The sequence below is a fragment of the Melozone crissalis genome, unplaced genomic scaffold (assembly GCF_028551555.1).
Source record: "Melozone crissalis strain CALT ecotype California unplaced genomic scaffold, PUWL_Pcris_2 ptg000016l_1, whole genome shotgun sequence".
Taxonomy (NCBI): domain Eukaryota; kingdom Metazoa; phylum Chordata; class Aves; order Passeriformes; family Passerellidae; genus Melozone; species Melozone crissalis.
In genome coordinates, this window is record NW_026535794.1 from 43,127,481 (window position 1) to 43,196,946 (window position 69,466).

A 69,466-nucleotide genomic window follows, 5' to 3' on the forward strand; every position below is an offset into this window, starting at 1 on the left:
CAGCACACACACCTCTCCTCTCCATCCTTTTCCTTGCTGCAGCACCTGTTCCTTCTCCCCCTTCAAATATCCTTGTTCAAATGCACTTAGTGTAACTAACTGCATTGATTTGTTTTGCTTGGACAGAATCTACCCCAGGTGTCCATTTAAAAATGACAAATGAGCTGGATTGCCAACAGTCTCAAGGAAAAATGTATTGCATTTGCTGCCATTGGGCATGAATATGTGGAATAAATACAATGACTGATATTGGCAGATGCTTATATGAATACCAGTGTCTATGATCGATAACAAATCTCTAGAAACTAAAACATTATGGATATGAATAAAGTATTTGTTAGAGACACATTTCTGCAATGCATTTTTGGTATCATGCTTACACAGAACCCACAGCAGATACTGCCCCATTTCCCTATGGAGTGACAGCAGCAACATCAGGAGAGGGGATGGATGATTACACATCCCTAGACACCAAGGAACTGCATCTGTTCCTTGTGCAATGCTCATACAGCATTGGATGCTGGAATATCAAGAGGCCTCCAAATATCCTCTGATGAGACAGCAAAGGGTGAAATGGGGAGAAATTTTTATGTAAAAAATGGGGGTAGGAAGACACAGGTGGCTGCAAGAAGAGAAGTTTGCTTTTTTGCATGGTACTTTTTCAGTTCATAGGAATAAGACCCATCCCTCATTTCTGTGCATTCTTTGCAAGGTCCAGTAAACAAGGACGTTTCTCCTCTTCATCCTGTGCTTTTTGTACCATTTGCTTTGCTTTTTACACAGCCTTTTCCACCATTTGCTTTGTCAGCAGGTTGGTGTGATGCCCCTCCACTCAGCTCATCACTTCCATCGACCTTCCTGGATACTTTCCTCCTGGGGCTTTTCCTCAGTGTTGACAAAGAGCCTTCATTCACAATTTCTGTTCCCAAAGACTTCCTACCCTCATGTTCACCTCTTCACCTCAGGATCAACTGTGACAAATGGCAATGCAGGCAGAGCTGTCTAAAGAATTTGGAGCCCTCTGGGCCAGCATGAGTCAGAACATTAAAATTAGGCCTTTTTTGTGACTAACATGTTATTCCAAGGCAAAAAGCACCTCTACTTGGTTCAGACAAACATTCTACATACTGTGCATCCAATCCAAAGCATTGCAACAAAGTTGGTGAAGGGTCTGGAGCACAAGTCCTGTGAGGAGCAGCTGAGGGAGCTGGGGTTGTTTAACCTGGAGAAAAAGAGGGTGAGGCCTTATCACTCTCTAGAACTACCTGAAAGGAGGGTGTAGCCCTCCTTCTCCTAAGGAACAAGTGACAGGACAAGAGGAAATGATCTCAAGTTGTGCCAGGGCAGGTTTAGATAGGATAACAGGAAAACTTCCTTCATTGAAATGGCTGTCAAGCATTGGAACAGGCTGCACAGGGTTGAGTCACTATCCCTGGAGGTATTTAGAAACCTGTAGATGTGGTGCTTAGGGACATGGTTTAGTGGTGGATGTGGCAGGGCTGGGTTAACAGTAGGACTCAAAGATATTAAAGGTGTTTCCAACCTGAGTGATTCTATGATTATAGCAGCATACTGTGTGAATTGTCAAATTTTGGAAGATTGCTCTCCAGGCTTTCAAGCAAGGAATTCACAAACCCTATGTGGACTCTGCATTTAGAAGAATGTTAGGTGTGATTCTTTTCAGAGACCGTGAATGCAGTTTTTTTTTTGTTTTACACTATTTCAAAACTGATTTTTAATGGTCTTAAAGCATCTGCTGCCCTACAGTTTTCTGTCATTACTGACAAACACCACCACCACACCCCCATAAAGACCCCATAAAGTAAATTCATAGCTATGGCATGAGAAATTCAGTTTGTGCAGTGCTCATACCTTCTCATACATTGCTCATAAGATATTCTCATTGTTTTGAATAATGGCTGGATATAGACATTGCCTTGTCTCTTTCAGTGTTTCACTGATGGCTACTTTGAAATACCTTAGACAGCTATTTGTTGGTTTATGCTTTTATTCCTTTACGGGAGCACTAAAGCTAATCATGCATCTCAGATTTAGTTTCTGAATCTTCTGCCTCATACATATGACTCTGTACTGTAGGAACACTTTTCTGGTCCACATCATCTTGGGAGGCCTTGAAACAAATAAATACTTTGTTCTGAGGCTGAAGCAAAATATTTTCTAATTTATTTATTTCCCTTCCTGGGGGCTTATAGCTTTATACCCTTGCCTCTTTTGTCCTAAGAAATCAAGAGCTGCTTCAATCAATCAAAACCCCTCAGGAACAGCCTTCATCGCATGGTTATGAGGCAGCACAAGTTGTAGGCACGTAATTGGGGCAGCAGATTGCTGGGGCAGCAGAAAAAGACAACCCCTTTGTCTATTTTGCTATGCCCGAGTTTTAGCAAGCCAAACGAGCTGCTGCAGCAGGAGAGGGTGTGTGCCAGCCCGCTGTGCTGCTGAAAGGATTGGTGCTTTCCAGGAGCAGCAGTGCCTGCTCCCATCCCTTTCCTCCCTGCCCCTCAGCTGCAAACCAAGCTCATGGAGCTTTTCAGCAAACTCCTCCCGTTTCTTTTTAGCCACTCCTCCCATTTCTTTTTATGCCTGCGAATGTATATGTTATGTCCCAAGTGATATATCCCATTGTCATAACACCAGACACAGGAAGCTGACCAAAAACCACCATTCTCTTGCAAGAAATTCACTATTGGAGTCGATGACATGCACCACCTCCAGTGAATGGGGATACAGATACTACTCCTTAGGGTTTAATCCTTTAAAAATTGCTGTGTGAAAAACTGCTCAACACAGAAGATTTCTGTGCAGTTGACAACTCTAAATGAATATTTCACTTTCCATGGCCCAGAAGCAATTGCTGACAAATTGCTTGTTCAGGAAAAGAGATTCACTCCCTATGTTTTCAAAAAGTATGAAGTAGTCCTTGTAGCAATATTTCTGTTATGTTTTTGTGCTCTTCCAGGAATGGATCAAATCAGCTGAATTCTAAAATTCCTACATTAAATCCTTTCCATTGCAGCTCCATACAGGTCAGGTTATCTCTTTGAGTGGACCTATGGATGAAAAAAGTTCTATTACAGCTCTTTCCAAGTTCAACTGCCAGTGCTGTAATTCACTCGTTGCTTTGTTTCCCTAACTCTGAGCTAATATAACAAGTTATTTTCTCACTTTCCATTCACCAACATTAAACTGCAGTTGTGCAGATTTTCTTCACAGACTCAGAAATGCAACTATGGCCATTAAAGTCAGATGTATAGAATAAGAAGCCTGTGGGAGAAAACAAGCAGCACACAGAAGAGTAGAATGATCCCTATAATAGTGATTCTAACAACCATTCCAATTTGCAGACTCACCCTTGTGTAGTTCCTGCTCAAAAATAGCCTGCACTAAGCATCTTGTTTTCTCACTAACTGAACAAATACAGAGACACTTAATTAAATGCCTGGTGTGATTCCAACAGATTGAAAAGCTTTTTCTTATCCAGTCTGGGAGAAGAGAACTTCTAGCTAAATGCAGTGCAAGGCTGGGTTTGGTGGAAGGCATGAAGTGCACATTGACTGGGATATTCCTACAGCCTTGAGTGTGTTTCATTATCTTCATTCACTTTTGCAGCCACAAGTACAGTATCATCTCTCAAGTTCATGGAGTAATAGTAAATAATGCACCTGATGTGAAAAATGCATCCAGTTTTTGGTACATCTGTGAATTTTCCTTTTTTTTTTTCCATTCATTTTCTCTCCATTCTGGTGCCCAGAGTGTTTATGACCTGCAGAAGGGCACATCCCACACACCATTTTAGCATTGACTGACAGCTTTGTGAACCTTCCAGGGAGTGCCTCAGGCAGGTTTGTGCCTTGACTTAGCCCTGGGTGAAAGCGAGTGCCAGAAACAACCTAACATCTACACAACAGAGGTCCTGCCTGCAACTCCAGTCTGTTATGGTGGTCCTGAGCATTCAGCCCTGCCTGCCAGGATTTGTTGTGCATGCCCAGTAAAGCCAGACATGTTAAAGGCAGCAGCTGTGTTGGCCAGCCCCTCATGAGAGTCCTGTCTCTGTCAAACACTGAAGTTACTTGGCCATATCACTCCTATAAGCACAAAATAAGAAGGGTGATAATTTCATATGGATGCTTTGAAAGTTGGTGTCAGTTTGCCCAGGTGTTTGTTTCTTTGCCTCCCACAATGAGGTTTCCTAATGGTATCCTGTCCCACCATTCTTTCTCCAAAGCCAAATGTGCTGTTTGGCCCCTCAGCATGGCAGTCATCCTGCACATCTTACCTTTGCTCCTCACTCAGGCTTCTTCCCACTGGTTTTGCTGTTCTGCTTTTCCTCCTTGAATGACTCACACAAGTAAGACCTCTCTCCAAAGTGTTCCTACCTAGCAGTGGTAGCAGATTCCTTTAAATAAATACAGCACAAAAAAAAAAATCCTCTCCTTAAAAAAGCATATGCATACACTGAATAATCTGTGCCAACTTCTCTGATCTTTCCCCAGTCATGGTGTGTCCAGAGAGGTCTCTGAGGGAGGGATTATCTCTGAAGTGGCAGAGGCACAGTGCCAAGAACAGTGGAGCCTTCATTTGGCCAGCATACAGGATAGAACTGTGACAAAATGCATTAATCACCCTAAACCTGAAACGGGGCTCCATGAAACCACACATGCTCTCAGTTCAGCTGACTTCAATTAAGATCCACAAGCACAAAAGCTGATCTCCCTGGGGTCACTTCACATCAGTGCAAACAATTATCACCCACAGGAAAACAAATCACTTCTCTGTGGTTTCCAATCTATTTCATTTGCCAAGAACAGATTAGCTTCATTTTGCACTATATATATACATCTTTTTACATAAACCTGTATATGCAAGGTTTTACATGGGAGAAGCTGCTGGACAGGCATTTTCATTTTGACTTCTATCTGCTGAGCAAGGTTAGCTGTGTTTTGGGAGTGTGCCTCTGCATACTTTAATACTGTATTTTTCAGTTTGCTTCTCTTTTTTCACACAGTAATTTAACCCCACTTTCCAAGACTAAAAGAAAAGAACCAACAGATGTTCAAGATCAGACAGAAGGTGGATATGCCTTCTTTTTAAGCATCAGTAGGAGCAGATGTTGATGAGAAGGCTGTTGAGACAGGACTACCACAAGTGGATAATTCCTCTGAAATACCCTCTCAATTGCTGCCATCTCAGGCCTCAGAGACTCCTTGAGCCAGATGTTATATCTGGTCTAATAGCACCTCACAGACCTCTCTGCCTCTGAATGTATTTGATGGCTTTTTGAGCAAATGCTTGTGCAGCAGGCGAATCCACAAGGTGCCTGGCTGTTTCTTAAAGGTTCAAATGGAGCTTGAATGCCAGAAAGGAACTGGTTTAAACAGCCTGGCTCTCTCAGCAAGCTCTAGACTTGCACCGAGAAACTTGTCCAAAATTTTTTTTCTAAAATTACCTGAGACTTGCTTAATTCTTTCATAAATGTAGATGTTTATCCAGTTTTATAACTGTCGGCGCTTTTTTGGGGTATACTTATGTTTGCCTACTGCTTATGATAGGGTTATTAGTTTTAGTGTAGAGATGAAAAATGAAAACATGAATTATTGTAATGTCACTGCTTTAAATTCTCAAGTCTGTTTGTGAAAGCCCAAGTAAGACTAGAAAAGCCTGTACACAAATAATTTGATACTGAGCTTTAAACCCCCTTCATGGATTATCTGAAGGAGCCTGGTCAGAGAACACTGGACTCCAACAGCAACACAGAAAAAAATCTCAGTGTGTGTATGTGGCCTTTGCTGTCTCTGAAATGTCTTTTCATGGGGTGTATACAGCAGCAAAAAGAGCTTACTTGGAGCGTGATGGGCTACAGAGGATTTTTGCTGGCTCCCTGCACAAGCTGGATTTCATCAGCACTAAACTGTTTCATAATCAGCTTGATTACATGGATAACTTTTACAGCCATACCTGGGCAGACCTTTCTGACCCAAATATGAATTTCAAACTTCACATCTTTTTAGGAGTCTGACTGTCAGCACTCACCCTGGGCCTGGTCTGTGACCCACATGCCACCTCCTGCAGGTCCCTCTGACCACTCCTTCATGTTTCTAGCAGACTTTAATTTACACAAGGTATAACTTTACTAGAGTTTTGGACAATAAAACACATGAGAAAACCGTGTGAATTAGGGGCTCTCAGGGTCAGAATTCAACAACCAACAAGAGTTAAAGTGTCAGCCTATACACTCTGAGAAACAAAAGCCTCACATTTGCATTAAATTATATACATTTGCATGACTCTTCACAGACTTCTAGAACAACCTGATCTTATGAGGAAATTGCATCTGTTCCTGAGCACAGTTATAAGAAAAATCTAGCAGGAGAACTAGACTTTTAGTGCCACCTCATCCTAGTAACAAACCAAAAAATAAAGTGAAAGAAAGTTCAAACATTCAAGCAAACCCACAATGTTTCCATTCTGGTCTCCTTCAGAAAAGAGGCTTGCTGCTGTCACCTGGGAAGGGTGAAATATTAAGAAACATGACATCTAGTGCTGTCATGTGTGCCCGCAGTGATCATCCACATTTATGCCACCATTCACTGAAGGTGACAGACTGGAAACTAAGGAACTGCTCAAATGAGAAGTGCTCTCCTGAATTGCCAGACTCCCAGTGAAATACATTGAGTCTGACTCAGAGGCAGCTTGCAGAAATGAGGCCAGTGGGAGCTCTCCATTTCTGACACAATACATACGGTTATTGAAGATGCAAGTGGGAATAGAAGTAGTACAGCATGCCCAGGGCAAAGAAAAGCATGTTTGTGCTCAGCACATCAGACAGATCACCAAATAATTGTTCTGTGAAGATCTGACCTCTGTACTGCAGCCAAGGGCATGGAAACATAGTATTACGAGAGGCAGCTCTCATTAAGCACCTCATATTTCTATAAGACAAAAATCACAGAAACTGCACAGCAAATTTGTTGCTCTCAGTTCTTTCAGCTGTGTCCACTCCACTTCCCAACACCTGTCTCATCCCTTTTACCTGGAGACATCCCAACACACTGTCCAAGTCACTAGCAATTTTGCCTCATTTTGATATGGGTAAATGAAACAGAAAACCCAGACATGAAAGAATGTCATATTTTCTAAAACTTCTGTTAGAGTTGTTTACAATTATCCCTGTTTTCCAGAGCAAATGCAGGTGATTTCTAGGAACTGACAGCCCACTGACAAACTGGTCTGTTGAGACTATGGGATATTCATTCTTTTGAAGTTGAGTTCTCTATTGATTCAACTCTACTGATTCTATTGAATTCTGTAGTCATAAATTTTACAAAGCTAAACTTCACAGACAAAATTCGCCCATTCTTTGCAGATTGTTTTTCATACACAGAAGGTAACAGTGTGAACTAACTAGCTTATGCAACAAATTCACATAACTCTTTTTCTTTACTGAAAGTTAAAGTTGCTTCTGGATACATTCTCTCCCTAAGGCTGGAAATGAGACACAAAAGAAGAGTCTCATGTATTTGTCTTTTCACTTGTAATAAAAATGACATTGAGGTCTCTTCATAAAATGAAAATTTCATTACTGACTACTGCTTTCTGCAGAGATTTTTAAAATCCTCTTCACCTAAAAGCATTTTTAAAAGTCAGTCTGCTGCTAGGAGGTGAAAATTTGTCAATAGGATTGGCATTTTTTTCATCAAAATTTTCATTCCAAATCAAAAATATCCTTTACAGCAAAAATGACATTAAATCAGCCCACAAACACAAGGTGAAAATGCAAGAGTGGGCTGAGTTCAACAGGAAAGACTGAAAGTGCTTCCCCAGCCTGCCCCTCACAATAATTAATTGCCTGTTGGTCCCAGCATTGTTGTGGGAAATGGAAAGTGTCTATGTCAATCTTCACTGAAAGAGACAATGACTGGGTCTGGGTGGAAGAGAGCTTTTAGCAGACGTTATTTTTGGCAAAAAAAAAAAGGATAAAACACCTGCCAGCTGCTTAGCTTTAAAGGGTAATTTTCCTTTGCCGGTTCCCAAAAAATACCTTGGTAACCATTTGGAGGAAAGGAGGACCAGCTGCCATTACATGAATGGAACAAGGTGGCTCCTGTTCCATTCAGGAACAAAGAGATGCTCTTCCTTCCTGGAGACAAACAGGAACTAAGACTTACTCTTCTCTGTTTTCTGTGGCTGTAATTTCTGAGGAGGATGTAGTGGTGTTGCCTGTTTGGAGGCAAAATCTTGTTCACTTTCTTTAAAATAGGACGTGGTGTGAGCAAAGAGGAAAAAACACCTATTTTAAAGAAAGTGAACAAGATTTTGTCTCCTAAAAAATACAAGTATTTTTTTCCAGAGTCTCTTTATGAATGCATTAGCTTTACATCTAGACCTTCAGTACAAGAGTACATGCAGCCAGGACAGAGCTGTGAACACCTGGGGGATCAGTTATTTCATAGTCTTCATGAATCCGAAGAGTTTTAAAATGGTAGCTCCAGCTTGCTTAGAATACAGTCAAGCTATCCACAACACTGCCTGCATGATGATCTGCCAGTCTGGGGATGGAAATGGGGGGGAAAAAACGTTAATGCATTCAAGGGGGGAAGAACAAACACAGGTAGGATGGTGAGCCAAGCTAAGGAACACAAAGATTTTGCTTTTTTCCAGATAGTTTCCTTGCTGGTTTTAGAATGTTATGAGATGTTCGGGTCAGTTTGAAAAAAACCAAATTTCTTTGCTTATTCCCAACAGATGAAAGATCTGCCACATTTTGCATTGAAACACCAGTGGGCTCTAATTCACCTGGTGAAACCTGCTCTCAGATGCACAAATACTGAGAAACTCATGGGACCATATTCACATACAAAAAGGATCCCAGAACATTTTCCCACAGCTCTTGGAAGCTACTGTTCATTTCATGCCAGTGGCACTTTAAAATATAAAACCTACCCCTTCTAGGAAGAAAGAGAAGATTTAGATCAGAGCAGAGCCTGTTATGCAATGCAACATTGCATTAGCACACACACAACCACTTAAGGTTTGGCAGTCCACCTCCCAAGAAAGATATTTTCCACTGCACATGCTGTGGATTGCTCTTCTCATCCTAGGCTCTCAGAAGTAGTAAACAAATAGGAATGAACCCAGAAGGGGAAGAAAGGTCACAATTTTCCCCTATTTTTGCACAGACCAATTCTATGGGATTAGGTAACTTCCTGATATCCTTTAATATGGTATCTTTTTTACAGTTTTGAGAGTAGCACTGTGACACATTTGAAACATCCATTCTCTCATGCCCAACTGGCTTAGTCACCATAATAACTTTGTTCCACTGAGGTGCAGTAAAAATACATAAAAGCTGCAATTTCTCTGATTACACACCCCTGCTGTGAAAATAGCGAAAAGACCAAAGTCTTCTGTAGGGGAAAAAAAAAAAAAAGAAAAGCAGCTAAATTTTAAATTTTCTGCATTGCTGCTGCTCACAGAAATTTCCTTCTGGCAGCAGTTCAATGGTAACAGAATTGAGCAATGTGCTCCAAAGGGAAAGATAACAAAGAATCGATGTCTAAACAATTTCAGGATCATCTCTGAATTTGATGTCCAGCAGATTAGTTTATATCATAATGGTTCCTCAGTCCTATTTTGAGCATCTTAGAGAAGGACACTTTGTAACACAGTTAAAATGTTTCCTTATCAACCGAAATCAATTTCCAACAAGGCAGCAATCGCCTCTCCCAAATTTTGTTAATGCTCGCTACGAGAGCACTCAAAATATTAATCCCAGTGAACCCACTGCAAAATTGAGCAAGTTTTAAGCAATCCAGCATGGTAAAAGAAGCTTCTAACAATTCATTGAGAGAAAATAAGATTACCTCTTCCTGGGAAAAGGAGATTGCTGGTTCTTCCTTCCTTCACACAGGCTAACTAGTTCTGGGTGGCTGTGCCTGTTTGACTTGGTCTTGAGACAAGGCAACTCTCAACATCTCTTGGAAATATAAGAGAATAATTCATATATATCTCATATATATATCACACACACACATTTAAATATTATATATATGTGTTTCTATTCTTCACAGACATATATATGTATATATTCCTGTGTGCATTGGGTATCCTCACCTGTGTTTTTGGAGTAGGGCTCCCAGGACAGTGGTGTGCTTGCTTCCATGCATGGCACATAAATCTTCATTGTAGTGGCTGGGCATACTGACACATTAACAGTACAGCTACAGACACCTTAAATGATAGCCAATACTGAGAAGCAGACACTGACAAGCTGAGTATTGCACACAGCTCTCTTGGGTTGAATCATCTTTGACTTGATTTCATGCTTCATTATACTCATTCTTCTTAACATTTTGCTAAAGTTCACTTTGCTTCTACTTGAAACTTTCTGGTCCTTCCATTAATGACCCTCATCAACTGGATTTTTTTAATTCAGAGCAGCTCCAGCTACCTCTGTTACACTCTGCAGATCTGCATTCCAACTTACCTCTATTCTCATGTCCCAGGGGTTCATTCAATGCACTCCTCTTGCCCAGCTATCCATAAGGGTAGCTACAACACCCTACTGTAGTTGTGTTTCTACCTTCCTTGCATCCCATACAGCAAAACACAATGTCTTTAGCTATTTGGAAAAACCCTCCCTCTCTTTTCCTAATGCACCTGAGAGGGGCACCAGCTGACTGTCAGACAGTTTCCCAGACTCAGCAAAAGCCAATACAGGAAAGAAAAATGAAGGCAAAGTGGAAGAGAGGAATTTGGTCTGAGCCAAGCATAAAGAAGCTCAAAACAGCTTGAAGAAGAATGGAAGAAATTATCTGCTTTGTTGATGTAACAGACCAAAAACTATTCATCTTACATGGCCTTTGAACAGCAAAGTGTTCACAAGGGGGATGCTTCTCATCTCTCTCCCTCTCTAAACCAGAATGGATGGCGCATTCTCCTGCAAACATTGCAGGAATAAAAATGGGATTCTCCTGTCCTGATCAGCCAAGTACATTTTTATCTGTGGTGGCAGAAAAAAGTAAGTGCTGGAAAAATATTGCACAAACTGCAACGTGGGGGGCTTCACAATCACTCTTGTTTATTACAGATTGTTTTAAAGGATCCTGTGGATCACTGGAATCACTGATGGAATGGGGAATAAAAGACATGATTGTGTCACATGCTTGAGAGATAGAAGGTACATAGATTTACCTACCTGATGTTCCAGGACAGGCACTGAGAAATTTTGTACTGCCTAATTTAGAAACAGAAAGACTCTGATCTTTTTTCTCAATTGTAAGGGTGATTAAATTCTGAGCTAATTAAACTGCATCATAATTACCTTGCTTATTTTAATGCGTTCTCTAAAAATGGCACCATTGCTTTGTCATACCGGTGAGTGCTTATAAAATGCTTCTTTTTTTTGCAGCTGCTGTTCAGAGGGAATTCCTGGGGGCTCCAACACTTGCATCCTTTGCTGCTCAGACCCATTTCGGCTGGAAGCCAGATGACCCTGAGCAACAGAGAAGCCACAAACACTATTCAGGAATGGAGAAACTCCCAGAAAACCTGAAGAGAAGGAAGTTAGTGACCAAATAAAATTCTCTTGTTGAGTTGGTGAATCTGGAAACAGCAAAAGAAGAGTATTGTCTCCATGAGGAGGCAGCTGTGCGTGTCCTGGTGGAAGGTCAGCCTGTGCCTTTGGCTGCCTGGCCCGTGCAGCTGCAGGGCTCATCTGGGGCTGTTTGGATGGCTCCACTGGCTGTGCCTGGAGCAAGGTGGCTGAGCAAGGAGGACCATGGCTTGTCCCTGTCCTCCTCCTTGCCATCTTTGGCCCAGCTGATGATCACAGGCCTGGGAGGGCAGAGGGGAAGAACACCAGCCACTTCCAGTGGTGAGCCCCTGTCTCCTCTCACAGGGAAGTGAGTAAGAGTGTTTTCACATTCTCCCCCGCTTGTATCTTTGCTTGCATTTCCTCTGCAAGTCATCCCACACAAAACCAACTCTTCCTCGGGCAACACCACCCAGACTTCAGTGGGAGTTTGAGTGGAAATGGAGTAACAATCCACATTTGGGTTATAGTTTTGGGAAAACAACTTCGTCCTCACAAGAGTTTGGTTATAACCACATTTTCATATTGGCAAGCTATTTAAAGCATGTCTCTCTTCTGCTCAGCTGTAGTATCTTAGGCTGTGTTCCAACCTGATAAAGACTCTGTATTTTTCCATTAATTAAGATGCTTTAATTAACTGGGACAGCTAATTTGAATTAGCTCTAGGAATAGGTATAGCCCTCAAGAGAGAAAAGAACAATGGCTGCAGTTAATTCAGAATAGATGAGGGAAAGCTCGGCTTTAAGAGAGGCATTCAACCCTATAGACCAAGGCAACACTGGATGCACAGCTGGTCATTTAAATGCACTGGGTTTTTTGTTTTGGGGTTTTTTTGTTTGGTTGGGTTTGGGTTAGTTTTTGTTTGGTTTTTTGCTTGAGTTTCGTTTTTATTTGGTTGTTTGTTTATTTGCTTTGTTTTGTTTTACAGGCAGTGCTGGTTTGTCCTTCAGGAGTTACAGTCACTGGGGTTTTTCCCCATTTTGTGATCACAGCTAGGTTTTTGCCTTAATAGTTTTGACAACCCTGTATTGCCTTCATATGACACAAGAACGAGAAAGAATGCCTAGGCTGTGTCTTTCCAGTGCTGGCACACTGCATTTCCCCAACCCTGAGGCATGAGCAGTTCTTTCCATTACTGCCTTTCTTTCACCACGCTGAGGGACCTCGTGTGAAAAACCAACACTCTGATGGCACATACTGGGCTCACCCAGCTTGTTAAAGGAGGGAGCAGGAGTGGAAGATGAGATCAGAAGCCTCTGATGGAGCAGGAGTTCCAGGGCTAATTCCATAGATGATTCCTGATTCAGAATGGGCAAAGGGCCTTTCCAAAGAGGCAAGCTGGACTAGGCATGCAGAAAACAGTCAGAGGTATTTGCTTTCTTGCTTGCACAAGCACACTTCTCTTGGGAACAGAGGTGAGAGAGGAAAACAAAGTGCAAATTTTGATCAGCCATTGTGATTATTCGAGCAATAGCTTTGCATTTTAAACTCCCTGGCGTGTTTATCGCTGCAGGAAGAACTTGTTCTGCAGAACAGGTAGGTCTGTCTGCAGATGCAGACAAATCAATAGATGTGTGTTCTCCACACTGAAACACACCAGTAGGCTGGCCTGTAGAAGGGTTTTGATGCTAGATACTAAAAAGAAAGTGTTCACTCTAGAGTGGAATGTTCCAGCTAACCAAAAACTGCCACAGCCAGGATAGAGTCCTTATCACTGGCACAGGTGTGCAGATAACAGTGGCCTCCAAGCCCAACAAAAAACCACTATTTTAGAAATAGCAGCAACTTCTCCTCCTTGCACAAACAGCTGCAGTTGGACTTTGTTGAAAAGGACACAGCATACTTGCCTTTTTCCCACCCTGACATAAACCCTTCACATCAGATATGATGCAGGATCTCAAGCTAATGACTTGGATTTCTTGAGACTGTGATTCTTTTTTTCCCTACAAAATACCACTTTGAGCTCAACAAACACATCGCCCTGTCCTAACAGAAGCATAGGTTCTGCAGGACACACATGTAAAATGTAAGACAGCAGATTAAAATATTTTTTAAGGCTTCTGCAGATCAGTTTGATCCAGTTTTCTCCAGGGAGCACATCAGAACAAGAACATGAAAATATGCTCACAAAAGTCTCCATGGGGATAACCACCCTAGATTCAAATAAGGGCATGGCATTCCCCACTTCTCACCCTGTAACATATTGCAAACTCCTATTAACCCTAAACGAGGTACCTCACCCACTACCTGAAGGACCACAAAGAGCTGGCCAGCATCAACATGAGACTGACAGTTTTCAACAGATTTTCCAGTTCATCATTTTCCCAGAAAACCTGGATTTGTTTAGATGTTTCTTTGCTGATGGGGGGTGGCATTTTTAGCTCTTTTGTTTAAAAATAGTAATCTATTTTAAAAACCTGATTGCTACTAAATACACCAGGAAGGCTCCTTCAAGTAAACAATTAAACAATTACAATGGAATATATTAAAATAATGTTTCTGTGATATGATGGGATTGATTTAAGAGATTTACAGGAAGCTGGAGCCTGCTGTTCTGTGACAAATGATTTCCCTGAGAAAACTCAGTAAGGGAAACATAATCACATAATGGAATTGATCTTGAAATATCACTAGCTCCTGGGTTTGGAAATCAGCAGCCCCCAATGACCTTGTATTTAACATCTTTATTCATGAACTAGGAAGAGAAAAGGTAAACACATAAAGGATAAACCAGTAGACAAGAAGGGCAATGTCAGGCTTGTTTAGCCCATGGGGAACTCAAATGGAAAGAGATCTGATTAGGGAAGGGAATTGGGATGTTACAGGCTACCTCAGAAAACAAGTCTAATGAGTCATTTAAGGGCAGGACAGAATGGAGACCTGCAGAAAGATAGAAGCAAGACGAGCAGAAGGCAAAACAGAACTTATTGAAGTGAACTGAGGTTACTTACATACAGAAGTACACTTGGCACCCATCTGACCCTAAGAGCTCTAGAAGCCCTTTGCTTCTCAAACACTGCTGCACTCAAACATCCGCCCTGATCACCAAAACAGAAAAATCAAGAGTAAAAGTGCAAACTGTGCTTTCCTACCCCCTTTGTCTTCAAAAATTTTGTTGCTTATGGCACACCATCACAGGCTGTCCCCTGAAGCACAGGTAACACCAATTAGCTTTTGGGACAACTCTCATGGTGGCAGGCAGGTAGGAAAATCTGCTTCTCTCCATGAAAACCAGTGCACTTGGGGCCCAAGAGACTGGCAGTGACTGTGGCTCCAGGAGGGGTAGATTTCATTCAGGAGTGAACATGAGGACCAGGAAATGCCAGGACCCTGTTCCCTAGGACACGGAAAATTGTGCCCACAAGATGAGCAAAACCAGGAAGTCTACATGGTGGAAACCTCAGGCTTGAAATCCACAGCCAAAACTGAAGGGGCAGCTCTTGCATTCCAAGCAACTACAAAAATCTTTGTTCAAGGCTAAATAAGAGGGTGTTCATCAGGATGTGGGCTGAGGATGCACCAACTTCTCCCATGTAAAGGAAAAATGAGGAGATGGTCAAAGAGGCTGCAGCCTTCTCAAGCAGCAGCTTTCCAGCTTTCCATCTACATCCCTGCCTCCCTGTGCTGGCAAACAAATGTAGACCAGGTTTAGTGGTACTCACGGTTTTCCACCATCCTCCTCACTGGAGGATGGGGAGAAGCTGCTGTCCCAGCTATGTACAGCGGGTAGGAAAATGCAGAGACGGACACAAGGAGAGATGGATGCCCGATTTGGCTTTTCCTGCCGACGGTGCCCAGCCTTCGGGCTCCTCGTATTCCCCGTGGAGCGAGAGTGGCACCTGGTGGTCACATCGGCCTCGCACTAGCCAGGCGATAATAATTTTTTTATAACTTTTTTTTTTTTTTGAGGGCTTGGTAGAGTGAAAATGACAGAGGAGCACTTGGTATAAAGCAGTCGTGATTAACTAGATCAGTGACAACTGCTGGCTGCAATTAGTCCTGTAACTCATTATTTTCCAACGCCCCTTGTCATTCAAGTAGGGCCAATTCACAACTGCTTTTGCAACACACCCACTGCACCAGCCTCCCTGCCCACTTATAATGCTCCTGTGAGTGGAAAGGAAGGAATGGGGACCTGTCCTAGCTTGCTGAAAACATGTTTTTCTCTTTTTTTTTCCCTCTTAAAAAAAAAAAATCAGGGCTTTCTATGCAGGCAGCAATAAGTCTGTTTCTAATCAGCTACCAAATGCACATCCCTAGAGATGCTCAGGGTCACATGTGCCTTGGAAGAAAATATTGTTATTCTCCTTCTGTCTGTCATTGAGACATTCTGTGCCTCGGCAGGACATGACTTCTGTATATCCCTGCACTCTGCAAACCCTGTGAATAATAGATGTGCTCTGAGGCAGAGCTTCTGCCAAGGCTGCTCCTGACATCGTTAACTTGTCTGGCAAGCTGAATTTTTGGTGCAGAAGAGCTCTTTCTGAGATATGAACAGAAAAACAAGCCCATACAAAGCACTGAACCTGAGACAACCTGTTTACATTGAATTCAGATCTCATGGCTGAGTGATTTCTGTATGACTGAAGGGTGAGGGCTTCATTAGTAATCAGATTCTGATGGATTGTCTGTCTCTTTACTTCTGACAAACAAACTCCTTTTAGAAGTTTTTATGTAGCTGGGCCCCTCTCTCTCCTGGGCAGTGTCTTTGCTGTCTAAGAGCAGCTTACTCAAACTGCTGCCTCTCCCTTCTTGAGACTTATTTTTTCCCCAGCTGCACCTTTCCTAGAATTCACAGGAACAGATGGTCTCAGAGATTGGTACTGGTGTGCAGGTTTGGTAGGAGCTGCCCAATGTGTTCAGCAGTCACCAGGATGGGCAGTGAAGGATGCATACACTGGTGTGGGCACACAGTGTGACAGCATGAGCTGCACTTCCTTAGGAAAACAGACTCCAAGGCCTGGGACTGCATGAACCAAAATCCATCTCTCCATAGCTGTTGTTCTGCAAAGAAATTATAACAGCAAAGATGAGGCAATTCTACAGCAACTGCCACAGCACGGAAGCTGCCAGGGCTGGCTTTCCTTTGTGCCAGGGTCACCTTCCCAAGCACCATAACTGTGCTCAAAGAGGGATATCCACCTGTCTGGCACTGCTCCAGCACAGGCAGCAACCAGGGAAAAGGTGACTTTATGTGAACACTGCTATCCATTTTAATGAAAAGTGGGCAGGTACAGCCTGAGGGTAGCTTTTTTAATATGAAAGACCCTCAAAGTAACAGAAATGGTACATGATGTATCTCAGATGTATCCCAGAAGGTTCTTCTGGTGAAGAAAACAGCAAAATGCCAGCACCCTTCCCATCAGCAAGTTTTTTCTCCTATTCTATTCCAGGGGTTGCATCCCTGATGCAAGGGCAGAGGTTGTGGAAGAAGGAGAAAATTAGATGTGAGAGGCAGTAGGCAAAGTCCTCCATCTGTGGGAACAAGTGCTAAGAACACAGTCATTAAAAGGCAACAATGTAGAAGTGCAGGATGAAAAGAAAAACATCTTTGAGAGATAAAGGATTTGCTCTTTCTTGTTTCTCCTTGAGATGTGCCCACAGACGGCAGAGGAGCATTGATATTCTTGCATCTCCAGAGATACAGAGCTTGCTGCTCTCTTCCCCACTTGGTTTTGCATTGTATCATCATCATCATCATCATCATCATCATCATCATATCATAGAATGGTTTGGGTTGGACAAGACCTAAAAGATCCTCTAGTTCCAATCCCCTGCCATAAGCAGGGACACCTTCCTCTACACCAGGTTGCTCCACGCCCCATCCAACCTGGCATTGAACAATCCCAGGGATGGGGCATCCACAACTTCTCTAAACAACGTGTTCCAATGCCTCACCACCCTGGTAAAGAATTTCTTACAAATTTCTGATCTAAACCTAACTCTAACCAACCTAACTGTAACCCCCTCATGTTGTCACTACATGCCCTTGGTATAAAGTTTCTCTCCATCCTTCTTGTCAACTCTCTTCAGGTACTGGAAGATGACAATAAGGTCACCCCTGACTATTCTCATCTCCAGGCTGAACAATCCCAATTCTTTTAGCATTTTCTCATACAAGAGGTGCTTCATTCCTCTAATCATCTTACTGGTCCTTCTCTGGACTTTCTCCAACAAGTGAGGAAGGGAGGAAAATACTCCCAACCCCCTAAGCCCAGTCAAGTTCTGTGCAACTGAGCTGGACCAGGTCTTGTCACTGGTTCAAAGATCTGCTTACACAGAGGAGCAGAGCAATGGCAAGCCACAGTGTGAGCTCGAACTGCTGTTGTCCCACCAATGCAATGCTCAGAGTCAACTTCTTTTTCTGACACACAGGGATTTTTCTGGTTTAGCTTATGTCATGCTAAAATGACTCTAAAACAAATGAAAAAACAGTGCTGCCTTTATTCCACAACAAAAGCATCCACACAGGCCACCAGCCCAGTGGAAGGACTGAACTGGATTTACCAGTAACTGTTACATTTCTGCCCAGAATCACTCGGTGGGGATCTGTACTGTGTTTCATGAGGTCTGTGCAGAACTAGAAGGAACAGTACAACCAGGGCCTCTTTGGACATCCATGTCACATGCTCCTGCAACTGTTTCAGCACTGCTCTTACAATCAGGGAAATACTACTGCCTTTCTCCATCCCAACGTCTCATAGTTGCCCTCAGAGTTCAAGAAGCCCAGTGATGTTGCTTCTGGGAAAGGGTGTGGCCATGAGACACATTCCTGCATCGTGGCTGGAGCCATGTGATGTCTTCTGCAGGCTGAAGGCTTGCAGCACAGAAATGGTTACAGACATGGCAGTACAAAAGCAGAAGTACCAACTTTGTGTGAAATACACTGCAGGGTTCAACTGTAAAGAAATAGGGTTAATACAGGACTGGAAAACACTATCTGGAACTGGCTTTATTTGATAATTTTTCTGTGCTGGAAGAGACTAAAAGGAGAAATAAACAAGAGTGGCCTCAACCTACAGAAGGTAAAAGGATGGGAATAAAGCGAATGACCATTAACCTCTAAATAATACTAAGTATTAAAGATAATTTTAAAAAACCAAAACCACAAGCACATTGTAAAAATAGCAAAGCTGCCAAAAGACAGCAGGATACAGCCTTTTCATCTGCTGGTCTGAATTTGATAGTCATAACTTTCATGGGAAAAAAGGCTCAAGTACTTGACAGACTTGAGAGAAAACCTGTTTGGTATTTGGTGAGAAACAAGTCTCTCCCAGAAGCAGATGGCAATGTGAACTGCTCCTCTGGAAGGAGCAATCACTGTGGTGGGAGAAGATAATGCACCCTGAGACAAGAGGACACAGATACATCACACTGACAAATCCTCTTGACACAGCAAACCAAGAGATTTCATTATCAAGAGATTGAGAAAATCTCCTGTAACCATTTGTGTCATATCAGTAGAGAACTGCAGTCATTCCGTAGAGCGTTACAATGAGGGAAATGAAACACTGGGTCCTAGGAAAAAAAAGACAGATTTGGAATGTACTTCCACAAAGATGATCAGGATCAACCTCTTTTTCTGACACACATCTTGTTGTTCCCACTTTTAAGTTGTTCCCACTGTACATTCATACACAAGCTAAAAACACTGTGTGCCAGGTACAGTCTCTGCAGCACAGCACAGCATTTTTCCTTTGAAACAAGATGCATTTGGAAAGATTAATTAACCAGTTGCTGAAGTCACACATGCAAGTACCTGTATACCTCAGATGGCACTGACCACATGCTGACATCTCAGGATCACACTGAGTGTGCAGCAGCCAGGGAGAGCTCAGGGCTGCCCCAGGATGGGCCCAAAACTCACATTGGCATCAAGCAGAACCAAAAAAAAAGGCAGGTGGATACATGCAGAGACCCAGCCATTTTACTGGTTCCTCTCCTGAATGACTGCACTATTTGTGGAAACTTGTGAGAACAGAATTGCAAAATGAATGATGGATATTCCTCCTGGTTGTCAGTGGGGCCAAGCCACAAGTGCCTTGGGTTAGTGGCTATTTTGTCAAGCAGGGAAGGGAAAGAGGCTGAGTTTCTGCAGGACAGCATGGTCCCCATATTGTAGGGAAGGAACAAGCACAGCAACATCATGACACCTTGTAAAATCATTTGCATTCATTTGCATGAACATGAAATCTCTGTAGACCCCCAGACCTTGCACACTGTATTAAGAAGCTACCACCAGCTGTAACCATCTCGCAGCAAAAAGCTATCATTTTGATTAAACACTAATTGCAGAGCACATCCTACTAGGGCTCCTCAGAGAGGAGTGGAAAGCTGTGGGGAGGACTGCACACGCAGCTCATTTGCATCAGTTGTCCTTATTATTCCTCCAGGTTCTCTTTTCTTTCTTCAAAATCAATTATAGCTCATGCTGTGACAACCATGGGGTGTAAAGGGAGTGATGGGGAGGCACGTTGAGTGACTGGAAGACATTTCAGGAGGTTGACTTACCCTACTGCATCTCATTTTTCCCCCTAATTCCTTATTTTTCCCTAATTTCCTTTTTCTCCCCCCTAAAACACAGGATATGCTCAGGAATATATTGCATCTAGGCAAAAGACCTGATGGAAACAAATTCCTGCTTTCTTTGCATAACTAACCCTGTTGATCTCCTCCACAGACAATGCACAAATAGCTGTGGCTGTCCAGAGCTTTCGCCCATGTTTGGGAAGGTCCCGAGCGGGAGGCGTGCTCCTGACTGCTTACTCTGCGCAGGTTTTGTAGCGACATGCAAGGGGAAACAATGCCTCCAAACTGTTTGGGGCTTCCAACAGGTTAACACAGGTCTATGTCAGCTGCTCTGGAGAGCACCTAGAACTGACTTAACTCAAAAAAAAAAAAACCCAGGATTTAATTTAACACACTCCTCTCTCGGAGAGTTAATTTTCACCTGAAAAGGTCACGAAGCAGCAGAAGTGTGAAATCTTGTAGCACCACCAAAGCCTGTCAGGTTTGTACTCAAATTCCTACAGGAAAGGTCCTCCTTGCTGTTTTTGCTCTTGTAAACTTGGTCTCCAAGCAAGGTGTGCACATAGCGCCCAAGTATTTCCCTATGCACATACAGCCATTTAGTCGTGATTTGGACATACATCAGCAGAAAGACTTGCAAAGCTTTCACTCCAGAGCAAATTCACTTCCCTCCCATGCTGCCTTGCCAGCTGGGAAGAAATGGATTTCAGAAGTGCAAACTGATTGAATCCATTTCAGAAAAATAATCACCATAGATCTAAGGTTTACCTAGGTAGTTCAAGTGGCACCTGAACTTGGCGTCATGTTGCGTCTAGACACCATGCATACCAAAACCACACTCCTGGAAATACTGGCTCATGCTTCTTGGTAGGAGAATAGGCTTGGCATTCAGTACAGACTGCTGAAAATGGAAACTCCAAAAGATTTTAATTTGAAAAAGCCTTTTTGAAGGATTGAATACTTGGAATTGCAAGTGGCAGTGTTTCACACTGATTATCTTTCCATAAATTTCGGTGTATTTTTTCTAGCTGCCTTTGCTAACAGAGGTTTTCCAGTGTACAAACCCAGCCATGATATCAGGGGCTCCATCTCCTCATTTGTCAATCATCTGACTTAGCTCATAACATTGAAGTCTTGATTTGAACAGCATGGAAAAGAACAAAAGCTTTAGGAGAAAAGCTTCACCGTGTTCAAAATCTACATGCTTTTTGAATAAAAAATCATCACAATTGTTGTTGAAACTCTGAGTGTTGATAAAAAGAATGGCTTTTTTTGAGCATAATGTCAAAGTTATTGAAACTTAAAAAGTGTTACGAAAGGCTGGTTGGGGTTTTTTTAGAAAGTCATTTTGAGATTAAAGGGTAGCAATTGTTACATGCTTCACTGCAACTCCTCTGTAAGTTTTTTCTGTTCAGAAAGAAATGTCCACCTCAGTTCACAAGGGACAGCTCATATAGAGCCCAAAGGTGTAGTGCAGCAAGCACCCAGGCTGGAGAACCTGCTCACCAGCAGGCTCAGTCCCTTGGGCTTTACAGGCCCCTCTGGAAGCTTCCCTCGTGGCACCCTGCTGTCTCACAGCCGTCCTCTTGACTCTCTCCTTGAGATCAGCAGAAACTTGGATATCTTTAAAATCCATTGCTTTCTGGTTCAAATTAGGCAACAGTCCAGAAGCTGATGGAAGATGAGAGAGACACTTCTCATGGAGTTTGCATGTCCTTAGGGAAAAGGGACTAAAAGCATATACCAGAAGCAGGTTTTCAAAAGACAGGCTTGGCTACCAGTTGTTGTAAGGAGTGGGAGTGAGGGAGTTTTGCTATATATTCCTATGACCTGTGTAATCCCTCTCACTTGACAATACTTGGTTCCTACATAAGAAAAATAATCCCTAAAAATAGAAAGGTACTAGCCAGGAAGAATCAGAATCACTTTTATCACTTTATGTGCTTCATGATGAATCTGCCTTTCCCAATGCCTGTGTTGGGAAAACAAAAGCAGGGACTCAAATGGAGTACTGAACACATCATTGAAGGAAGGAGCTACTTTCCTTCTATATTGCAGGATGGGGATGTGCCCAGAAAGGCCGGGCACTGTGCTGCCAGGATGCTGTGCTAAATCCTGCAGCAGCTGCCTCTGCTCAGGAAGCCAGCTTGCTCTGAGGGCTACTTTACCTGCATTAATGAGAGGTATCTCACCGTTCATGGTTACACTATTGCTAATTACAGTCTTCCATGGCTATATACATATTGATATACTGCTTCAGCAGCCAGCAGTAGGGGCTCCTTCTGTCCCATTCCAGCATTGCTTTTGTCAGGGAAGGAGAGGGGGTGCCTCCATGCATGGGTGTGCAGCTCTGCCTGCTCACACACCAGCATCTTCTTGCCTTTTACCTTTGCACATTCCCATCTTACTCTGCTCTGAGTGCTTGTAGCTGGAAAAAGCTGCTCTGCTTCGCTTCTCATGGAATGTATTTACAAATTGTCACTGTTTATCTCAGAGTTGGCCAGGACGCTCTTTTCGGTTCCAGGGGCTGCAGGCCCTGCTCGCTGACAGCCTATTCCTCCGCACAGAGGATGCCCCTCGGGAAGCAGCTGAGATGCTGGAACAGGCAGGTTTTCCAGGCGTTAGTGAGTGCCGTGCCACCTGATCGGGCTTTCTCTGAGTGCTCCTTGCTAGCTGAGCTGGATGTTTCCTTCTAAACAGAAAGATCTTATGTAGGGATTATAATAAAGCACGTAGCAATTTAGCAATACTCTTTCGTATCGAAATGACATTCTTCTAAAAGAGAGCCAACCAGCTTTTCATAACACTTTTTAAATGATTGGAAGCTCAGATATTCTTCACCAAAACCCAAAAAAAACCACTAAAACATCAGAAAAACAAACAAACCAAACCCCAGAAACTGACACCCCCCCCCACACACACACACAAAAAAAAGAAAAAAAAAAAAAAGGTGAGAGTTTTCTCCTAGTACTTGGGTTCTTTTCCATGCTGCTCAAACCGAGACTTAAGTGTTACGAGCTAAGCCAGATGAACGAGGAGACTGAACCCCCGAGCTCAGGGCTTGTGCCCCTCAGCCCCGCTGCCCTGAGAGCCGCGGGGGCTCCGGCCCAGCGCCGCTCCCGGCTCCGGGCTGGATGGACGGATGGATGGCAGGATGGACGGACGGATGGAGGGGCGGACAGACGGAGGGATGGAGGGGCGGAGCGCTCCTGTCCGCGTCACGGCCCCGCCGGGAGCCCGCCTGAGGCCTTGCCCGGGCTCTGCTGCCGCCGCTCTGCGTCACGGCCCCGCTCCGCGCCGGCTCCCGGGCGGCGGCGGAAGCGGCGGGGAAGGCGAGGCGGGAGGGCGGCGTTAAAGCAGCGGCGGGGCCGGGCCGGGCTGATGGAGCCGGGCGGCGAGAGCGGCTGCTGGTTCCTGTACTACGCGTACGGCAGCAACCTGCTGCGGGAGCGGCTGCTGCTGCGCAACCCCTCGGCCGCGCTCTGCGCCCTGGCGCGCCTGCAGGTGCGTGAGGGGGCGGCTGGCGGGGCCGCGGGGGGACTGAGGGAGCCCGACATTCCTGCAGGGAGCCCCAGGGCTCCCGAGGAGCCGCACGTCCCCGCGGCTGCCTGCGGTCCGGAGCTGTAGCCCGTCCGTCCCTCCCACGGGGGCGGCCCCAGCACGGATCAGGCGGGGGGTCCTCGTCGAGATGATGGTGCCGGGTTCTGTACCTTGACAGGGCAAGGAGCGATGGACGTAAACTAAAACTGAAGTTTCACCTCAGCGTGAGGAGAGGCTTCTTTATGTCGAGGGAGGCAGAGCACTGAAGAGGCTGCCCAGGGAGGTTCTGGCGTCTCCCACTCTGGAGACATTCCAAACCCTCCCGGGCGCGTTCCTGTGTCACCTGCTCGAGGTCACCCTGCCTTGGCAGGAGGGCTTGGACAGATGATCTCGGGAGGTCCCTTCCAACTCTGGCTATCCTCTGTTTCTTGACCCAGGGCCTGCTGCCGGGGCTGCCCACAGCAGAAGGAGTGTTTGTGGTAGTCTCAAACATTCGGGTGTTATCTGGCAGGACTTAACCGACCTGGCTGCCAGCCATGACCCATGGCCCGTGTGTAAAGCACTACGGACTTTGAAATGTAAAGCAGCAGGAAGCAGTTCTTTACTGTGAGGGTGGTGAGGCATTGGAGCAGGTTGCCCAGAGAAGATGTGGATGCCCCATCCCAGGTAATGTTCAGTGCCAGGCTGGATGGGGCTTTGAGCAAACCAGTCTAGTGGGAGATGTCCCTGGTACAGGCGAGGAGCTCTGCCTGCACTGTGTGATGGGAGATGGGAGCTTTCAGCCAGCTTTGCACATCTGCAGCTGACACCTTCATACACCCTACAGGGCAGTTCTCTCCCTGCCAGGGTTATTAAATACCATTTGTATCAGCTTGGCTTTAGTGTAGACTTGGAAATACCAGCTTGTGGTCATTAAAGCTGTTGGTGTACAGATCTGTGCAACTAGAAGGATGCTTGGAGGAGCAGAGCATCAATTGACACCACTTAAAGATAACTTGAAGGTCCTCTTGGAGTAACTGGCTGGAAATTATCTATGTTAGAGTGTATGAAGAAGTTCAGAAAACTTGTCAATAATAAACTCCCCATAGTCAGATACTTGGTGTCTCTTGGGACTATCAACCTGGCAGCTGAGGCCTGCTCCTGTAAAGTGTAAGGAACTTACAGCTACCCCTCCGCTGAACATGCTGAGATCCCCTCCTGATGAACCTTGCAGGATCAGACCCTGAAGGCAGGGAGAAAGGCACTAGCAGTGTGTGCTTATCTTGGAATAAAAGCAGGCTTCTTCAGGTCGATTTCCAGGTTAGTCAGTAAGCACCTCTTGCCCCACTGCACGCTGGCTGCCTTCTCTAGCTGGCCTGTGACCGATTGCTCTGTTCCCTGCTGACACCACGTGGCTTCACTCCTTTGCTTCCAGCTGGAAAATCACTGATGCTGGGGAGTGAGGGACTGCAGGAAGGTTGGAGCTGATTTCCTATTAATTGCTTTGTGATAGTGCCACTTGGGCTTAAAAAAAGGAGAAACAGCCTGTAAACAGAGTGCTTTGGATCTTAAACTAAGGTAAAAACTTGAGTTAAACTTTAGCTAAACTTCCCTCTATTTTTACTTTTCAAAGCTTTGTTAATCTTCAGCCAAAAGCTGTTAAGAATGGGATGTGCAACAAGCACAGAAAGGGTATTACACTGGTATTAAGAAGGACCAAAGACCAATTTGTTGACCCAAAAATGTATCTTATCTACTGTGTTTTTTCCTTCTTCCCAGCAGTGCCTGATGCAGCTGCACACACGGTGTAACTTAAGAATTTCCTGCTCCCAGAACCAGAGTGAACTGTGCTGTTTCTGTGTGATCTCTGTTGCTGTTTTTGGGTGGTGCCTGATGATTTTATGCAGCTCCTTGCAGCTATTCAGTGCAGGTCAGGTCCAAGAAAATATAACTGGAGGAATAAAGTAAAAATTGGAGGGGTTTTTCCCCCCTTTTTCTTTCTTTTTTTTTTTTTTTAATGAGACTGCAGTGAGAGTACTTGATTCTATCCAGGATTTTCTTGGGGCTGCCCTGCAATTACTTGTCCTCATCTGTAACTTCAGTCTGTAACTCAAGTAGACTTTTCTGCAAGTAACTTGGTGCATCTAAGTAAACCATTTTCTAGTGAAATTGGTTAAATAGGGGACATTTTATGGGGCAGGAAGATGACTCTGTTGATGGAGTAAACAGTGTGGCTTTGCCAGGCTGCTGTCACTTATGCACACACACACAAATTGATAGGTGCTCTGTGTGTATGCCTCCAAGTGCCTTTTTTTTTTTTTTTTGCAACATTTTTCCTATATCTATTAGGACATATTACAAGAGAGTGATGTGTCTCAGAGGGAATATTAATGTGTACATGTGTATTTTTCAAATCAAAATCATAGGTTCAACAGGGTGGTTGTAAGAAATACACAAAACTGTGGGGCTGCATAGGTTTGGGGTTTATTTTTGTTGTTGTTAAGCAGGTAGTCTTCCTTAAAGCTTGGTTTGGATTGTGGGGGGAGGGAGTGTTTCCCTTCTGTACTGCTAGGGAAGGGTCCACAAATTGATTAATAAGTAGGAGAGGATACTGAGTGTATTGAATCAGGTGAGAAATTACATTGATACCATTCAATAACCCATTATTCTCTTTTTCATATATACTGATATTGCATGTAAGAAAAAATGATATTTTTTTCCTAAAATAATGCTTCTACTTACAAAAACCTGAATAAGCTCACTTATTGAGACATATGCCTTGACTTAAAAATACCCAAGAATGTTCCAGATCAGTGATGAGATGGAAAAAAAATCCTTGTCAAATACAAGGGATGGTGTTCTATAATTGGGCAGTCTTATTAGTGCATGAGAACAGGACCCAAAGCTTACCATCTTCTAGACTTCTTTACCTTTACTATTTTCCTGGATCCTGCTATAGTAGCATTTAAGTCTTGTCACAAAAACCTGCAAAGGGTTTGGCACCAGGTAGGTGGCACCTGTCTGTTCTTCCTCCTGTGTCTCCCAACTGTATGTGCACTACTGTCCTTTGGCTGCCCCTTTCGTGTCAAGAATAGCCAACAGCCCTAACTTCCAGGGGAAATTGATTCTCTGCATTGCTCTGATCTGCAGGATTTTAAGCTCGAGTTTGGCCATCATCAAGGCAGGACAAGTTCTGTCTGGCATGGAGGTACAGCTACCATTGCTCAGAGCCCCGGAGACGAAGTGTGGGGAATAGTGTGGAAAATGAACACTTGCAATCTGAGTTCGCTGGATAAGTAGGTGACTTAACTTTTGCTGTCTTCTACTACTTCAGAGAGTGATTGAAAATTAGTTAATTTTTGGTAAAGAGCTGTGTGGAAGCTGTGTGCTGGAATCAAGAAGATGCTTTCGATTTTAATATGTGAATTCTATTTCACAGTATGTGCACTGACTTCTGACACTTCTGTGATTAAAATAGCTTTGTTTTCAAGCTAAAGCTACTTTTAGGGGTATTTTAACAATCTGGGGACCTTGATTTGAAGTCAACAGGTCATGCTTCTTTTATTTTTTTAACTGTCTTCCCAATTTTCTGTATTTGTCCTATGGTGTTTTTCCCATTACTTTAGGGAGAATTCCCTTTGAGACTGACATCAATGTCTGTCTGTTTACATCTGTAGACTCCAGTTGCAGCAGTAAAGGAAGGGATAAGGACAAGACTGCAGAAGAGAGATCTTTAATTCAGGCAAAGGGACCTTTTGAGGAAGTTATCTGACATTCTCTTCTCTTCCAAGGATGTAAACTTTTGTGAGCTTGAGGAACATCCCAGCAGAGAGCTGAGGTGTTATAGTTTCCCCATTTGAATGGGAGAGCCTGCCTACACCTTTACAATGGATGGTGTGGAATGTTCTAGCTGTGCCTGGTCATTCAGAGACCTTCAAGAAGCCCTGAGCAAGTTGCTCCCAGGCTGAAGTCTAAAAGACCACCTGGTTAAACAAAGCAAGGAATAGCATGACTTCTTGCAGGGTCTAAGACAGGGCATAGAATGTGATCTCCAGAAGTTTGCCTGCTGCCACGTGCTCGTTGCAGCTTTTGAGATGTGCCTGCACAGCATGGTGCTTCTGGTACACATGGATTGTTTGTGCAGAGCAGTTCATCACTGACAATTCCAGCAGAAATCTGGGCTCATGAAAACAAGGGAGCAGAGCATAATAAACCCAAAGAAAGCACTACCACAATACTGTTCTCCTGCCTCTGGTACTGCTGCAATTCCAGTGTGTAAATATGTCCTTAAAATCCTGGCAGTGAAACTTGGTTCCAATGTGGTTTTTGTTGCCTATAGTGAAGCTGAAACACAAGGGACACTGTTGCCCAAGTTCTGTTAGCACCTTATGGTAATGGCCACTCTTGAGCACTCTTGTCCTGGCTGAGAGTGTTAGCCTCAAGCAAGAGGGCATGGGCACTGAGTTGGCATGCTTGTGCTTGGGGACAGCTTCACATGTCCCCTCTTCATTATCTCCTGAGTTCCTCTGCTCTTGCTTACAGTAGCACTTAAACATCCTGACCCCTTCTGCTGACCTTTACTTAAAACTCCTGATTGGCCATGCTTTCCTGAAGCATAAACTTCCTAAGTATGATGATCCTGTCTGACAGCATCTGCTTTTGTGTTTCCCCTCCATGGGGACAGTATTTTGTACTCTGACTTCCATAAGTGTTTACACACTGTTTACACTTGACATAGTGTAGGATTGCAGACCCCTGGTGTTTGTTTGGCAGGGGATAAATTTCAATGCTTGCTAAGGTACTAGAGACTTGAGTGCTGTAACACCACCAAAATCTGCAGCATGGACACCAGCACCACAGATTACTTCTTCCCACTTGCCTCATTGATGCCATGGAGGAGAACTAGAAATGGGATGTGTTCTTGGCTTTTATAATCATAGTCAACACTGCTCTTCTAAGAATTGCTCCTAACCCACTCAAATGAGCTTGCAGGTGCTCCTGCTGAAGGTCTTGGGATGCTTTGCCTGTGTGCAAGCTGATATATTTGTAGGTTCTCCAGCAAGTTATTTCCTGAAATTACCATGTATCCAAAAAGAAAATGCCCACCTTTTGCCCACCTTTTTTTTTTTTTACCCCTCCTAATCTGGATAGAGTAGTCTGTGCTTTGTTATCCAGAGGCAGAGGAGAGAATGTGTAATTGAGGCTGCATGTAACTATATAGAAAACAAATATGGGAGGGAACCTTTTGCTTAGATGGCAGAACTCTTTGGCTTCAAATTAATTTTCTTTGCTGTCTCAGCCACTCCTATGAGATGTTTTGTCCTCTGTACTTCACAAATCTGTAAGTTACAGACTAAATAATGACTTTGCCTCATAGAGTCCAGCAATGGATGTTACTAAACAGTTTTCTTGCTCTCACACAACCACTTGACCTATTTTTAGTCTGCTGGCCTTGAATCTGCAGTTAGCTTCCAGTCTGTACTTGCACTTAACCTAGTTACTTGCCTAGCATGGCCCACATTCTGTACGTTAAATAACTTGAAATGGTAGCAAGTCTTTGAGAAAAAGATGAGTTGTCAAATTTATATTGGACAAGCAGGGCTAAAAACTATGTTATGACTTGTAGCTAAAGTACATCTAAAGTTAATTGTGCTATACAGTCTCTTGTATTGCTTAAGTTTCTCGTCTACTTCTTGTAATTTTTATTGGTGGCTAAATGCCAGTGGTTGAGGACAATAAGTAGGCTTGGTTTTGAGTCTTTGTTTTTTGAATCATAATTTTGCTAATAAAAAAAACCCCACCAAATAGTTTTTTGTCCCGACCTAGCTCATTACTGCTCTGTATGTCTTGTGCAAGTTAAAAAGTGTCTTGGATTATTCATTGGAAAGTGCATTGCACAAGTTGTGCAAGTTTCCCCTTATTAAAAGGTATCACAACGAACAAGATAAAACTTTGCAATTGCTTCTTTATCTAAGTGGCAGCTAAGGAACATGTGTCTGGCTCATTAATTCTAATAATCTTGCTTGTGTTTCTCTTTCTGACTACCTGTCTTCCACAGTAATTAGTTTAGGAATATTCTCTTTCTGACTTCACAGGTTAATCACAAGTCATCATTTCTTACAGAGCTGAAATGATAAAAGTGAATGCTGCTTCTGTAAAAACATATTTTCTTATATGGAACGAGTTTGCACAAAAAGCACTGAAGTATGTTTTGCTTCATTTTTCTTTAAGTATATTAAAGCACTGACCAGTGTCCTGCCTTGAATTCTGTTGTAATAAATCCACATTTTTATTGCATGGCTAGTTTGAAATGGATTGGATAATTGACATGAAAGGAATATATGTGTTTTACAGGCAAGAGGGAGTTGAGGACGGCATTTATGTCCCAATAGAAGTCAATGTCCACACGCAAGCAGGAAAGGTACTGACCTGTCGAAGCTACCAGATGAAGGACTATGTCTCTGGTCCCCCTTCTCCACAGTATAAAAAGGTAGGTGTTGCAGCACTTTCATTTTGGAAGAGTGTACAGAAGTTTATAATGCAGTACTTCTGTGCTGTTTAATAAGTACTTTGATTACAGTGCATGGAAGGCATGACTACTGTAAAGGTATAGCAGTCCTTGTGCAATGTACTGCTGTAATGATGCTCACAGGACATTGCTAGCTCTTACAGACCTGTTAAATCAGCTTGGGGTTTTTGGTGTAGTTATACCTTACAGGAATCCCCTATTTAACTTGGGAATTAGCTGTGATTGGCACAAGGTTTTCTGGAGGATGTTGCTCACATATATGCAGCAATTCTCTGTTTGAAAAATTAATGTACTCCACTGAAAGGACAGAGGGAATGGAAAATGCAGCACCTGGCTTGTAGTTTCCAGGAGGTGGATTATCCTTTCTATCTTGGGAAGTACTTGCTGTCACGACAGGATGCAGCTGTCACCTTTTACCAGACACGTCACCAGTACATCACAGGGCTGCAGCAGCATTGCAGAGCACTGCAGGGTTCCCCTTTGATGGCTGGTGAGGCACAAGTGTTGCAACACTGTTCTGCAACACTGACTCTGCAGAGACACATGATCCAGTCACGCAGCAGGCCTGACCTGCTTAGCCTGGGGGATCTGGGCAGGCCCAACTGGGCTGGTGTGGCTGTGTGTGATGTGTACAGACTCACTGCAGCTGGCTTTTCCTACCTGAAGTGCAGAAACCAGGAGTGAGCCTGTTAAATCCCAAGTGTGCTGCCTTCTCCAGACTGAGGAACTCACTCCTCTGAGCTGACTTCCAGGAGCACAGCTAAGGCCAGCTGCTGTGGGACTGCTGAAGAGAGGGCTTGCTTAGAAAGCAGGCTCTGCTTTTCCACAAACCTCTTCCCTGCCAACCCACCTCGTGGCAAGGCAGCTCTTTAGGGCTTTTCAGGGAGCTAATACATAGTCTGCTGCTGTGTGTCAGCTCTCATTGGTATGCTGAAAGTGCAGACCTCCACTATTGGCCACTTTATCATTCCCTCCTGCTCCTGTCAGGAGCAGTTGTTATTTCTGTTCTTCTCCTGTGCCCCCAGCTTTTTCTTTGGTTTTTTTTTTAAGTTAACCAGGCAAAAGAGCTAAAAACTTAAAAGATGACTGCATTAGCACACAGTGATTGAGCTACATCCATCTACTGTTACGTACTTTTTGTGGCAAAATTCATTCTTTCTAGACACCTCATCCTTGAAATGCATGCCATTAAATGCATGAAAGCATATTTAGAATATTCATTTCTATATGCAACCTTGCTGGTGTCTCCTTCAAGCTGTGTTCCTGCAACTTCCCCTTCTCCTCTCACTGTCTATCTTTCCTCTGCACCAATACTTCAGTTTATTTTATGTATGGAAGGAAAGCTGCAGTAACAAACTAAGGAATCTGTGCTTTTTCACTGAGTTAAGTCTTTGTTTCTCCTATTCCTGTACCCTGAATAGGTACTTGTTGTTGTCCTTTGGACAGCTTGGTTTTAAAAATAACCACTTTTTAAATTCTCAGCCAACTTTAGTGTCACACCTGAGTGAGAAGCAGCATATATTATTGAAGTTATCATCCTGTCTGGAAGAAAGAACTGAATAACAGCTTAATTAGAGAGGCTTGTGTGCTTCAGTAACACATCAGAATCTCAAGGGTAGTTAAAAGCCTTTTCAGAGTAATTTTGTTCATGCTGTTCTGGTCTCCCAGAAGCCTTTGGCTAACCTTAGGTACAAATAGCTCTATTTGAGATAAATTCTCTGGGTAACTTAAATGGTTCCTCCTGCTCAAGTGATTGTTTGGAGGAGTCTGTCCTTTTTATTACTGAAGGCTTTTTTTTTCTATTTTAATTATAGGTTATCTGCATGGGTGCAAAACAGAATGGCTTGCCCACTGATTATCAGGAGAAATTAGAAGCTATTGAAACTAATAACTATGCAGGACCGGTGCCAATCATGGAAGAGATTGAAGCTGCTGTTAAAGCAGAGAAAATAAATTCTGCATAGAATGCCTCTGCATTTGCTTGGCCATTCACCTTGATCTAGATACTTCTCCTCACTGTGCTGATCAGCAGTTTCTTTATTTATCAAGAAAAGATGAGTTTGCTGTGCATCTGCAGTAAACCATTAGACATAACTTGCAATTTGGAGACACACTGACATTGGTAACTTCTTTTTGTATGTATAGCTTGACTACATGCTAAAGTACATGCTGCAAGTACATTGCAGATTTAGAAATTATCTTTCTGTAGTTGTCATGCAGTGCTGCAAATAAATTTGTGCTTCGTGTCCAGTTTGCTGACCTTTTTAAAAGAAAAAGGCCATCTTCATGAGTTTTGGCACTTGTTGCCTTCTGAGGAATAAGGGCTGCAGGATCAGGTCATGTGTTTGTAAGAGTTATACGTGTACATGGCTACATTTGGTAGATGCAAAGTAAACTCAAACCTCTAAGGCTAAACCTTTCTCTCTGCTACTTCTCTTAATGGTTTCAAACCCATCCTATCTGATGCTATGGAGTTCCTGTTCCTGTTTTGTAGTTAATGAAAAAGTAGCATTTTTTAAACTCCTTCCATGTTTTATAGTGTAAGTCCAAAAGGCAGCCTGAGCCTGAAGACAATATTCAGCAAAGCATCTCATTCAAACCATCATAGCTTCCTTCCTTTCAATGTCTAGTGAAAGTCATAGATGAACTGGTTAGCTATAACCAAGGCATTTTTGAAAGAATTCATTTTAGTTTGATATTTCCAAGAGCTTTTTAAATTACCTTTTTGACTGGCTTGTTTGGCTATCTAGGCCTTGGTCCAGTGAAATCAGAAAGTCTCCTTTGAGTCCTAGCACATTTATTCTGTGGGGGTTTTTGTCTCTTAAACCCTAAATGAACAGACTTGGCCTCTTGAGGTTTTTTTTTTCTGTTGTTGTTGTTGTTTTTCTCCCCACAGTTTGACAATCCAATGCATAACTGGAAGCTTTTGTAACATATAGAGTATTTATTTTCATGGTACTGTGCAACCCCTGCAATTTGTCTATGGGGGATGAAGAAAAATTGACAACATGGAAGATGTCAAATCACTGAGATTTGGCTTATCTTCTCTACAGTGTATTTTTTTCTCTTGATGTACAGAGAGGTGTAAGATATAATTGATGTCACTGTGTGACTGCTTAGATAAATGATAAAATAACAGACTGCCCATGTCTTCTCTGTATAAAATCTTTTCTATAAACTTCTGCCAGGTATATGTAGCTGCTGTCGTGATGTAATATGCCTGTTTCCAGAGTTGGGCACGGTGACTGCTGTAAAACATGGTACTTTTCATATTAGCACTGTCTAGTTTGAGTAAATAAAATTGTGATTACCAAACCTCTGGCACGCCTGTTCAGTCTGCACCCCTCAAGAATATCACAGAACCACAGATTGTTAAGGTTGGAAGGGACCTCTGGAAACAGTCCAACACCCTGCCAAGGCAGGGTCATCTCGAGCAGATGCCACAGGAACACGTCCAGGTGGGTTTGGAATGTCTCTGGAGAGGGAGACTCCAGAACCTCCCTGTGCAGAGCGCGTTGCTGACGTAAATAAAAACTGGTGATGTGGGAATGCAGCTGAAGCCTTTTTTAATGGATGTACGTACAATCAGTAGGGAGCGCAAAACTATGCATGAAGGACTCTGGAGTGTCCTTGCACGGGGGGAGCTCGACCGAGGGAAATGGTCGCTGCCGGGGGACCCGGGCACCTCTCGGGATAGGAGCGGTGGCTGCGGAGGGCAATGCGATGCTGCTGACGGGGGAGCCTGGGGCCATTCCTGCGCGGGGAGGAGCCGCTTCCCGCCGGGGAGGAGAGTCCGTGTGTGGGGCGGGAGGGGGTGAGGGAAGCGCCCGTGGGCTCCTCCCCGGCCTCCGTCCCTCCGCCGCCGCGGTGAGTGCCGGGGAAGGGCCGGGGCGCTGGCGGGCTGCCGGGGGAGGGCTGCCGGGTCCCGCTGTCGGCTTTCCGTGAAGCAAAGTTTCTACGGTACGGCTGAAAGCCTTGCAAGGTGGGAGGGAAAGGGCTGCGCCGCTCCTGAGCTGGAAGCTTCGGGGCTCCGTGGTGTTCCCTCAGGAGGGTCCGTCCCGCCCGGCGGCCGGCGCTGCCTGACGGGGAGCGGGGACGGGCGGCAGCGCCCGCAGCTCCGCGGCGTGGGGACCGCGCCCCGTACCAAACACAGCAGCGCTGCCCGCCGTAAATGGTGCTCCACATGCTGGCGGGGATGTGGCACTCCTGAGGGCTGTTGGGGAAGGGCGGCGAGGTCCCATCGCTTCCGATGCATCGCTGCCGTCCCGCCCTGGCGGCCGTGGCGGGGTGCAGTGAGCCTTTTGCTGCCCCGAGAGCCCCAGCGCAGATCCCAGTGCAGGCATCTCACGGGCCACTCGCTTAGCCCCCGGTGCTTTGCCCACCTCTCCCGAAAGCAGCTGGAAGAGAAGGAGGCGGGAGCGGCTCGCCGGGCAGGATGGTGCCCGTGGCCTGGCCGTGATTCCATCAGTTCCGTGATTCCATCAGCTGCAGCTTTCCGTGTAGGATTCACTGCTGGTTGAATGTGAAAATAGTAAATGATAATAGAAAAGTTCCATGTTTATAGACCACAGTAAATTGCCCCCTCCTCCTCTGTGTCTCAACAAAAAGAAAATTCCCCAAGATTTCTCTGGTTGGAGAAAGATTCTTTGCTTTCTAGTAGTGGCTCATTATTTATTGATCTTTTCCCAACGGGAAGGAGTTACAAGGAAGCCTCATAAAGTCTTCCTGACAGGGGCTTCTTAATGCATCCAAACACTATATATAAAGTTATATTTCTATACAGAGTATTCTGTTAAGATATGTAGGAACAAAACCTGTGAGGGATGGGAATATTTCTGTCAAAGCCTGTGCCTTTTAAAGAAAAGCTTGTCATTTTACCAGATGAAGGCAGAAATAATTTCTTCTGTGTTCTTTTATATCTGTTGCCCTTCAAATAACTAGGGATGCTTACAAAAGCTTATGATACAGTCAAAAGAGACTGAGAGAGGGGAGGGAGGAAAAACCACTGAAAGATGCTGATCTCTGGGACCCCAGAGCGATGCAAGAGCTCGAGTTGTAATGGATTTACAGGAACATGATGTTAACATACGGCTCCCTGGGCATTTATTGACATGTGTAGCATCACTGATGATAGTTAGACATTGTGAAGTGGGGCGTGATGAGTATGCTTTAATTCACACAAACAGAATAATTTAAGAACTGCCCAGAGACTCTATACAAGCTCTACCAATGCACCATTTTTGCTATAATAATAAAGGGCTATTTTTTAGTACCTTTGGGAATACATTGCATTGCTTCTCATCAAACATGCAGACTTTTTGTGTAGCACACGTGCCCATTTGCCTCTGATCTCTGCATGTTTTTTACTGTTCTTGAACTAAGTAAAATAGCTGAAGTTCTTTTAAATGTGAGAGCTGCTGTGTGGAAATAGGTGTTTTATTCACTTATAATAGTAAATGATTGCTGTTGCATGCATGACATAAGATGTGGAAAATCAATCCCTTTTCTGTCTCTCCCAATGATAGCAAAAAGTTGAATTTATGCTGGCCTGACAGAGTCCAGATTGCCAAGCATACCAGAATTTCCAGTTCTCTTGCTGTAATGACTCTGTAGCGAGTAACTGGCACTGTAAAATAGCTTTTCTCAGGAAACAAATCTGACTTGGAGACACAAAGGGCATAGGGCTCCATTTCATGTAAGCATTGTTTTCATACAGCCACCTCTGGAAGAGTGATTATGTTTTGATTGCTATGGACAGAAGGCTGTGCTAGTGGGGACTCCCCTGGCCCTGGGCTGGCACCCAGGTTTGTGTGCTTCACTGTTGTCCTGCCACAGCTGGCTACCAGGTGCTGTGTAAATCCTGAAGATATTCCAGCTGCTGGCTGCAGGTAACTAGGTAGTGGCAGAGAACTTTATTTCACAGGCAATTTAGAGGAACACTTCTTGTCAGGATAGCAAGACTGCAGAAGAAGTAGAATTGACTGAGTTTTCAGCTCTTCAGAAATATTCTAGATTGGTCTCAAATTAGTTGCTCTAAGGGACAGTTGTTAATTAATTTGCTCCTTGTATTGTCTTTACTGCATCATTCTACACAGTCTCCTTTGGAGCAGCCTGCTCAATCAAGAAAAGATTCGTTTTGATTCAATTCCCTCGCTGACCCAGAAGGAGAAATGTTTTTTAGCTGTTCTGTAAGATCCTTCAGCCCCTTTATCTACAGCATTTACCTTTGACAAGACCTTGTTGCAATAAACCAGCACATTCTGTGATGCCAGGGGTCTTGCAGCTCTGGAAGTGGAACAGGCATCTCAGTTTTGTTAGAAGAAAGAGCTGGGAGATCTTAGTAAAAAGAGGATGTGAGGAGGGCAGGGCCAGGGAAAGTAGAAATGAATATATGCTTGCACAATGCTGAGAGTAGAGGGAACTCAGAGGAGACACGAGATAAAGTGCCAGTGCCTTCACTGCAGCTTATTGACATGGATTGTACAAAATCTTGCTGGAAGTACTGATGCTTTTACTGTACCTCTTACTATGAGAAATTTCATTTCCCTGTTTCATTTCCCTCCTTATTCCTGGCCTGATCCCCATCTTGCTTCCTCTTTTTATTCTCAGTGGCACAGGTTTTAGATGGCATTGATTGCCACACTTGCTGTTGCTTCTCATATCACTTCAGTCCCCATCAGCATTTCATTTGGCCAAGACCCTGTCTTCCCTTTCTTGGCTTTTACACCTAGCTGGTGGGGAGGTATTCTGCTCTTGGGTTCTTTTTAATTCCTTCTAGTCTGTTTCCTGCCTTCTTCACCTGATGGACTTTGCTGCCCTCAAAATGGCTAACTGCATTTCCTCTCCAACATCACTGGCAGCCTCTTCAGTAAGTAATTGGGTTTTTTAAATTTTTCTTCTTAGGAACCAGAAGTACATTCAGTTCCCAGATAGGAAGCTTTTCCCCATGAGTCCTTCCCCTGTTGTCTCCCTATTCTAGACTCCTGCTTCATTCAGGTGTCATCTCTTATCAGTCTCCATTCCTCCTTAGGTGCTCTGCTGTTTCAGCTACTCTGTCAAGCTTGCACGTCTTTCCCTTTTATTTGCTCATTTCTGCAAATAGATGTGTTCACAAGCTGTTGCTGTTAGAACAGGTGATCTGTTTTACCGTAACTTTGTAAGAGCCTTAAGGTGTCTCTCAGAAAAATGATTTTACTCACTTTTTCCCTTTCAGAAATGGAAGGCAGTACCCTGAGGTGTCTCACATTAATGTGTATCTCAGTCTTTTCTAACAGCATCCCCATGAGTGATGCAACTGCAGTCACACAAATTGCACTGGAATTGCATCCAGCATCTGGAGGGCCCAAGATAAGGCAAGGAACACTGCATGCACTCTAGTAAGGAAGTGCTTTCAATGCCTGTTTATAAGCTGCATAAGCATTTACCTTTAAACATACCAGATGTGTAACCTAGCTTTGTGAAACTGACAGATCTGTCTACAAGAAGTCAGCAACCTTGTGTTCCCTCACTGAAAAAATCATATTGAAGCACTGTGGAAGCTGGGACTCTGCAGACAGAGAAGTGATGGGCTTGCAGATAAGCTGGAGACCTGATGTTGTTACACACTAGCCTCATGTTTTTAAAAACACTGCCAAAAAAACACCAACAACACAAAGAAAGCCCTAGTGAAACAGAATCATATATGTCAAGTTTCTTCATACAGCTGATACACTTTGCTATGAATACATGTAGCAGGAAGTCTTTCTGTTCCAGCACCATTTGAAGTGTCCATCTGGTATGGATTTTCTTAGTCTGTGAATTGTGGAAATTGCCATTTTTTTCTTACTAAAAAGGACTGATGAAAAATACTAAGTACTCCAGTACTGGATGGTGTGGGGTTTTGCATTAAATTTAGTATTTTCATTGAAAATATCACTGAGTATGTCATCATGCACAGAATTCATATTGCCAGTCCTGCCAATCCCTGCTTGGCTTTTTTGTTCTTTCTCCTTTCCTCCCTGAGATTTAGCCTCACTTTATATTTCTTTCTGCTTGGTTTCTTGTTTCTCCATTCTCCTGCAGATCACCCTGTGTGAAAGGGAACCTGCTCTGTCCTGCAGCATTTGTATGCACACCCCTTCCAATAGCAGACCTGGCTTGTACTGAAATGGATGTAGTCAGATGCAGGGCAGACATCTTTGAGACCTTCTGGTCATTCCATATTTTTCATGTTCTGTCCTGCTGCTGTATTTCTTCTTTCCTTTCTTGTGCTTTTTGTAGATGGAACTGAAATAGTGAAAAAAATACCTCAATTTGCTTTGTACATTTGACATCACATTGGTTCGTTCTTACGGTTTTCTGAATATTTGTCTCAGTTCTTCTTACAAATTAGGAAGAAAGAAAATGCATTAGAACAACGTGGTCCTGGAATAGCCAAAGCAAGCTAGGAATGTTCGGTGGATGCAGTATCTTGAAAGAGTAGGGTTAATATTTTAATTGCATGTTTTAAGATGATGCTATCTCTTTAACTAAAGCCTACAGATATTTAAGGCTAAATTATGTTTTCAACATGCTTGGTCTTCAGTCACGGAATGAGCTTTCTTGAACAAAGAGATGTGCCAGTGTGGCTTCTGGAAAGCTGAGTGACTCAGAAATCAGCCACTTCCTCGGGTGGGTCATCTGAATGGGGTAATGAAAGCTTGATTTGTCGGAGTAGATGCAGTCACTTACTGGTGTGGTAAGAAATTCAGATTGCTTGGTTACATTCCGATTGTTGGAAACAGTTTTGCCGTTTTGGGAGTTGGCTGTGACCCAGAACAGTTGTGCTGGGGATTTGCCAGGTCTCAGCCCTCGGAGAGCCCAACTCTTAATGCAGTTATCTGCATCCATGCAGGTCAGACCCCCTAAGCTGGGACCTGTTGGGAAATCTGAGGGGCTAAGCTGGTTTGCCCTGCTGGTTTGAGTGTAGATAGTTAGTATCACTAAAATGCAGTGGCATAAACTGTGTCTTTCTCCAGCATCAAGCAGGGGAAGCTTCACTGATGCAGACAGCAGCTTCTGATGTAGAAAACCCATAGAAGTGAGATTGTTCCAGTAGAAGGTCATTTAGAATAATCTGTGAACTGGCAAGGCTCAGTTATATCTTGACTGGGGAGTGCTGGGGAGCATTTGAGAAAGTTTGCCATCACCACAAATGTCTTGGGAAACTGAGAATTTTGTAGCAGCAGTGTTGGCACATTTACAGAATTTTTGAAGGGTTTTGTCTTTTGGTTTTGTTAATATGACTGTAATCAGAATCTAAGAACATTCTTCCAGATATCCCTTGACCTGCTGAAACAACAGTATGTTTTAACTGTTACTGGGCGTTGTCAGTCATTTGTGTTGATCATGCAGATTCTCACTGTCTGTGTGGAGGTGATTCAGTTGAGATCTTGGCAAAAAATTAGCTTCCTGCATGTGAAATCATATGTGCAATTTGTATCTAAATAGTACCTAAATGAACTTACTGTTGAATTGTAATTTCAGTATAACTTCATACCTACTATATGGTGGGCACACTAACTAAAATTACAAGAAGCCCTGCCTTAGTAATAAAACAGAGAGCAGTCTGATCCTGATTCCTCTTGCTTTATGCCCTGTTGAGAAAAAATAGGAATAAATGGGCATCTAAAAAGAGCTCCCAAGAGGTGGTTTGGAGAACAAGGGCATACACTGTGTATGTATTTGCAGACAAGGAGAGAGCATTCATGCTAAAGAGTATGGCTTCAAAATAGCATCCCTCCTGGTGTTGGCGAACCTTGTATCCTTAGAAGCTAAACTCTTTTTTTCTAGTTTAGCTAAAACTGCCTCAGAGTTCACAAGGCCTTGCTTTCAGGGACAGGTACTATATTTTCAGCACTTCTTACAGTCTCTTGTTGTAGCAAAAAAAAGCAGAGTGAATTGCTACTATAAATTAATTCCTCCTACAAAATTAATTGCTATGAAGTATAATTTTATTCCGTTTATTTCCTTGTCCAGATTATGTTTGGACAGATGCCCTGCTTTGTCTACTCAAACATTAAAAACTATTAAAAAATATTAAATTATGCATTAGGAACAGGCAATAATTTAAGCAGATGCCAGTGATGGTGTTTGAGGCAAGCTAGAGTAAAATACCGGTAACAGAAGGGAGACTGCCAGTTGTAGGTATTTTATTTTTCAAAACCTGAACAAATACATGAAAGTACCTAAGGAAGAAACATGATTAAGAAGTTGGCCATGATACTACAGAGAGTTTGGGAGTATTCTGTGATGTCTAACTGAAGGATGTATGTGCATAGAGTAAGGTTTGAACTGAGGTTCTGTACAATTACTTTTTGCAGGCTTGGTGATGTGCAGGACAGATTTCCTGTTTGCCAGAAGTTAAATCTGAGCTGACCTGTCACTACAAATGGACAGTTTTTCAAAGATGAGGCTTGGTGAAGCAGCTTCTTGGTATCTCAACGATGGAAGGCCAACTTTGTGCTAATATGGACATTTCTGTGAAAAAGCCTCCAGAAACAAGCCCTCTGTCCTTCATTGCTTTGCTGAAAGTTCACCGAGAGCTTCTGGTCAGTAGGATCCGAAACACGCAGTGCTTGATTGATAACTTGATTAAGAACGACTACTTCTCCACTGAAGATGCAGAGATTGTTGTCCAGTTTCCTACTCAACCAGATAAGGTATAATTGTTTTTTCTCTAGCCAGTGAAGCTTTTGGTTACTTTCAGTTTATCACCACATTTTAAAGGTTCATCTGACAATTTTACATCTAGTGTGTTTTCTAATCTTTGTTGTTTTTGAGTTTTCCCACCCTGTTCTTCCTGGATGAGTATCTCCAGCACATCCCTTTCCAGCTCAGCTGGCACTGCTGGTTATGCCCGTTGGCAGCTGTAAGAATTTAGCAGGGTGATAATTGCTGTTCTGTCCCTCCCAGCTGCGGCTTTGTCCTCTGATAAAGATGTGGCCACATGGTTGTTAGAGTATAGCAAGGAAAATCTGCTTTGGATGCTGTGGGATAGATCATCCTGCTGTAGGAGAGACAGAAATGAAATGTTGTTTTAGAAGTTAATGATTGTTTGTTGTCTGTGTGAACACCTTCCTTTCTATTTAAAGACCTATGTACCTTGTAAATGTTTCTGTGGAAAATTGATGTATCCTGGCATATTTGGGGTTTTAATTCATCTTTGGGCATCAGTAGCAAGAATTATTTCCCTTCATTAGGAGAAAATTACCGTTTACACAGTTGGTCTTTGCATGGTAGCTTGAAACAGCTGAGGAGATTGTTTCCCAGACCAACCAATCAGGCAGCTTCAGAGCCCTGTCACAGTTAGGAGGAGGCAAACCATAAAAAATTCAAAGACCTTGGACTTCACCAACAGTGCAGATTTTCATAAAATAATCATTCTTGCTGGCATATTGAAATGGTAACACAGTGCTCACACTGTGTGTAGGGTCAAAGCTGAATAAATGCACACTGTATGATTATCTCAATTTCTTATTGTTCAGCATAATATGCATGGTTGTATGCAAAGCTGAGGGGGAGGCCATGCATCAGGAGTCTAAGCAGAGACAGAGAGCAGGCCACAGTAGTGTAAGTGAAGTGGACTCTGTGGGAGCTTCTCTGGAAGGCATAAAACTGCTTTTTAGAGCATACAAGTTGTCAGAAAATGTTCCATGCTTTGCTGTGCTGCATGTACATCACCCCGATTTAAGCTCACAAGAGACCACAGTCTCTGGAAACCCTTTGTCTGGTTTAGAACTGCATTCTTCATTCATTTCTAGCAAGGGGATCCTGACATTCAAAATGTGCCTCCAGATGACTTCTCTGTCTTGCAGAGGGTTTTGTACTAGGACTGCCTTGTACTGGTGCACAGAGATCACCCTCTGCCTTGCCTGTGGAGGTGACACTTTGTGCTGAGCTGCTCCAGCCACTGCCTGGTAGCCACTGGTTTTGGTAATAACTGCAGGCAGGGGGGCCATTGTACAGGGGGAGCCTGGAGAATTGAGTTGCTTTGTTGGAAGGAAAAGTTGTAGGGGTTTGGCTCAGCGTTAAGATGCAGGGAGGGATTCAGCCTGTCCTGCTCTGAACCTGGCTGGATCCTGAGGTAAATCCAAATGTGACTAGAGTATTTACAAAACAGAGGGTGAATTCAGGGCACTGAGAAACCATCTCTATTTTCATTTTAAACAGAGCAGGGTTTAAAATACACTGTGTAGTCAAGCTGAGGAAATCCTTTGGGTTCCCTGTTGAGGACTGGTATTTACCCATTTTGTTTCTGGTTAGTGTGATTGAGCTACAAGTTCAGACCTTAACTTGCAGAACCAACTCTCTCACAACACTCAAACACAAATGGCACTTGGGTTTTGTGGTGGCTCCAATTCAGAGCTGGATTTTGATTTCACCTTTCTGAAGCACTAGTTTTGATTCTGGACCCCTGCTCCAGTCCAGAAAGGATCCTAAAGCAGCTGACAGGTATTACTGTGATAAAAATGCTGTGTATCAATGATCCTTCCTGTGGTGTTTCTTCAGGTTCGCAAAATTCTAGACTTGGTTCAAAGCAAGGGAGAAGAAGTTTCGGAATATTTCGTCTATGTCCTGCAGAAAGTCACTGATGCTTACTATGAGCTTCAGCCTTGGCTGGATGAAATAGGTTACAAGCCTTCAGAGAATATTTGTAGTAAACCTGTGGTAAATACAGATCCAGGTAAGGCCATGCATCTCTATCCCTTCCCTCAGAAGTGCCCTGCTATGTAGGAAGCTCCAACCAAGTGACAGGAGAGTAAAAGTTTAGGCAGGCACAGCCAGGGAAAATTAAAAGGCAAAATTAATTAGCCAAATTATAAGGCACACTGTGTAACACAAGGGTGATGTTGATAAATTACATCCTGTTTTGTTAAACTTGGGCTCTTTCTGCATTTGTTTGTAGGTATGTAACACAATGGCAGAACTACCTTGTGCCAGCTGTAGTATTTTCTAGGCCTCTACTACAATTTATTAGCAACATTGTGATGTTTTGGCCATGGACTAGACAGTATTTCATGATGAGAACAGTCAAGCAATGAGGCAGGTTGCCCAGGGAGGCTGTGCAGTCTCCATGGGGGTTTTCAAGATCCAATTAGACAAAGCCCTGAGTAACCTCATCTGATGTCAGAAATGATCCCGTTTTCAGCAGGGGGTAGGACTAGGCCTTCTGAAGTCACTTCCAACCAGAATTATTGTCATCCTAAATGATGATTTTTCGCAACCCTAAAAATCAGACTTTAAGTATGCAGAAATTATTTCCTCTAGAGAGGTTTTTCCATACTACATAAATATAAGAATTACTTTGTCCTCATCTGAAGCAAAGTTTCTGTTGAGACCCACAGGCCAACGTTGTGCAATAACTGAGATTCTGTTGTGGGTTTTTTGTCATCTTAAAAAAATCTTTGAGATGCCTGGTACTAGGTTTCTAAAATGCATGGCTTCTATTTGCAATAATATGAATGACTGAAGAAGTTAGGAAAGAATAGCCACCTATCTGATACAACTGCAGTTAGAATATAAGTAAAGTGAAATCAGTGACCAACAACTCCAACAAGCCTTTGCAGAGATTAAGCAGCCTTTGACAAAGGGTCAGGGGCTTGGCTTTGAGTCTCAGCTGAAGGATAGTAACCCCTTAAACCTGTGCAGCATCAGTATTGGCTTTCAGGAATTGGTGGCTCACATGTGACCTTTCTTTAGCACCTGAATTTCCCAAGTGAGTGATGATGGCAGCACAAATAGAATTAATCTGCCAAAGAACCCTTTCCACATCAGAATTACTTTTGTTTATAACCCCCTCTGAGTTCCCAAAGAGGTGGGTCATTGTATACATAGGTTTTTTATACATGGTTTTTAAATAATAGTCTCTTTAATAATAGTTCACTGTCTTTTTAGTTAGCAGGTATTGCCAGAAACTCAGACATGAACTGGGACGGGACTCCAAGTTTTTTATGCTGTACGCTCAGAAGGAGGAGATGCTGCTTGAAGAAATCTACTCCAACAGTATTATGGAGCTGGTCAGTTTTACCAATGAGAGTCTTGGCCAGGTGGGACAATTAGAAGCCCTTTTTGATGATGCAGTTGGGCTAATTAATGAAGATGGAGAGACTGTTTATGTCTACGGTGATGCAGGAATTGGAAAATCCATCTTGCTGCAAAAGATACAAAGCCTTTGGGCCAGGAAGGAGTTGGACATAGGGGCCAAGTTTTTCTTCTGTTTTCGGTGTAGGATGTTTAGCTGCTTCAAGGAAGATGAAGCCATCTGTCTGAAAGACCTGCTCTTCAAATATAATTGCTACCCAGACCAGGACCCCGCAGAAGTGTTCCATCACATCTTGCAGTTCCCTCATACAGTTCTTTTCACCTTTGATGGCTTTGATGAGATCTATTCCAGCTTTGATCTCAGCAGCGTACCTGAGGTATGCTCACCCAATGAACCCATCCACCCCCTGGCACTGCTCGTAAGCCTTCTCAGAGGAAAGCTTCTTAAGGGATCCAAGAAAATTCTGACTGCCAGGACAGGAACTGAGATCCAAAAAAACATCATTAGGAAGAAGGTGTTGCTCCGTGGTTTCTCCAGGAATAACCTGAAGGAATACACAGCTATGTTTTTCAAAGATGAGCAGCGAAGAGCACTGGTGTCAAACCAGTTGGAAGCTAACCCAAATCTCTGCAGTTTGTGTTCAGTGCCTTTATTTTGCTGGATTATCTTTAAATGCTTTGAGCACTTCCACTCCAGCCAGTGGTTTGACAGCCACGAGCTCCCAGACAGTTCTGTTACATTAACAGATGTATTTCTGCTCATGATTGAAGTACACCTGAACCGATCAGTGAAAACAAGTTTGCTGAAGAGCAATATCAGGAGCCAAGCAGAGATGTTCAAGTCAAGAAAGGAAAGTCTTCTAGCTTTGGGTAAAATGGCATACAAAGGGATGGAGAACTCTTCCTTTATCTTTGAGCAGGAGGAAGTCTCATCGGCAAATATCTCTGAAGAAGATTTGCAATTGGGCTTTCTCAGGACAGTTAAAGGTTACAGTGGCTGTGACAGTCAGGCCACTTATGAGTTCTTGCACTTAACCCTTCAGTCTTTTTTCACAGCTTTATTTTTGGTTATGGAGGAGAAGGTGGGTACCAAGGAGTTACTTGAGTTTTTCAGTGAATGTTCTTCCATGGAGACTGCCCAGCCTACTTGCCTTCGTATCCCCTGGCTGAAGAAACAACTAGCAGGGAGGGATCCTTTCCAAAATAAAGAACACTTTAATTTTACCAACATGTTTCTTTGTGGCCTGCTTTCTGGACCCAGGCAGAAGCTCTTCAGACATTTAGTTTCACCTGCGGTCATTAAGAGGAAGAGAAAAACACTCATCACATACCTTGGGGAGAGCATGAAATCCCGCCTGAAAGGCTACACTCGGTCCAGGCTGAAAAGCTACAACCACGTGCAGGTGCAGCCCAACTTTGTGTGGATGCTGAGGTGCCTGTACGAGACGCAGAGTGAGAAGGTGGGGAGGATGGCAGCCCGCCGCATGCATGCCAACTACATCAAGCTGGCCTACTGCAACGCCTGCTCTGCCGACTGCAGCGCCATTTCCTTCCTTCTGCACCACTTCCGAAAGCGCCTGGCTCTGGATCTGGACAACAACAACATCAATGACTATGGAATAAAGCAGCTGCAACCTTGTTTCAGCAAGCTTGCAGTCATCAGGTAGGCGTCTCTGTATGTAAGCAGGTCCTTGTGTATTCTTCATTTATTCCACAAACCGGTGGGATGAAGGAATTGATCTCGCAAGTGGAGAAAGATGAGGATCAGTGCTGCTGGAAATTAATATTTCAGATCTTCTGAAATCTTTGTTCATGTAGTCATAGGAGCAGAGATAAGCTGTGGATTTGGAAACCAAAATGGAAAGGGTGGAAAGAAGTTCTTAGAAGCACAGACTGTTTAAACCTGTACGTTTAGTTAGCTCCATCTCAAATTGTTTTGTCTCAGAAGAGAATTTTTATGAGAGAAGGTGCTTAAAGGAAAAAGGAAACAAAACAATCTTCCATTATCTGAAGATTGCCTGAGGCCATCTCTGCCTTTGATCATAAGGGGTAAGGGAGGACCTCCTAACCCTTGATCAGAAGCTCTGAATTTCTTGCTTTTGCATCCTGTCCAAATGTCTGGCTTTCATAGGACAAAAACTATCATATACATCCATGAATGAATGTAGTTGATGCTTTCAGATGTTGTGTTTCCCCTGAGGTGTTGTGAAGGGAGGACATGGCTTGGTGTGAACAGGGAGAACTAACTCCACCTCTGACATCACAGGCCAGATTGTTTCACCTCCAGCCCTTTGAGGTTGTACCATGTAGATATATCTTATTTGTCCAAACATTTAGGTGCAGTAAATCAGGATCTCTTTAAAAGCTCCTTCAGCCCCATGAGAATTTTTTTTTAACAACTGGATTTATTCCTCCTGTTTGGCTGTGCCTTGCCTTGTTTTCCTCTAGGAATAAATCAAAGCCAGTGACTCTTGGTTTTTTCCCCAGTGATTTGCAAATTGACTGACTTCCCAGGAGAAAGCAATAAGGAAACTCCTGGGGAAAATGCAAGAAACATAAGACAAAACAAAGAAGCAAAGGCAGCCTTTCATTCTTCGTGCCTATCATGTGATCATGCCATACACAGTGTGATCCTAACACCATCCCCAGCACCAAAACAGTCTTTTAGGTTGCCCTTTTAGGATCCCTTTATGTATCTTCAGATGTTGGAACTTTTATTTCTAATGAGCAATTTCTGCAGGTCAGGAAATGTTGTTTCCAAGAGCTTAACTATCCCTTTCATAGAAGCAGGCTGCTGTCCTGATCTGTAGAAATTGGCTGATTTCTCCTGTGTGGTGGTGCATTCCAAAGGGACCAGGTTGCTAACTAGCAAAGGCTAGGGTGGCTGTTGGTGATAAGGGACGCTCAGCAGGAAATCCTCAGGTACTGAGTTTGTGTGCAAACTAAATGTGGTCAAAATGTTTTCATAGGGACAGCTTTACCCAGAAAATGTGATTAATGGCAACTGGAATGCTTCATTGAACCTGTCCATAAGGTGAAAAAGCTTGAGAAGTTACCAAAAAAACCCCCCAAAACAACAACAACAACAAAAGCCCCACCCCAAACAACTGTGAGACAAAGCATTTTTGTTCTGTGAATGACTGATATTGATTTGCTTCGAGTCTGGCTGGGGCAATAAAATTAGAAACATCTAGCACACCCATGGGAGCGCAGTTCTGTTTTCTGGCCAGGGCTTTTCACAACCTTTATTTGGTGAAGCCTGAATGTGTTGTGACTTTCAAGATGCCTGGCTTTCATTCACTGTACTCAGAGAGAAGATTGCAAGATTAGTAGTTTGGACAGCTTGCTTTTGCTAGGGTGTTAAGCAGACTTTCTTCCTGGAATCACAGTAAGCACAGAAGGAGGGTGAGATGTTTATCTGGAGTCTGACTTCCTACATTTCATTGTTCTCAGTTCTGTGGACAGCTTCCAGAGCATTACCTAGGAGATCTGGGGCTTTCTGATTTTTATCAGTTTTGGAGTGAGACACATGAATGTGAGCTCACATTTCCCTTAACAGCTTTTAATATGTGGCATAAGGACCTGTTAAAATATCAGAGGAAAATGCATAGGCCTCCAGGCATTTGTTAACTCACAGGTGATGAACGTTTCTAGTAAGTATTGATTCACACTTTTCATTCCCTTCTTTCCAGGCTCAGTGTAAATCAGGTCACAGATCATGGTGTGAGGATCTTGTATGAAGAACTCTCCAAGTACCAAATTGTGTCTTTCTTGGGGTACGTACCCAGCTGTGAGCAAAACACTCAGCAGTGATACTGGAAAATAAAACTCTAAAGCTGTCAGCACTGACACAGCAGAGGTGGGGTGGAAAGTACAGTTTAAGCAAAGCAGCTTTCTGTGTCAGAAATGGTTCTGTGACAGTTCACTGGGACAAGGACCCCAGCTTCCTCTCCCATCACACTCCCTCACAGCCTCCTGCTGGCATCAAAGCCTTCTGTGGCACAGTGTGCACCACCAATTAACCTGCTTGCTAATTTTTATACTGAAAGCCTTCTGCTGGGGAAGGAATAGACTGCAAGCAAGAGAGCATGTGTAGTTACAGCCTGCTGTTTTCTCCACTGTAAACTGATTTATTTCAACTATGCAAAGCAGATACAGCTTGGTAGAGACTGCTGTCAGCAACATGCAGTTTCCAGTGTCATGTTCGTGATACCAATTTCTTTCAAGGGCCTAATTAGTTCTTAATGAAGCTGAAGCTGGAAGGCACGTTAGCTCTGACTTCCTGCTCTTGGTTAAGTAGCTACATAAAAATGACTTTTTGAAAGGCAAACATGAATACCAAGAATAGCTTTTTTCCTCCAGTGCCCTAATGTAAGTACAACTGCTCAGGTATCTGCTCTTCAGTAATATTTGCAAGGGGATTTTATGACTTTTAAAAGACCAAAAGTACATTATGGTGTTTTGTCTTTTGACTTATCTTCTGGCAATATTATTTCTGTACTAGCACAGGAATAAAGGGAAACTTTGCTTGTGGAGACCATTTATTTAAAAAATTATATAAATATTCATGATTTGCAGTCTGGTCTCCTTATATTTTATATCTAGCCCATCACAATATGAATTATATATCAAAATAGAAACACAAGCAACTGTGAATATGTACAAAGCCTCACAGAAAAGATAGATGCAATGTGTGCATCATAAAACATTCAGGTTGTAAATATTTAACAGCAGTAATAACCTATTTTTACCAATGTGATTTTTCTTTAAGCTTATACAACAACCAAATCACTGATGTTGGAGCCAAATATGTTGCAAAATTAATTGAAGAGTGTTCAAGCCTGGAATATGTTAAGTATGTTGGATTTTTTTTTCTTTCTACACTATCCTAATTAAGATTAAGCACCATGAAAGGGGAGGAAGAGTAGAAAAAAAGACAAAAATTGTATTTGAAATAAAATATAATTTAGGTTGTTGTTATATATTTGCTTTGCAGTAGTCTAGCAGTGGATGGCAGCCTGTGAAACTCTTGAATCCATAGTCTTTTCTGGAATACAGTAGTGAGTTAAAGGAGTGCATGAGACTTGTTCTTTACCTAAATCCAGTCAGAGCTCCTGAGCGAGGCTTAAGCTGTGCATGGACCTTGCTGCTGCTTCCAGCAGGCAAATTCCCTTGGATTTAGTACCAAGCTTTTTAGTGTCTGACCTTTTATGGGCCACTGGGGTCGGGCTGTGCTGGTGTCATACCTCAACTCTGGAATTCCCCAAATTCACCTGGTGACTTGTTCCCTTTAATTCCTGGAACTTCCCCAGATAAGAGTGTCTGGCCATGCACGTTTGTTGGACATAAAGGTAGATCATTAACCAATGGTTTAATTGTTTCCATAGCAGAAACCAGAGGTAACTGCAGCAATATCAGCTTTGGGAGGGAATGTAGGAACAGGCAGCCAGGGAATTTTGGGTTCTAGTCCTTGTTCTACCACTGACTTGGTCTGAAACCCCACTCTGGCCATATCCTTCCTACTTGAAATTTTTGCAGAATTTTGAAACCCAGGAGCACTTAGTTTTTTCAGTGCTTTGACAGTGCTTTGCTTATTTAATGTAGCTTTCACAAAAAAAAATCTGTTGAAGGATGGTTGCATGCAGGCTACATAGTAACCCTAGAGGTTATTTTGAGATGGAGTGCACATTCATGTGCCCAAAGTCAGCCAAACAAGACAGTTTTATGTAAATGTAGTGGCTTGGGGCTGGGGGGGAGGGTTGGGGGTTTGATCTGTTCTTTAAATCAATCTATATGCAATTATCTCTCCCTTGAACTCCAGCCATTTGATATCCACGTAGGCTAAAAATAGAAGAGGCCTTGTGTAAAATGCCAGCCTGGGACTGACTGCTACACTGACCTATGCCACTGCCTAGAGCCTGTGCTTACAACAGAAAGACTTGAAATTATTGCAGTCTGTGCCTATCAGCTGCAGTCTGCTCTGGAAACACACAGTCAAGAAATATTCTGTTCCCTGTGGCATCATGAAACATGCTGCATGTAATTCACGAGCTCTGTAGCAATTGCTGATTGTATGAATTATATTAAAAACAAGGCCGGGGTCCTTGCCCTGAGGATCAGTTCCTAAAGCTCATTTCTAACATACTGAGCACCAAACCCAAGACTCTACTGCAGTACTTCTGATTTAGAGGGCTGACATGCAAAACATGCAAAAGACAACATAAAATTATGTCTTTTAGTCAAAGGTCAAGTGCCTGAGTATTTTTTCACTCTGGGTTAATCTTTGATAACTGCAGGTAACCTGCAGAGTTAATTAGCCTTAAGTACTTGTGTGGCTTTCTGAGCTGATGTTCTGATAGCTGCACAGTTGTAAGTGATGCACCTCATCAATTTCTGTACTTTGTGCAGAATAGGAGCAAACAAAATAACCAGTGAAGGAGGGAAGTGCCTTGCCCAGGCCATCCAGAAGAGCAAGACAATGTTCGAAATTGGGTAAGTTCAGTGCTAAAGAGCAGAAGTTAGGGCTTGGTCTTGGCCAGGCACCTGTAAATCCCTTAGGACTCCTTTTTGTCATGCTTACCTTCTCTCCTCCTTCTGTTCTTTCCCTCTTCAACAACAGCATTAGAACAAACAAGTGTAGAGGCATAGCCACATTTTCCATGGAAGAAAATGCTGCTTTGTTGTTCTTCAGTTCACACAATGTTTGGTTTGGGCTTTGGCATCTGTTCTTTTCTTTTTCACTGTTCTGACGGAATCTTAAAGGAGGAACAAACAAACAAGAGGACAGTATATAGAGCTAGCCACTTTCTTTATGGCAGCACAACTCCTTTAGAGATACTTGGTTATTTTTAAGTCTGTATGGTTTCTTGACAGTTGGCAGTGCATCTAGTTATTGAGTGTCATTGTTACACCTGTCAAACCTTCTGTATCACATGCTGATAAAGTTGTGAGCTGGGAGAATAAAAGGGTATTCACATTGTCCTTTTCCCTTAGGCTGTCCCTAATTGCAAAGTGCTATTACTGGAGAGAGCTCTGCATGTACTCCAAACCTTTAGTTCCTGCCCTGTTTCTCAGGAAAGGTGCTAGGTTTGATTTATTTTATTTATTTTTTCCTCTTCTGGCAAATCCCAGTTTCTCTTTTCACTCTACAGGAGAACACATTTCTTAAAATTTAGTATGGAATTAAAACTTCTGTTTGGCCATTGTGAAAATCACAGTAGCTGTGAGACATGGAAATTGGATGTGTACAATCAGATTTTTGGCCTTTAATTTTGTTGTTCTCCAACATTTCACAAATACAGTGAGCAACCTGCACACTTCCATATAGCTGGGTCTGCTGTGCTGTACTTGCTGTAATTTCAGTGAAGGACTCCTATTTTCTCCTGTGGAGGAGATGATCACTCCAAATGGACTTAGGATAGCTTGGAGAGAAATGTTGAAATAGTAAACTGCACTGGCTCTGGAGGACAAGGAAATTCTGGGGAACTTACTGGAAGTCCATATGTTTAGATACCACAGAGCTCAATTGATTTTAAAAGAGCTGCCAACTAATTACCCGTAAGCTGAGTGTGGCTCTGAGTCATCAAGCCAGGATCCCTGTAAAAAACCCAACAACATAGACCTCAACAGAGGTGTTTTCAAACCTTGTAATACAAGGTGAATTTTCAAAGTGGTTACTCTGCATGGAAAGGATTTGACCAGGTACTCCTAGTTTCTGATCAAATCTCTCCAGCTTGTACCATGTTACCTTCTCTCCCATGATAACCCTTTGTGTAATCAAGGATGGTTTTGCCTTTGGAAATACTATTTCTTACCAGTGTGCAGCAAGGTGATCCCTAAAGCATCCCTGCTGCACAGGCTGTCTCCTAGAGCTGCCTCTGTGCTGTGGCCTGAGGGTGCTGGTGAGTCAGCAGAGGTTACTGGTGCCATGTGCAGGCAGTGGAACACACCTGCCTCACTGGGGAGGGTACCTGCCAGGTTCCTCACGAGCCTGAAAGGCTGGGATGTAACCAGGAAGGAGGGGAGAGGAGAGAAACAGGGAGAATTCATTGCCAAGAATCAATAGGGCAGCACAACTGATACCTCATGTTCTCCTGTCTTCACTAGGATGTGGGGTAATCAAGTTGGAGACGAAGGAGCAAAGGCATTTGCAGAGGCCCTGAGGAACCACCCCAGGTTAACAAACGTGAGGTAAAACATCAGCAGAGCCAGGCAGCTTGGTTCAGTGCTGCCTTTTCCATCCTGCTGTGAAGCAATGACTCTTCCCACCAAGGGTTGGCTGGTTGGCTTGGAATGCCATCTGGTATTGCAGCCTTTGCTGTGCAGCCAAGAGGTCCCTGGTGCAAGCGAGGCCAGACTCTGTCAAAAAGCCCTGTGCAGCCTTTAGGCAAGTTAAAAATACCACATGACTGGCATCCTTTCCTCTGTGTGCACCTCCTGCCCTCATGCTGCACAGAGGTCTGCCATTTGTGAAGGCACATGGTCAGTGGGTGCCATTTTGATCTGGGGGCATTAGCAGGAGGAGGCACCAGCTGTCACAGAATTGGGTTCCCAGTGAGCTCAGTATTAACAGCATCTATTGAAAAAGTGCAGCAGCTCTTACCAAAGCACTTTGTAGGCCATAATATGAGGGGCTGGGACATTCTTATATTTGGGCTTATCCTGTGCTCCAGTGGAGCTACACCACCACACATTCAGTGTTGGATGTCACTGGAGTTCAGGGATGGATCTCAAACCAGCCTTCTGGAAGCCATAACACAGGTGAGGTGGGAAGCACAGCAGAAACCAGCGTGTTAAACAGCCCATTCCCTGCTAAACTTTCAAATGCTGGCTGGGGATTTAAAGATTTAAAGATGTTTTGGAGTCCCTCCACACAGCTGGAGCACTGGCTTCATGGTGACCCTTTCTGTTTGTCTCCCAGTTCCACTGGCCTCCAGGGTGAGGGGAGCAGGCAAGGCTCCTTAGTTTCCCCACAAGGTGGCACATGGCTCTATTTTCTTCAGAAATACTCTGGGAGTTTGGGAATCTCTGGAGAGTTTATTGCTGCCACTTCAGATCCAGGGATTTCAGAGCTGGTGCCTTGTCCTCTTTTCTGCAAGCGGGTAGTCAAGCTTAAAAATTAAAAGCTGAACAGGTGCAGTGACCTAGATATATTTAAACTTAAAAGCCATCTGAAATAGCCATCTTCCCATAATTGCACAATCCATCCAGACACATCAGACTTGAAAGAAAACATTTTGAACTTGAATCAGAGCTCAGGGATTCTCAGATGAGAGCAAATATGCTGATGAATGTATTTGCAGAAATAAAGAGGAGCAACTGTGCTGTCTCGAGCTTGGGTTTGCTGGCATTTGTGCAAGGTGAATCCTCTGCTCTGCAGTGTACTTGCTCGTGGCTAATCTTGCTCCATGATTAGCATTCATAGTAAATACCTGTGGTAGCTTTATGTGAAGACCAAGGGAAGATAATCCCTACTACATCAGTTTACTTTATTTGCCATTTTTAGGCCCAGGCATGATGGACTGAGAATATCCAGTTTAAGCTGAAGCTAGGAGGGACTCATGCCAATACAGACTTGTTATTGCTCTACTTGGTTCCCCTTTCTACATTTTTTGAGGCCTTGCATTATTTTAAGGGGGGAGATGCTTTCTGAACTCCTAAAGCCCAGAACATAACTTTGACTGGATGATTTTGCCAATGTCTCTTCAAAGAATGAAGGGCAGACTAAGGAATGTTTGTGGTTTGTAATGGAAAGCATTTACAAGCTCATCTCTCCATACACAAAGAAGGTGTTGTATGTAGAAGAAGAGTGAAGTATTTGGATGCCTGGAGGACTTAAAGGACAAAGTGTCCACTTTGTACAGGGATGACAAACACATGTAAAAACCTGTGTGCTGCTAAGCACAACTCTTTGTCCTTGTTAAGATCCTCAACTCTCAAAATTACTGAGTGCAACTCTGCTGTCAGTCCCAAGAGCACAACTCACTGACAGCAAACCTCGTGGACTGTTTGATAGACCTCACTCAGTCTGCAGACTGTGAACTGCTCTCACTTGTAAAAGTTGTAAGTGGTTTGTGAAGTATGTGAGCCTTTGAAACACACAAATGCTGAGCTGTACATCTGGGAAGCAGATCATCCAGGATATTCCCTGGTATTTGCAGTGGGAGAGCCAAGTGGTTCTGCTTCTTAGACATTTGTATCTTTACTTCACAGTCTTGCATTCAATGGCATCACAACAGAGGGAGGCAAGAGTATTGCTGAAGCCATGCAGCACAACAACTCCGTGAGGATATTCTGGTAATTGACAGTGTGGTCTGTTTCTCCCTTGCTTCCTTTTCCAGAGCCAAATGCTGGTTTATGTCCTCCAATCCCATTGCCCTTCCTACTCTCCCTGCTCCTTCTCCCTGCCCTCATCCCCTCTGCTTTCCCTAGCAGCAAGCTATAAGGTATCTCTTTGGAAGAGTGTGGGCATGAGTAATGGATCAGCAGCACGTGTCCTTTGGGATACATTCCAGTGACCAGTGTCATGCCTCACTCTGCTCCCTCCATCTTGCTTTCCCCACTTTCTTTCCTTTCCATCATATGAAGTCAAGTTCTTTGTCCTCAGTTTTTGCACCTCTTCAGTGTTGTCTGTACCTTTTCCCACCACACCTCATTCACCTTTCAGACACTAAAGCATCATGAGAAAGTATCACTAGAGCATTGCTCAGAGAAATAAAGATCTGATACTCTTGTCTCTTTTACCTCCAGGGCTTCTCTTCAATATCTCTTTGTGTCCAGCCTTTACAAATTGCTCAGGGCAGGAACTGCACATCCCCCTTTGGCTGTCTAAAGCTAAGTGACAGAAAGCTGCAAAAAAGGGGGCTGAAAAATAACATCAACATCCTAAGTGGACATTTTCTCTCCCACTTAGGCTGACTAAAAACGAGCTGGATGATGAGGCAGCAATGAGTTTTGCAGAGATGCTGAAGGTCAACAAGAAACTGGTGCATTTATGGTGAGTTACATTCCACAGTGGCACAGGCTTTTTGGCAGTCACTACATTAAAGCTTCACCTTCCAAGTCTATGTAGGTCACAGTAACAGCTTCTGTGCATGGTCTGGATGCAGCTGACTGCTTGTAGACAGTTCTAAAGGGAAGTTAATAAAGCTGCTGTCTAGCATTTGGAACCTGCTTCCATACAGGGAAAAGTTCAAGCTGTTTCTGGTAACTTTCAAACTAATGATTGATTTCATCTCTCATTAGGGGAACAGTATTGACCTCAAAATCAAAAGTTAAAAAAAAAAAACAAATCAAAACCCCAAGCAGACAGCTAGAATAGCATAAGGTTATTACAATTCTTTCTGTTTATTATCATGCTATGAAAGTAACTCTTCAACCAAGAACCTGGGTGACAGACAGATACATGTCACATTTGCCTGATGCTTGCTTTTCAAGCTAGCAGTACACTGATGCATGACACTCATCTCCAAGGCATCAATCCCCAGGAAACCAGGGATTATTTCTAGCAATCACAGTAAGACTTCTTACACTTCTAAGAAAACACAGCGTTGGCTTTTCTAATCCAGAGGTTGCCAATGGATGGGGTTGGGCAGATGGGAGCTGTAAAAAAAAAAATAGCCATCCATTAATCTCAAGTGATCAAGGGAACACCAGACATGGAGTCCCTTTGTATGCTTTACAAAGACTTGGCTGACCACACTCCAGCACACTCCCTGTATTATTCCTAGTTCCAGCCCCTTAGGAAGCATGCTGGCTGTCATGGGTGCCAAGTACTCACAGCCTCTTTTGAAAGCAGCAGAAGCTATGGTGCCCATCACCCTGAAAATGAAAAGACGGTGGGGGAAGTGCTTGATTTCTTTGTGCACAGCTGCAGATATAATTCACTGAGCAGTTTGGGTTGAATTCATAATAAAACTTACCCCAGCCAAAGCAGGCATAGTAATCGAGATGAATGTCTTTGTCATGGCTCAGTGTTGTCCAAGGATGTCTGCCAGTGGACAAATTGATATCCTGCTTTGTTGATTGCACCAGTGGATACCTCCAAAAGTGGTGACCTATATAGATAGTTGAATTTGAGGCTGAGTTAAAGTCTTTTTCCAGTAGCAGAAAGATTCTACTGGATCCCTTTGCATTTTGATTCCAAGTGCAGAAACTCCTTTAATGGAAATGCCTCCTTCCCTCCCTCCCTCAGAGATTGTTCAATTGTACACTCCAATTTTCAGCCTCATCCTGAATCCTTAGGGATTCATGCAACCAGTCACATGGAATAGTACAGCTATGGGGCTCACCATGGTAGACTGCAAGGTGAGTACTGAATTAAGCTAGGCTGATGAGTATTTTTATACTCATGCAGATGAGTGGCCTTTGTTCATCTTTAGCTAGTGGGATGGTCTACAGTGGTAAATAAGAGTTACCTACTGTTTCATCAGTTTCACTGCTTGAGGATCTTAGGGATGTTTTTTTTTCCTTCCGTAAGCTCAGATGAGACATAATTTATAGCTGGTAAGTTGGCTTCACTGGGACTTGCACCTGCTCATACCAGAGTCAGAATCAGTGCTTTATTTTTCAAAGATCTTGTTGGTCTGATAAACAAGACTGGAATATTTGGCAGCTTCTGGATCATAACTGCTAAAACACTAGGCCTACACAGGGTCTGTACTCAGAATTTTCTGTATATCACTTAAAAATGTCTCACAGTCTTCTTAGTAAGAAAGCAGAGCTGAGAAGTTTGTCTGTCTCAGTTTAAATACCACAATCTCATACCACTAGTGAACATAGCAGAAATTTGTCAGCTGTGTAATTAAAATTGCTCAGAATCTCCAGAATGGAACCACATGCAAGATTAAAAGGAAAAGATTAATACTCTGAGCTCTGTTTCTGAAAGTGCATGTGGGACATTTGACCAATACTGTGTACCATTCTCACAGATAAAATCACAGTCATTTTCTTGTGGCAGACAGCTTTGCTCCTTAATGTCAAGCTGAGCACAGGTTGTGCATGTGCTGCAAATTAGTTGCATGTTAGATTGACATGAAATGCTTTTTTTTTCAGGCTTATCCAGAATCAAATTACAGCCAAAGGGGTGAAGTGCCTCAGCGAAGCTCTCAAGGAGAACACGACTATTCAAGAAATCTGGTAAAAATCCCTTTCTCAAAGGGTCACTTTGTAAACTTCCTTTCCCTTTAAAACCCTACTGGCCTTACTACTTCCCAGCCTAAAAAATTCAGAGCAAGTTTATGTGAGGCAGGGCTTGTAGTTCCAGCTGTGGATTTCAGACATGTAAAAAGCCACTGCCATTGAAACATTTCCTTGTGTGTTACGAATGTCAGGCAGTTTTCTTGGTACACATCTGTCTGTACCACTGATTTGCAGAATCAGGGCCTGAATTTATAGACCCAGCTTTGCTTGTTGTTTATATTTTTTAACTTCTGAACATGTCCATGCTTTTCAGGACCTAAATGCCAAATAAGCAGGAGATGATTACCTTTAATCAGCATTACTAGTCTGGTTCACAGCATTTGTGCTTGGATTTTTTTGGGCGGTGCTCCAAACATACTGAAAGTGCTAAGCTACAAGAAGATTAACTTTTTGTAGGATTTGTTTGTTGTAGATTAGGTGGGCATCACATAGTCACACGAGTACATTTAAGGCCGAAAGCCAAATACCACATTCCTTCCCTCACCTCAGGGAGCTCAGGAGTCAATAGAACTGAGCTGGTTTTAGCACTGCTGCTTTATTATTGAACATGAAATTTATTTTTAAATATATGTATTTGTTTTAGTGAAAGGACACTGAATTCTTGCTTAGAAAGACAATGACTCACTGTCTGACTAGTGTGTTCCCTGGAGATGTGGAAGAGGTACTTTTTCCAAAAGCCACTGTCAGCTTTCGTCTACAGAAGAGGCATCAACTTCCCCTCAGATAATTCTGAATCTTCAGACTGAAATCTGTCTTTTGATTCTGGCCTGAATGTTCAGAGGCATTCATTAACCCAAGTAATTTTATAAATCTGCATGGTTTAATGGGTTTCAGCATTTCTGAGTGCAGCACTTAACCAGGCTGCTCATTTTCAGGGATATAAGTATCAATGTAGATTATCTTTATGTAGCCAGAATTGAAAATTTTACTATCGGTCATTTCACATTAATAATGCTTGAGTACTTCACAGAATTTTCTTCCCATGTTGTCATGGAAGACACAAAATGCTCTGTAGACTTTAAATATCTTTAAACCAGCCCACTGCACAGTAAGTACCTTTGTCAACTCTGTGCTGCTTGCTGAAATGCAAACAGCTGGGTTTCCAATGCCAAGTTCAGTTACTGGAGCTCAGGTGTGTGTTCAGGTTTTATTTCTGAGGGAGGAGCCTTGTTCCTTGGATGTGCAGTGGGAACAGCAGTGCTGGATCCAGCCTAACACCCATTCCCAGTTGAGAAGCATGCAGCCCACATGACATTTCAAACCTCTGCACCAAAGATGATGCACACAGATGATGGGAAATGGTCACTACCTTACTTTCACTCACATGCCTTTTGTTGTACTCCTCCAGCTTGAATGGGAACCTGATAAGCCAAGAAGAGGCCAAAGCTTTTGAAAATGAAGAGCGGATCATTTGCTTTTGAATGAGGACTTTCCCATTTTGCCAAGTTGGTGTTAACAAAGGCTACTCCTACACTTGGACTGCAGAGTTTATAAAGGCATCAGTCTCCAGTGCTCGTGGCAGGAGAGAGATACACAATAAGCTGCCTTTTTATAAACACACTGCACTCCCTCAGCTCCATCCCTTACCCTGCCTGTTATTTTTTATCCTTTTGGTGAGTGGGAAGCCGTCTGGGTAAATAATTAATGTTTGTTTGGTGCTTTGAAGATGAAATGCAAAGTGTTAACAGACTAAATCCACTGGCAGGTTGTATGCATTTTGATAACTGAGTTTAGATCTATTCTGTACAGTGATGTAAATAATCTGTTAACTTATTTATATTCATAAATAAAGACATACAAGTATGCATATACAAGAAAGGGTGCAAGATGCACAAACTCCATCAGCTCTGAGTATTACCTGCCTCAGAACTGAAAATGAATATATACACAGCTTTACCAGAAATTGTATCTATAGTAGTTGCTTGGTGTTTTGAACATTAATTCCTTCTTCCTGCCTAGAAATTAGGTCCCTCTTTCTCCACTGACTCCAGGCAGCATCGTAGACACTGCTTTTTTTTGTTGTTGGGATTTTTTGGATGGGTAAGAACAGATGCATCAGGCTCAGATTATTTTCAGTAATCTTTTTGTCCCATATCAAAGCCAGTCCATTTTCTTTCATGCAACCAGAAGCCCTTACTGCCATCCCTGTAAAACCATAACACGGGCAGTAAACCACTTCTGCTTCACATTTCCAGAGGGCTGCATAGAAACAGCTGCCTCCTGTTTCCACAGTGTTTGTTCTGGGGAGGGGGTCTGGAGAGAAATGTGAACAATTAATTAGCAGGCTGTTCACTGCCTTGGCTCCTGGCCTAGGCTCTGTGCTGGTGGCATTACACCAATGTCACATTGCCCAGCATCAGTGGGGAGAAAGGACGATTGAAAATCAACTGCATCAAGTAGAAATCCCTTCTCCCAGCAACAGGCAAGCACACAGGAGGATTGAGATTGGCCTGGAAAGCTTTTAGTCTGTGCTTGAATCAGTGGACACAGCAAGGCAAGGGGCAGCAGTAAAAACAAGGAACAGCAAGAAAACATTATCCTCCCCCAAATGATTATTGCTTAGGGAGTGTAACTTTAGAGGCTTTAAAATAAATCAGTTAGCAAAGGAGTGGGATATTTGATTATTTTTTGTGGGAGCTTTATAAACTCAAACTCTACCCCACAGTGTAGGGGGTAGAGTTTGAGTTTATAAACCTAAAATGGAAAAGTGTGAGCCGTTTTTCTTCCTTCTCCCATGTTACCATTCCCCACCCCCCGCCCCCAAACTTGGAGAAACAATTCTCCAGTTGCTGACAAACCCACAAAACCTTGGTAGGTTGGAAGAAGAATCTCCAGTTAAAATCCCAGACCAATGAACCCTCACCTCCTCATCTCCCAAATCTGCCCCATGAAGCAAAGAAAGTGCTTGCTTTGTAGGTCAGAGCTTCTCCATTTCCTATGAGGTAGCAAACCTTTCCTAGCCCTCAATTCTGTCTACACCCTTCAGCTCCCTAACACATTTTCAAATACTCACTGGGCTTCTCACAAAACCTGCAGTTATAAAGGATAAAAAGGGAAGAAAACCAACTTAGTTATTTTTCAGTGGCTTTTCCTCTGTGCCTGTGGTATCAACACTGATTTTTCCCAGGGAGACAGATGAGGTTTTTCAACCATGCCAGAGGGAACTCAGCTAACTTGAATGATTTCTGCACCTGAGCCATTTGTTTACTGAAGCAAAAGGGCACACAGTTACAGATGAGCTGGATTTCAATTGCTAAAACATCTGCCAAAGCAAAGCCTTTAAAGACTTCTCAGTGACTTTAACAAATCAGAGACTCATGCACCTTGTCAGAGTGTGTTTTGCCAGCCTGCTCTGATGGAAGGGAGAAGATACTGGTGGCAAGGAAGGGCTTCACCAGAGGTGTAATTTGCCTATGTTTGAGGAAGTGTGCTCCTACTTTGCCCTAATCACAGAATTATTTGCTCATTTACCAGGTAGAAAATACGTTTAAAACTACAGTTCCTGTCCTTGTTTCACTAATTGACTAAAATAGCATGCCTCAAACTTTCCAGTGCAGTCACATCTGCCCCTTTTTTGGGCTAGAGCAGCCTTTGGCATTGTTTGTAGTGACAAGCTCAGCCCTGTTGCGAATCTTGTTCCATACCTGGCTGTTACAAGCTGGGCATCCGGGGGTGTTTTCAGCAGCATTTACAGGGCTGAAGCAGCAGCTAAATGCAGCCTCAGGATAAGTGTGGCAGGATCAAGCCCAGCTCCATGTAGGACAGAGTTTGGCGCTGAACAAGATTACAGTGCCAGAGACAGAGCAAGTGACAGCCACTCCTTCCAGAGGTGATTTTGGGCAGCAAACATTTGTTTGGACTGGACTGAAGGTCTGAGCACAGCTCACTCTGGGTTTAACAAAACCAAGGGGTTTCACAGCATCCCGCTCCCAGCTCCCCCAGAACAGGGGGCCTGCTTCACAGGCACATCCCAGCTCTGGGAGCCATGCAGGGCAAACTGGTTGCTGCTCTGGGAGCAGCAGGACATCCCTTGTTTATCTGCACAGCATTTCTGGCTGAGGCTCTTCCTAGTCTTACCAGCCTGTTTGTAAGGGGCACTGGAGCAACACTTGTGCAGCTTGCAGGGAGAGCCTTGTTTACTCAGAGACAACTGTAACTTTTTTCAGACTTGTTTGTAATTTGCTGAAGCCGTCTCTGTACACTGTGTCATGTTTTTCCACTCGTCCACTGTGATGATAAACAGCTTTTTAAAGAGCAAGCTGCCTGCAAGTGCTCGGGCCTTGCTGAAGCCCTGTGGAACAGACACTTGGCTGCATCAAGACGGGACAGTGACACCCCAACTAATTCTGGCTGCAGACAACAGAGAGGAGCTGCCACAGCTGGAGAAGGCCTTTCACAGCTGCCACTGCCCATGAGGGGCCCTTCCAGCAGCAGATGCCAGTCCAGTTAGGGGCAGCATGGGAAAGCACAGTGGTGCCTCAGGGATGTGCTGCAGCCGTGCTGCACCCTGGAGTCCTCCTGCCCCACTGACTGCAGGAGCTCTTCTCATTTCTACCTCCTGCTGCTGGGGGCAAGGCTTGCTGGCTGGAGGTGTCATCGTTGTATTGGGCTGGTGCAAGCTGTGTGTGTTTACTGGTGCCAGGTGATGCTGCAGCCCTCAAGGAAGCCCTGCTGTGACACAGTGCAGTCCTGCTCCAGTCGAGCATTGCCAGGTCCTCAGGACAGGGTGTTTGTCTGAGCCTGGTGTGGCTCACTGTTGTCACACATGTCTCCAGGTGCCAGGCCTCAGTTTATGACTTCCAGGGTGGTGCAAAGCCATGCAGCCTTTGCTCTTCAACCACAGCCAGGGCAGGATCCCAATCCCACTGTTCCATGCCAAGGGAGTGGTACTGATGCCGAAAATACAGCAAGACACCTGTTGCTGTTGACCTCATTTCAGAGAGATGAGACACACTCTTTTCAGGAGTGAAAAAAGGTTTATTTTTTACATCCCTTTGTGTAAAGTTTTATAAACCCTCCTGTGTCTATCTCCAGTTGGTCAGTAACAAGCTGTTACCCCATGGTAATTGTCTTGGACAAGGCGTCTACATGCAAGAAAGGGTTGTTTGTGAGATACTGTTGTCATTCTTAAAGCTGAGACGGTTGGGATTGTTGAAACAGGTGCAGGAGAATAGACCTAATCTGTAGAATTATTTTGCAGAGAAACAAGTTGTTTTTTGCTGTTGTAGGCTTCTGTTTTCATTAAGAGATGTTGGCTTTCTCAGGGCTGTGTTGGGCCAAGTCAGGATCCAGTCTGCAAGGCCTTATACACACACACCTGCTGTTTGCCACCACAGACACCCATGCCTGCTTTTCTGGAGCTTCATTCTGCTCCCTTACCCTGTGTGAGCAGTCAAACCAGGAGCCTGCTGCAGAGCTGTACAAAATGGCTGCAATCAGGCTGTATCAGAGCCAGGTGAACAGCAGCAAGGGATGGGTTTGCCCCGAGGAAGGAGAGGTCGCTGCAGAAACTACTCTGTTTTCAACTGATGGAACGAGTAATCTCAAGCTGCAGCTGTACACAAAGGTCTCAACTGCTGCTTTAGCAGGTAGAAACAGAACAGCAGGATTGTGCTGGATGAAAATGGAGGCCAGGCTGGGAACTGCCAGCTGCACTCAGGGACTCCAAATTTACTCACAGGAGGAGGTTTCTCCTTGCTTGCTGGAGGCTCTCAGTTGCTCTGTGGGATAGGTCAGCCTTCTGAAAACACAGCAGAGCTACTGGGGTGAGTCCTTCCTCACTTGCCAGAATGGGAAGAAAAGGTGAGAGGATGCGGGGAGTGTCACAAGTGCTGGGGGAGTCCCTCTTCAATCCTGGGAAATTGCTGATGGAATCCCCTGTGAATCTCGACAGGGCTGAGGTCAGCCAGTATTCATTCTCCACACCCAGAAGTAAATGAGAGCTGCAGAGTTTGAAATAGCTGCCCTCAGGTACACAGGGGGATGTGAAAACAGGGAATGATGCTTCAGAGAAAACAGCAGCTTCAGCTTCAGGAGCATCAAGGCATGAGAGGTCACAGCAGGTGGGTTAAGGGATAAAAACTGGCCTTAGCCAGGGGCAAAAACTACAGTCATTGCTTTATACTGGGAAAGCAGGAAATGTCCTGTGCCTGTTGCAGACAGGGAGTCTCTGGGTGATGCACTGGAAAACAGCAGGCTTTGGGCAGTGCTGATGCCACCTCACCCACTCGAGGTCAGCACCTGCAGGGCTCAAGCAGCCCTTTAGGGTGGCAGTACATAAATCCTGCCACACACAGGGCCTGCAGCTGCTGCTGGCACCAGGGCTGCTGGCAGGGGGGCTCCCAGCAGCTCCATTGTGCAGTGCTGGTCTGAGAGAGGTGCCACGCTTGCCCATGCCAGCCCCGCGCAGGCAGCTGGCTCGGGAGGTGGCAGCCGGTGACACGGCTGAAGGGACACTTCCATCGCTGAAGGGACACTTCCATCGCTGCACAAGTGTCCCCCTTGCTCCTGTGGGGCAGGGAGCCAGAGCTCCAGCTGCAGCAAACCCCTTCAAACAACTAAATTATGCCCAGCCTCTCCTGTCTGGGGATTCCCCTTGTACACTGAAGGCAGAGCCTTAATTAGCTGCTAAAGCCTTGCAAGCCGGCAGAGTTGGACCTCACGGACTGGAGCAAATGAAGCCGTCAAGCTTTCATGCTCCCATTACCTGCCAGACGCTTTAATCCTGACTTTAGCAGATGTTAATCCCGGCCCGGGTGACTTGTGAGGAGGAAGGCTGCTCCCTTGAGGAGTCACCCGGGTCCGCAGGGGAAGGGAGCGGCAGAGAGGAGCCCGGCGGGGCGGGAGCAGCCCCGCGGCGCTCACGGCCCTCAGCGACAGGGCCCGATGGGCTCGGGGAGAGGCCTGGCAGCTTCCTCTTCTCCTGTTTGAAGCCGGCTTACAGAAACAGCTAGGAGGGAAGGGAGGGGGGATGCTTTGTTAAAATGTAAACGCGTGTTCAAACGAAGCAATCTGTAAACAGGAAGAAAGGAAAGTAGGGCAGGAGCTCGACACAAAGCATGACTCCGAAGACAAGGGGCCAAATGCGGAGGCACAGAGCACCTGCCATTTCCAGCGGGCTCGGCTGGGGCCGCGTCCCTGCGCCTCAGATCTGCCTCCTCTGTGCTCCTGCCTTTACGAGGAGTGAGTCATCTTGCGTCAGCTGAGGATGGGCTTTATGCAATTATTTATTTATGTCAAACCCTCCTCCCTGCCACCATGCATCCCTGATCTCATTCCCCTCAGAAAACAGATGCTTTATTACATGAGGGCTGGAAAACTCCATCTCACTTGGCTTTTGCTGAGGCTCTTTGTTTCCCAGTGGCTGGCTGGCAAGGAGACAGCAGGAATGAACTGCACAGCACCTCAAGGGCAGTGTGCTCTCCTTGCTTTGCTTTTTGGATACCAGCATCCCTGTCCCTGCAGGGTGGGATGGAGCAGGGAGCCTCCTCTAGTGAACAAACATGCTGAGGGATGTTTGCAGACACCAGCAGGCTCCAGCCTGCACTCCCCCCAGGCACAGACATTGCTCAGGTGTCATAGCCTCAGAAGGAGAATGAGACCTTACAGAACAAGGCACTCAAAAGCCAGGGGAGGAATTTCCCTGTTTAGCTCCTGCTGCTGCAGGAGACTCTTCCCACCTTCCCACTCTCTTTGCTACCGGGTGTGTGTTGTTCCCCTCTTTCTGTTAAAAACAACACAGCATCCAGAAGTGGACATGGACCACTGGCTGTACCAAACAACAGTGTGTGGTGGCAGGGCCAGACACACACACACGTGTACAATATCACTATCTGTTGCTGACAATTCCCAGGAACACCCTGGGGCCAGCACAGCATCCCAGTCCATCCTACAGGACAAGCAACTTGGGGCAAAGGTGGCATGTCCCATGTCCCAGCCACAGGAAGGTAGGATGTGATACCAACAGATGCCACTAATTTAAATTTCACACGTGAAATCCTTCACCTACTGAACTGGAATGATTTCCTGCAGATTTTTCTGATGCAAAGCCAAACTCGGCTCTAACTAGTTATCGATTGCTTCCATAACACAGCTCAGGACTGAGCAGGAGAACACAGAAATGACCAGTTAAGGAATTCAGGCTTTCCAGAAGATGACTGGGAGGAGCGGCTGGGGAAGCGAGGAGGGGTGGTGGAAAGAAAGTTACTCTAAGAAATGATAGGAACATGTTCCTCAGTTATTGCATCCAACTGTTTCTGGGTGCAGGCTTGAATAATTTATGCATTAGAACTCTCATCACCCACAGAGAGAATTGTGATGATCCAAAAGTCACTGTGCTTTAGCAGTGGGTTCAGCTTCCCCCAGCCACACCAAAAGGCTTATCTCAAAAGTGGAGCAAGGATGTGCACACAGCCATGGGGGAATCTGTGCCATCAGTCCGTGGATCACATTCTATCAGCCTGCACAAGTCACCCTGGCTGGGAGCACCACCCAAGAAGCATCTCCTGCCTGGAGAGTGAACTCCTTTTGTTTTCTCCCACATCATTCACATAACCTTGGTGAAATGCACTTGGTTTTACTCAGAGCTCCCACAGCTCCACTCCCAACTGGTGTAGGGGGAGAGGTGTAAAATCACACCTTCCCCGCAGCAGACTTACCCCGTACACTGTCTGAAACCACGCGGCTCAGCTGTGCTCCTGTCCTCATCTCACTTTACATTCAGCACAAGGGCTACGGCTCCCCAGCTGCTGCCACGCCAGGCAGGAAGGTTTGGAGGGGTAACACAGCCAGCCAAGTCTCTCACATGCACAGCTACCTGCTGCAGGTGACCTGACTTGCAGAGCTGCAGCCACTGCCCCAGGAGAAAGTTTCCAGGCAGTCCACATCACAGTGCTCTGCCCCGGTCAGGATGCTCCACTGGGGAACAATTTAACACCCACAGTGGCTCTGGGCAGAAATTCCCTCCTCCAGCAACGTCTCTGTGCAGGGGGTTGTTATAGTAGCCTCCTTCCAGCTGTTCTGTTTAGGAACAGACCAGAGTGCTGGGAACCAACTGGGACAAAGAAATCCATGCACTGCCCAGCCACAGGTATGCTGTCAGGGAATCAGTTTTTAAGAGGCAACCATGAAGTGTTTTGGGAGGAAGCTAAAGTGGAATTTGGGTTTGAGGAAACTGTAGGAAAGAGCAGCTATTAAGTTACCTTGATCCTCTGATGGGAGTTCCCAGACTCCAGGTGAAGAGAAAGGCTGTTTGCTACCATCTTTGCCCCATATTCCTTTTTTTTTTTTTTCCTTTGGAAACCACCTATGAGTTTCCCTACCTACTGACCTGGCAGCTCTAACTTATGCTACCCTTGAAGGCCATTATGTCTGCTGAAGACCTACAGAGGATGCATTAAGCAGAGACATCTCACCTCCAGCCTCCAGCCACCCCCACAAAACAGCAGCTACATCAGCTCTTGTCTGCTGAGACCTTCCCTGCCCAGAGGGATACAAGCCTGTCACATCACTGCTTGTGGGACAGGTGAAGAGTGAGAGGGACCCAGAGGGGCCAGAGGGGGCTTGAGGGTTGCACTCCCACCTGCAGGACTGCAGAGAGGTGAGATGCCAAGCTGCTTTTCTGGCTGTGGCTCTAAACCATGCACTGCTTTTCCTTCCTCTGCTCCAGCTCAGACATACAGAAGTTCTGTCCCACAGCAACGGCTCTTTCACCAATACTTTAAAAAAAAAATCACCTGGAAGTGTGAGGAAAACTGTGCTTCAAAAGATTTATTACATATATTTGTACATATTTTACATGAATGGAATGTTAAACATCCAACCTAAAAATCAATAAAAAAATATTTTCATTCGTGATTATGTACTGGCAAACCACTGAAAAGAGTACCTTAGAACAACTTAAGTCAACTTGCAATCATACTGCTCAATTAAAAAAAAAAAAAACAAAACAACAAAACAAACAAATATATTTTACATTTACATTAGACATTGCAAATTACATTCCAATTTCTTCTCCGGGTAATGAAGGAAGGTATCTTGTCCATTACCACTGCACATACAGGTGGCATTTCAGAAGCAAGCATGGACTTCCCTCTAACTCACCATGGGCAAGGTTAGCTCTGTAGGAAGAGGCATACAAAAAAAAGGGAGTACACACTCTGCTCCCTCCCAGCAGGTATCTGCCAAACGGTGGGAAGAGCCAGAATGAGATTTGTAATCAAGGGATAAAGGTTAACACTGGATCACCACTCATTCAGTGCCACACTGCAGCTCTTAAAATTTGTTACAAGTAGTTTTTATGTAGTTCACTAAAGCATCCCCTCTACAGCTAAGCCACCTCCCTTCTTCCTTGAAAGTTATAGTGCTTTGGCAATATCAGCTAGGGGAGAATTCTTCACTGTATGGTAACAAATATTCCAGCTTCATCTTAATATATACAAGAGCATAGAATCAAGCTTTGATGTCTCTTTCTCTTAGAACTTCACACCTTGAGAGCTTGTGACCAGTCGTGTTGAGAAGTGTTTACTATGAAATATAATATATCAGCATTAAAAGGGACAGATTTGAAAGAAAACAAGAGGAACGGGATTCAGCAACAGATTATGTTCTTGCAACATCGGGTTACTTACACTTGAAACTCTGCCAAAATCGAGCAAATCCTATTTATTGTTGCAAAATCTTTGCCAAAGCACACCCAAGGGCAAAAGTCTCTCAAACAAACACACATAGATTAAAAGCTGCCAGAAAGATCAGTGAGTGGGCTGGCTGCCTTCTACTTCTTTATACTGGCAACTTATTAAATCCAAGACAGAACCAAGTCCAGCCTTTTTCAGGTGCAGGATATTCTTATGGTGCAGGATATTCCTTTTTCAGGTGCAGGTTACTCCTATGGCGGTTTACCTGAGCAAGTCTTCAACAACTAATAATGCCCCACAGTGAGCACATTTTACAGCTTATCCCATCATCAGCTCCGATGTACTAATTGAGACATGACTTTACAGAACACAAGCAGCTTGGAAAGCCAGCCTATAATTGTGGAGTAAGATAACCAAATGTAATTTGAGAGTATGGACTGGATTGGTTTTTTTAACCCCCAACAAGCTAAACCATCTCCAACTTGATTTTAGAAGCAACTTATTTATGTGGAGAAACAGAAACATCACAGATTTTTCATTCAGGAAAACAAATCCTGGACATAGTTCTGTCATGGATTTCTCACGCAGAGTGTTTTGAATGACAAAAAGTTAAGTGGTAGGAGCTGCATGAAAGAAACCACAATTGGCTGGATTGTAGGAAATCCATAAGAAGCCTTCTCTTACAGTTACAACTTTTGCTGATGCCAATGGAAAGCCTATTCATTTAGGAATATGGCCTAACATATATCTCATCTTCAGCTAGGTAGAGAAGAAATGGATACTGAAATGACTTTAAAGCTCGGAAGGGTGGAAAGTGAATCATCAAATATAGCACTCATCAAAAAGAGAGATAATCCTCCACTACCAAAGGTGAGCTGGAAGATCCCATAGTAGCACTTCTGCACTCCCAGGTGTGTGGTAGTCTCTCAGCAGGAAAATCCCAACTGCACAGCAGAATTAGTACCAAATTTGCACACAAATACTCCTTCAATACAGGAAAATGGCTAAAAGCCACAAGAAACTCAGAGAGATCACTGTCTGTATCAAAAGCAATGTTTTGCCACCATTTACAAAGAGAGATAATAACATCCAAGTGCCAAGTCCCTTGCTTTTGGTGGAACACAGAAGAAATGGAGCAAGTTTCTAAAGCCCTCACATAGAAAAGGCAGAGCACTAAAAGTGTTCTCCAGCACATCTCGCATATTAGACATATCCCTCCATAAACACCAAAGATCCACATTTCTCAATAAAAATTATCTTTCCCATATTTGCTGAGATTTCAGTTTCCTGGGAGTCTGTTGTACCAGCTCTCCAGCCTTTCAGCAAGGTTTAATTAAAAACCCAGTGCTCCTAAAATTAAGAAGTAAGATAAATGTATAAATCTTG

General features: G+C 43.9%; 2 protein-coding genes across 3 annotated transcripts; both read left to right on the forward strand.

Moving 5' to 3' along the window:
- Positions 1-23,504: 23,504 nt before the first annotated feature.
- GGCT (gamma-glutamylcyclotransferase) lies at positions 23,505-33,515 on the forward strand. Its single transcript, XM_054273876.1, has 4 exons — positions 23,505-23,641; positions 26,807-26,952; positions 30,011-30,146; positions 32,000-33,515. Exons 1-4 carry the CDS (start codon positions 23,519-23,521, stop codon positions 32,147-32,149), a joined length of 555 nt encoding a protein of 184 aa, XP_054129851.1. The 5' UTR covers positions 23,505-23,518; the 3' UTR covers positions 32,150-33,515.
- A 494-nt stretch (positions 33,516-34,009) lies between these two features.
- Positions 34,010-59,527, forward strand: NOD1 (nucleotide binding oligomerization domain containing 1). 2 transcript variants are annotated; one of them, XM_054273819.1, is made up of 12 exons: positions 34,010-34,052; positions 40,526-40,864; positions 42,714-42,888; positions 44,100-45,909; positions 47,939-48,022; positions 49,018-49,101; positions 50,655-50,738; positions 52,353-52,436; positions 54,459-54,542; positions 55,159-55,242; positions 57,300-57,383; positions 58,795-59,527. In XM_054273819.1, the coding sequence occupies exons 2-12, from the start codon at positions 40,649-40,651 to the stop codon at positions 58,865-58,867; spliced, it is 2,862 nt and encodes a 953-aa protein (XP_054129794.1). In that variant the 5' UTR covers positions 34,010-34,052; positions 40,526-40,648; the 3' UTR covers positions 58,868-59,527. The 2 variants fall into 2 exon arrangements, with proteins under 2 accessions (XP_054129794.1, XP_054129795.1); XM_054273820.1 differs by lacking the exons at positions 57,300-57,383; positions 58,795-59,527 and having other exon boundaries at positions 54,996-55,234.
- The last annotated feature ends 9,939 nt before the right edge of the window (positions 59,528-69,466 follow it).

Excerpts from the sequence above, each read along its gene's own strand:
- GGCT (XM_054273876.1), top strand. The coding sequence starts at position 23,519 with ATGGAGCCGGGCGGCGAGAGCGGCTGCTGGTTCCTGTACTACGCGTAC. Across the intron at positions 26,953-30,010 it reads AATCTGAGTTCGCTGGATAA|GCAAGAGGGAGTTGAGGACG; the intron begins GTAGGTGACTTA and ends TGTGTTTTACAG. Across the intron at positions 30,147-31,999 it reads CTTCTCCACAGTATAAAAAG|GTTATCTGCATGGGTGCAAA; the intron begins GTAGGTGTTGCA and ends TTTTAATTATAG.
- NOD1 (XM_054273819.1), top strand. The coding sequence starts at position 40,649 with ATGGAAGGCCAACTTTGTGCTAATATGGACATTTCTGTGAAAAAGCCT. Across the intron at positions 52,437-54,458 it reads CCCAGGTTAACAAACGTGAG|TCTTGCATTCAATGGCATCA; the intron begins GTAAAACATCAG and ends TTTACTTCACAG. Across the intron at positions 57,384-58,794 it reads ACGACTATTCAAGAAATCTG|CTTGAATGGGAACCTGATAA; the intron begins GTAAAAATCCCT and ends GTACTCCTCCAG.